General features: G+C 39.2%; 2 protein-coding genes across 2 annotated transcripts; one reads left to right on the top strand and one right to left on the bottom strand.

The window, feature by feature from the left end:
- The first annotated feature begins 34,702 nt into the window (after positions 1-34,702).
- On the top strand, positions 34,703-36,240 carry LOC132269554 (probable LRR receptor-like serine/threonine-protein kinase At3g47570). The gene is made up of 3 exons (XM_059770793.1): positions 34,703-34,996; positions 35,088-35,508; positions 35,909-36,240. The coding sequence occupies exons 1-3, from the start codon at positions 34,703-34,705 to the stop codon at positions 36,238-36,240; spliced, it is 1,047 nt and encodes a 348-aa protein (XP_059626776.1).
- A 3,071-nt stretch (positions 36,241-39,311) lies between these two features.
- On the bottom strand, positions 39,312-40,478 carry LOC132269546 (small ribosomal subunit protein bTHXc-like). The gene is made up of 4 exons (XM_059770780.1): positions 40,447-40,478; positions 39,789-39,997; positions 39,622-39,686; positions 39,312-39,539 (listed from the first exon to the last, which is right to left on the bottom strand). The coding sequence occupies exons 1-4, from the start codon at positions 40,476-40,478 to the stop codon at positions 39,414-39,416; spliced, it is 432 nt and encodes a 143-aa protein (XP_059626763.1). The 3' UTR covers positions 39,312-39,413.
- Between the last annotated feature and the right edge of the window lie 31,611 nt (positions 40,479-72,089).

Genomic DNA, 72,089 nt, shown 5'->3' with positions numbered 1-72,089 from the left:
GTCGTTGTATTGCATAGAGTTTCTCATTGGGAGATTATTGGGTAGGATGGGACGCGGTATCCAACGTTCAATGATGATTCCTAGTGTTAGTATGTTTAGGGCATTGGTGTTTTTATCTGATTGGTCTTAGTTAGCATAGTGTTGCGGAGAAGGGTGTGCGAGGTTTTTGTGTTGATAGAGTGTGACGGTTCGTTAGTGGCGAGGTCTCCTAGAATCGGGATCGTAATCCCGTATGTGTTTTTAGTTAGTTCTTTCCTTGTGTGTAAGAAGTTCACTTCATCTCAGGTGAGATTGGGTGTCCATGGCTGGGCGACTGGTGAGTAACGTGTGATAGGGCGTTGAGTGCATTCGAGTACGAGTTGTCAGTCTTTTGTGAGAGTGGGGTTCGTTACACTTTCCACTTGTTCTAGTCCTAGCAAGGACATCATTTGTCATAAGTCTTGTTCTCCCTTTGGGAGTGGTATGCGTCCGTGGGTGGACGGACCTGTGTATAGTTTGTTATATTGTTAGGGTTCAACAGTAAAAGCTCTAATTAAAAGTGGTCGACTCACTCCCTCAGAGGGAGGTGGAGTCTTGGGTTTCTGTATTGCCTGTTTTGAGTGTGGTTTTGACTGGTGGTATGTGAGGCACGAGTTGTCTAATAGGGATTGTATGTTTTCAGTGTCGGGTATTGGTGGTGGTGGCAAGGAATTTGTCATGAATGAAAGTTTGAGGATGATTATGTGATGTGATGTGACTCATGTATTCAGATGTTTTTAGAGGTGATTGATTATAGCAATGTCTTGGGGACAGGTGTTGGTATTGTTGAATGTCATGCAGTTAGAGAATGATTATGGGATTCCATTGATTATAATAGGAATGATTGATTCTGGTTTTGAGATCTCAGGTATGAGATAGTTGTATTGTGTGTTTTGACGAGGTCAGAACTGAATCGAATGATGTTTTGAAGTTGTTTACCAGGTATGGGTATTATAAGAAGTTTAGAGAGCTTTGATGTTGGTCGATGATCGAGATATTTGGTCCTATGTTGTTTTTGTTTATTATGATTATGTGATTAAGATATGATTGGGATTCTGAGGATAGGTATATGATTATATAGTTATTGAGGTTTTGTATAGCAATGGATGGATAGTGAGTGGATCTTATAGTTGTTTTATGGATTGTGTGAGACTGTGTTTGAGGTTTGGACCTGAGGACAAGAACTACATTTATGTTGAGATCGGATCGATGATGAGAGTGGCCTGGCCAACCATTTCTCCTGAATCAATCCCTCTTTAACACGATGTCGGGTCAAAGGTCAATGATTGTTTCAAGTTGTCATAAATAGTGAAAGTATGGTATTGGGTGTTGTGACAGTGTGAGGGTGTGGATTCAGGAAGTTGTCTCGGGTGACAAGGTGTGTTAGGTGGAACCAAATGTCCAATCCGGTTGATTATTAAAGATCTGGTTTTGAGGATTTGAGTCCTGGGCACAGGAGGGTACGCATTATCGGTTTGGTGGCTTATGATTGTATAATTGTTGGGAGATTCATCACTTAGTTATCTTAAGGTTGATCAGTATAATAACTGCCGGTTGGTGTGGATAGTGGTCGTTGTATGATTATGTAGTCGTATAGCTGTATGTTGGATGGCAAGTATTGGTCTGACTAAGAGGTGTAGGTCTGAGTTTGAGTCTGATTGTGTGGTGGATAGGGCTCTTTGTCTTAAACTTGTGTGTCCTTTAAAGGGATGGGTTGAGATAGGATGTTGTCATGTTCAAGGGTCTTGTGACCATTCTTCTTTCGAGCCTTGTGTAGCAGTGTAGCGGGGACTAGTGTTGGTTTTAAGTCGAGAGTAGAATTCAGCGGGTTGTGTAAATGATGTTGTGAGTGATGAGTACCCTCATAAGATGGTGATCAGTGGGTTTTCTGGCAGCAGAGTGTGATTGCCTATTGGCGTCGATGTCAAAGGCAATATAGTTGTTGAGTTCTTAGTCTCAAGGTTTTGTGAGGCGTTCTCAGAAAGTGTGTGGCTGTGAGCCTCCTTCTTTTAAGGAGGGTAGATTGTGATGTTTTAGATTTTCACCATTTTCTAGTTTTTTGAAATTTCGTTAATGCAGGGGCATTTTTGTCTTTTCACGTGTTGTACACCGGACACCGTGGGGTGTGCCGGGTGTGTTGGTGAGTTATTGGGAGCATTTCATTGAGTTCGGCCCTCTTTGAAATGCAAGGTTGGTCATTTCACATTTTTTATTTTATTTTATTTATTTTTTGGGCCTAACGGTTCCGTGTGAGACCTGCTACCGGTATTGTTGCATATGGGAATTTTGGTTAGGTTCACTTGCACTACATGCATTTTATTTTATATGATTTATGTGGTATTTGTATGGTATTGCATTTATATATATGTGTGGTGTGAAATGAAATTTAAAGCAAAAGAAAAAGAGAAAAGAAAAGAAAGTGGAGGGACCCACCACTATTATTTAAGTGGTCTAGAGACCACATTTGGTCTCTCAAATCTCTCACTCCCGTAGCTTTCTCTTCCTCCCCCTTCTTCTTGATTTTTCTTTTTCTTTTGTGTACCAAACTTCAAATCAAGATTTCTCCTTCAATATTTAGAATTTTTGGAAGCCGTTTGCAGCAAATCGAAACCCACGATGAGGCCTTCAAATCCATATCAGCAATTTCAGCATTTGGCCACTTTAGAGAGTCCGGAAATTTGGACCTATTTTGAAGGTTTTGTACAATTTTGAGGTAGGGGTTCTTAATCCATGCAATCTTGTGCTTTTGTGAGTTAACCCTTCATGAATTATTGTTTAGCATGATTAATTTGTATAGAATCTAGCAAGTTATTTGGTTGTTGTGTATGTAAGTTAATGTGTAACTATGTGTATTATTTGACCTATGTGAAGAGCATGCCTAAGTGTTAATTTTCATATGCCTATCATGCTAGATTTTGATTATATGAAAGCATGTTGTAATTTCCTTGAAAATTCTTGCGAATCATATTATGTTAATTAAATTTGACCTAGTTGTGGGATGATGAACATGGACATGGCATGATGCATACATGCACTAGCATTGGGCATGTGATGGGATTAATGTGATTTGAAATGAGAAAAAGGGAATTTGGGAAGAAGTTTTGATCAAGATGGTTTTGAGAAAACCCGGTCGCCGCGAGGGTACCAAAGGGCCGGTGTGTTAATATAGCCTAGAGGGAACTGGGGAGATTGCCCTAGCGTGGTTGAGCTAGCTGGGCCCCAAATGACACCGCGGGGGTACTAAGGGTCAGGGATACTAGCCAATCCTTCTCTCGTGTCGCTATAGGGTCACCAAAGGGCAGGTTCTATTAAAGTTTGAAAGTGAAGGTTTTTGAATGTTGAAAATGGGGAGCGACATTGGCATACATTGCACTCCATAGTATCATATTGTTTATATGAGATTGGATATTATGTTATACTTTACTAATACAGGATGACCCCGTTTCCTATTTTCCTATTCCTTGTTTGGATTCACGGAGCCGCAAGAGGTGTGTCTTAGGCACCACCTACTGAGCATTTTGCTCACCCCATTTTATTTAACATTTTTCAGGGCCGAAAAAAGAATTAGTGGATGCCAATCCCTCTCAAGCATGAAGAGGACTAGAGATCTATTTTTGCACCTTTTGCATATTAGTTAATCTTTTGTAAAGTCACAAATTGTGAGAAAAAAAAATAGTAATATTCATTTTTGCAAATCATGGCCATATAACTTAACTAAGATACTTGATTACTTTTGATGTAAATTGGGACTATGTAAGTGCTTATGTTGAAAGGGAGGATGATGTTATATCTTTGAGAAATTAGTAATGGTTATATCTGTGTAATATGGTACATTTTACCGTGAATTCGGAAAGGGTAGATAAATTTTGAAGGTCCAAGAGAGGCCATTGCATTTTTTTTTTTATGCATTTAAATAGGTTGGCGTAGGTCCCTTTTTAGCAGAGGTCATACCGAATTTTTTTTAGTATTTGGTATCATTTTCGGGTCGTGACAAAATGGTATCAGAGCATTTTATTAGAAAATTCGAGGATGTGACAACATCTTTGTTGGAGGCAAAAAAGTCCGGCCGTATGACCCATAACCACAAGAATCACTGCCCACTATTCACCAAACCATAACAGAACTCCATATGTTGCTCTCTTGTCATGACAGTGATACTTCCAAAGCTCACGTAGATGATAGACTTGGACGGTTGTGAATCAAGCCAAGTCAAGCATTTCCTATCTTCTTCCCAGAAACTGACAAAAAAGGTTAAGGAGGAGGATGACATCATCTCGGCGGCAGCGAGTCTGGTTCTCAGGTGAATGTGTAGTGGTTCGATGGTGTATATATTGGGGAAGTGAGTGTGCATCTGAGAGAGGATGGATTCTTCTAAGTTGTCAAAGGTGTTCATTATGAGCGCATGCGCTACAAGATTTTTTCTGCACTCGGTCTATATGAATTGGAGCTTTGGATCATTCATATCATCAGCACGGAAAATACTCGGGAGGTCACGCTACTGGAGAATACCTTCCATGCCCGATACACTTTTAACAAGCAAGTCCATTCCATTTCCTGAACGCATAATGAGAGCAGCATATGATCATGTGGTTAGTCAATGAAAAGAGTGTTTTTTCTTTTGAGGTTATTAATTTTCTCATATTAAAGAAAGAGGTTTGCTATCTACCATTACACTCCCTCGTATGATTGGTCGGAGAGCTATCATGTGTTGAGTTTACAACCTTTGTCTTTCTTTTAGACAAAGGGATGGCTCTCCTTTCACACAAGAGAGTTCTTATCTAAATGTGCTTAAGCGACTGTGGATAGCAAACCTCATAAAGAAAACAAGAGTGGCAAAACATGCCTTTCAAGGGAATGTCATCTTGTCATCTGCTTCAATGATATGGGGAATACAGAAAGAAGTCCAGTAAGAGCAAGCACTGATGGAATGGAAATAAATGAGTGGTATTCCCTTTTCTATAGTGAAATCACCTACAAAACTTAAGATCCCGTCCGCTATGATACAAGTCAGGGGCCTTCGGTTTTCAGAGCCCAGGTAATTGGTGGATGTCATCAACTCCCTGAAAAATGGTCCTACTATGTTAGGAGGCATAACTTCCATAACTTGTATACCAACACGCGGATGGTCTTCAGGAAGGCCATCCGATATGGTCTTGAAGCAAAATGCAGGATGGAGAAAGGCGCCAGATTGGACATTGCCAAGGCGTAGGAGGCGGGTAAGGCAGTAGTCAGAGATGAGCATGGTGACATGGAGGCCATGAAGACAGAGAAGCTCGGCTAAGTTGAGCGTGGGTTTCATATGGCCCTAAATTAGCAAAGGAAATAAGAGTATGTGAGGTAGGAGTGTTGCTGGTTGGTGGTTCATCTGAAGATTTTTTATTCTCTAAGCAGAAACACAGTGAATGACTAAGATTTTTATTTATGGTGTGAAAGGTGGAGCTTGAAATGTAAGAATGAACAAGAGAAAACCATATCACATGCACAAGGATAGGCTGGGATTAATTAACCTTCCAGTAGGTTGGGCCTAAGTTAATTGGTGCATCGGTTAAAGAATGGTCCTTTTCAATTGTAAAAAGGTACGAAGCACCGATGCCATTGTACCTGCAACAACAATTCTTAAATTTGTGGTTCTCACTGTAAAACTCGGAAGATAAGTCCAACTCCTCTTAGCATTACTCTTTATATAGAACTTTGGAAATTTTGGTACCACGTGTATTTCTCACTAATCCACATAAATTGTGTTTAATTTTTGAACTAGGAAAGTTCAGGAGGTATATAGAAAATCATAATTTGTGAGAAAGAAGGCTAATGTAAATTGAGAATATTATAAAGGTGTGATGGTGCTGTCTGAATAATAAATAATCAAATTTTAAAGTGCCTCTACCATATCTCCCTAGGTTCGAATCTACTTCCTAACTCCCACCAACTAACTCTCTTACCATTGATAGGTTAAAAGAATATATTTGAGATGGCAAGCCTCTGGTGTCTTTATGAGCTCGTACTTAACCCATTTTGTCTTTTCAACATCCTCATCCTTCCGCCCACACTACCAACTACTACCACATTAATTCTTAACAATAGTAATTAAGTTGGGTGTTTCAAGGCCACTCACATTCAGTTACACATTTATTTCTCCCACCTCCAGCATTAAGCTTACCCACAAGGATTCTTTCCAATGCTGGACTAGGGTGAGATTAAATTGATAAATGGGACCCACTAGTGATGAAGCAATCTCACCTACTGAATTCTATGCAGGAGAGGTCCGGCACTAAAAAGGATCCTTGTTTTAAGCTTGCACGGCAGCGATAGACTATGAATAAGAGAAGAGGTGCGTAAAGAGAGAAAAAGATCGAGAGTTTACAGCAATGGCTCTAATCTAGATGGTATAAGCTCTCTTTCCTTTGAAGAGGTTAAGTGTCTGAACTCTAATGGTGCAAAAAAAAATATTAGTTGATATGACTCTACTATCTTTATGGCTTGTATTCATCACTCTATATATATACATACACATTCCAGCGCTGAGAAAAGACTTCATAAATGCATGATGCTTGGCATACATGAAGTAGATTAATGCTACGTATTCTATGAATTTTGGAATTTCTTTGGCCATGGCAAGCAAGCAAGGGAAGTAAAAACAATGTCATAGTTAATTTTGTTCATACATATATAGTGATATTGTTCTTTTAAACAATTTTCAAAGTTAGTAACAACTGCAAAAGACCAAGAAAATTAATAATATATATATAAAGCACAAAACTCAAGTGTATGGTTCGCATTGATCCCACCATGGAATATATGTTATGATTGTTGTTAAATTGTGTCTATTGTCACATGCATTTCATGGTAGACAAAGTTCTCCTTAATTGTTGTTGGGGCACTTTAGATTCATGTCATGTTATGTCTTGTTCAATCAGCAATATTTAAATGCCCAATAGTAATAGTGACGTGACTATTGCATTCTTGCACCATATTGGGACGCCATTGTTGGCTCTCCATGCCTTCCCTCTTTCAATTGCTAATTCATCTATTCTCAATCATGTTTTCTCCTAAATCCATTTGTTTTTATACTTATATACGTGCGCGCGCACAAAGTAATGAAAGTATCATTGGCACTTATAGAAAGACATGCAATTTTTATGGTAATTAAACAAACCCTTGTGATCGACGTATAATTTAAATACCCCGTGGATAGGGGAAGGTTGTTAAATTAAAGCGCTATCTCATAAGATTGAGATAAGCCTACAGATTACGATAAGGATTAAGCCTACAGATTACGATAAGGATTAAGCTACAAATTACGATAAAGATTAAGACGATGGTAACTCCACGTTACATCATGACCTAAGCCCTATAAAAAAGGGGGGCTAATCAACGTTTGAGGGTATGCAATAGAGCTCAACTCAATTTCTTTATTTCTCCAGAGAGATTACTTCACACACTGACTTATTCGTCGGAGCCTACTCCACCGGTAACACACCGGTGCCTATAGGATCACCTTTATTTCTCTTTGTTCAAGAAGTCAGATTAGATACGAGTTGTGTAAAATTCATCATCAATAGTTGGCACTATCTGTGGGAAAATATTTTAGTTCTCTAAGCAAAAGCAAAGCATGGTTCGATTGCGATCTGGTATGGCTGCTGGTGAGGACGAAGCATTGCAGGTTTTTAATCAAGGGGACTCGACGGGGCAACCCCTCGTCGTCCCCAATGATCAGGAACGTGTCACAACATTGGAACAACAGGTTCAAACCTTACATGAGGGAATGAACCAGTTAGTTCAACAAAATACGATGATTCTGCAATGCTTAGCCACCCCCAACGAGGTGGGGAACAATAAATTACCCAACAGTGACTCCCGTAGGGTTGACAACGATGCTAAGCTTAATCAAATAGGGGGTCAACAAAGGAGCCATCACCATCGGTCTCCTGAACGGAATACCACCAGACTCCTTGGAGATACCTCTGGTTGTGTTGGCAATAAGACTAAGGATGTCACTCATTTCGATGTACAGATGCAAGATTTGAGAGCTAAGGTTGATGACGTCATGCAAGTGATGAAAGGGAAAGGCCAAGCCGTAGTGAACGATATGGTACAGAAGACCAACCTAGCTTTTAGCCCAGCTGTTATGAGTTGTCCTCTACCTAAAAAATTCAAGATGCCAACTCTTGAGAGCTTCGATGGGACGCAGGACCCTCTTGACCATTTGGAAACCTATAAAGCTCTTATGTATTTACAAGCCATACCAGACGAGATTATGTATAAGGCTTTCCCTACCACACTAAAGGGTTGGGCTCATCTCTAGTTCAATAAATTAAAGCCAGGCTCCATTAAAAACTTTGAAGAGTTGAGCAAACAATTCATAGGACACTTCATCACTGGGCAGAGGCATTGTAATGACCCGGATTTTCGGATAAATTTTTTTTCCGTTGCCTTTTCCCTTCTGAGTTTGGTTTCTTGTCAATTAGTGTCGTCTCGAGTGCTCTGGAATGACTTCCGAGACTCTTTTCTTTGGATTGACAACTTCCTTTGAGGACCGAGTCATTTCCACATTTTTCGTTTTTCGACACTATTCACTTTTCGTCCTTTTCCCCTATTTTGTTTTTTTCCCTATTTTGTCTTTTCCCCGTTTGTCACTTTATTTGCGTAACCACACTTCTTGTGTTTGGAGATGGTTTCTGACTTCACGTATCTTCATTCTCAGTGGTTTCCATGAGATACGTATCTTTACTTTTGTGAGAAAGTATTTTGGTTGCTCCCGGTGTCCATAGGGGCATGAATGCATAGTTCTTTGGAAGCATTCCTTTTCTTGGGGTGTTTTTCATAAATATCTTTTGAAGATATTTATTTCAGGGGTTTCTAAGAAAATATCTTTTTGGAATATATTTTCATTCTGGAGCAGTTTCGCAGTTTTCACTTTTTGGAAGGGCCATTGTGCAATTAATGAAAGTTATTGCTCAATGTCTTGTTTTGAGCCTGAATCCTTGTACGGGATTCATTTCCACTTTTCGTCGAGTCGTGTACCCTTGGAATTTCCTCCTGGTCGATATTTTCCAGTTGCAGGGTTTTTGGCCCCGATTTGCGCCAAACTTGTTTGGGGCATAACTTTCTGCTCGGGACTCGGTTTTTAACGTCGTTTCTTCCGTTATTTTTATTTTCTGATTTTAAATCTTTTTTGTTAACAAAGTTTTGCCGTTTAAGCATGTCTACGTGAATTTCACTTTTTCGGACCCGGCGAGGCCCCGTTCGAGGCACTTTTTGAGATATTTCTATAAATAGGGTGCCTTTAGTTGAAAAATCAGATTTTTCTCTCTCTCTCTCCTCTCTCTTGGCCGAATCTCATGGCAGCCATAGCTGACATGCTTCTCTCTTCTTTTCCGGTCACTTCCCTTGGTTGAAAAGGTGTAGTGCCTTAGTGTTTATTGTTCTCCTCGACGTGCTCTTCCTTTCCCCCTTATTAGATTTCAGTTTTGGCCGTTTATTGAGTTTGGGTTTGAGGTCAAGATGTGTTTTTGATGGAGCTTTCTTCGGATTCTTGTTCGTGGTGTTGTCCCCGACAAAACCTAGAAGTTTTGTCAGATTCGGAGCACTTCCATTTTGGTGGGGATTTGAGATTTCATCTCAAATGGAGGTAGGGAATGTTTTAGGATTATTTATGTATTGTATTGTGTGTTTGCCATGATTATATAACATATATGTATGCCTTTTATCAAATCTAGAATGTTAGTAATTTTTATTTCTTTGTATAAGATTTAAAATTCATGATGATGTATAATTTGGATTTGAATTGTGGCATGCTAGAAAATCTTGGTTTAATGTTTTAGTTAACATATATTAAATTTGGATTAATTAAATAAGAATTGTAGTTTTTAATTAATATTTATCTTTTGTGAAAGATTAAAATTCATGGCCGTACCTTGCATGAAATTGAGTTGTATTATGCTTCTAAATTAAGTTTTGGCATGTTTGTTAACATACTTTAATTTGAGAGTATTTGGTTGAGTTTGAAAATCTAGAGACTTTAATTAAGAGAATTAATTAAAATATATTTTGTGGTTTCTTGGGCCTAATTAAGTTTTTGTGTAAATATATGTAATGATCATGATATGTCTTTTAACATATATTAAATTGAGGCCATTTGGGGATGATTTGAAATCTAGAGATCGAGTTTGATTATTTTGATGTAATTAAATTCTATCTTGTTTATCCATGGATTTAATCATGTTTTAGTAGTTGCTTCTATTTTAAGATCATGGATTTAGACTTGTGGTGTATTCACTTGATTATATTTTAAGCATTGGAAAGCGTTATTGTTAAATTTATATTCATGAGAATATGTTTCTAATATGAATATATTGTTGACTTGTGATTTCATAGCATTATAAATATGAAATGCTTATTATACATAATTGAGAGTTATATTGCTAACTTGTTACTATGTAGTAGTAATATGTATAAGTTATGAACTTATTTAGTATATTTTGAATTCTCTTGGGACACTATTGTTACATGTGACAAAGCTAGAGTTTAGCTCTAGTGCGGAAGGTATGAGTTCTCCTTAATTGAGATAGTGTGCACTTAGGGTGGTTTTCTCTCTGGGTTAGTGCCCGGAACAACCATTTTGTTCTCGGCAGAAATCCGAGACGTGATGTCCAAGTCTTCCACTATTTGTTTTCGCATTCAATTTCAAGTTTGCGTGACTTGTGGTTTTGGCTATTGGCGAATTGATGTTATTAAGCGCATCTATACTAAATTGTTATATATAGTTGATTTCACACTTTTAGATTTCTAGTTGATAGTTTAGAGAATTTATGTCTTGATGTGTGGTATTAGATATTCTAATTATACTAAATTGCTATATTTAGTTGATTTCATAATTTAGATTTTAAGTCGATTACTTTGAAAATCTATATCTTGTTGCTTTGTGTAAGCATATTCCTATCTTGTTGCTTGGTGTAAGCATGTTCCTATATTGATGCTTGGTGTAAGCATGTTCTTATATTGTTGCTTTGTGTAAGCATGCTCCTATGTTGTTGAAATTGTATGAATGAGGTGATTGATGCTAGAACTAATCTAGGGTAGCTTAGGATGCTCCCTGAGTCTCACCTTAACATAGATGTTAGGTGGAATGAACCACAATGATTAAATCATGTTAACTTGTAAAACTTTAGGTCGATGCATGCTCATTTCCTACGAGTAGCTTTATATTACTCACCCACGTAGTGGGGACATTTTTCAGGTGCAGGGATTAAAGTTGAGACTCTCATTATACTTGGATGACTTGTGGAGTTGAAGGTTTCCATTTTTGTGAAGTTTGGCTTGAAAAGCACTTGTAGCTTTATATGTCAAAAACATGTATATTCGATTCTAATCATGTAAAGTGTACATAAGTACACTCCTTGCAATGTATTTGATGTGTATGACATGAGGCCAAGGGCCACAAACTTAAAGATTCAAGTGTGTGTGTTTAAATTGCAAGTTTTGTTCTTGAAATGTAAATTTTTCCAACTTTGAGGTTTGGCATGGAAAATTTGTAAATGATTTATAATAAGGCCATAGGCCGTTGTAACATGTTTAAATGTTGTTTTTACACTTGCGTGTATGTTCACATCATCAATTACTTGCATACAATGAATTTTGATCATACTATGGGGAATCCACTTGAGACTTAGGAAATTTTCTCCATTTTTGTGTATAGCAGGTTCATGTGCACATTTTCGAGTCATTTCGGTCGACTGAAGCCTTTTGATTTTGTTTGAACATCAAAAACCTCATTTCCAGTAGCAAATTGCACTGTTCAGGGCCATTTCGGTCGACCGATGGTTCATTTCGGTCTACCGAAGTAACCATACCTCATGATCATGTTTGCAGCACAATTTTTGTTCATTTCGGTCATCCGATGGGCCATTTCAGTTGACCGAAATAGCTAGATCCCAAGAGTAGTTTCAGTTCAGTTTCAGCACTGTTCTTCCGACTTCAAATGATCATAACTCCTTCATTTTAAATCCAAATGGGGTGATTCTTGAGCCTAAATTCATGGATTTTGAGTCATATTTCCAATGGTACTAATCCCATTCTCAGATTCCAATCACAGTGGGAGTTATTCATGTTTTAGTGAAGTAGTGTCAGTTTTTACTTCGACCGGGATAGGGCATTTTGTGGGATTTTTGTCCAATGTTCTTAGAACCTCTTAGAATGTTGTGAAATGAATAAATTAAGTTTTTTTCACCTTGTTTGACTTGTTTAGAGTCAAATTTGTCCTTTTAATTGTGAGTTGACCATTTTGCCCCTTGGTTCACGGTTTTTGGCTGTTTTGACCTTTGTTTCCGCTTTCGTCCTCTTTAAGCTTCGTGGCTTCATGGAAGGTCACATTGGTGTCTTAAAGATGGTTTATATCTCTAAAGACTTTGGTTTCATTTTTGCCTCCACATTTCGGATCCGTTATCGGATCAACTTTCAGTTCATCACTGACGCACCGGGTTGAAAAACTTAGGCCGTCACAGGCATAGGAGACCAGCAACGCATTTATTGAATGTGAAGCAGCAGAAGGGAGAGCCTCTTCATGATTATATAAGTCATTTTAACACTGAAATGCTGCAAGTAGAAGAAGTGGATGACAAAGTTGCCCTCACAGCCTTTATGGGAGGACTACAGACCTCTAAGTTCCTATTCTCCTTGTCAAAGGAAGCCCTTACGAGTATGACAGAGTTGATGGTTAGAGTGCGGAAGCACATGAACGCTGAGGATGCTATGAATGCACGGAAAAACAAAGATGGTGAAGATAAGAGGTCGAATAAAAGAGGCCAGCACCTAACATTAGGGAGGAAAAGGAATCAAAGTACAAGAAATTCCCAAGCAGTTAGGCTGACAGATCGTCTCGCCGTCCAGTGATCCCAGGCAGGTATAATAATTACACCCCCCTAAACACATCTGTAGAGCAGGTCTTTTTGCAGATTCAAGATGACGCATCACTGAAATGGCCGCCAAAGTTAAAAGCTGATCCAACAAAGAGGTCTCGAGATAAATACTGTAAGTTCCACCGGGACCATGGACATAACACAGAAGATTGTTTCAACCTCAAAAACTAGATCGAGAACCTTATTCATAAGAGTCATTTACGTAGATTCACAACTAGGAATGGAAGAGGAGGCTCCAACCCAACCCGAGACGGCCGAGATGATCGCCCTCCTCAACACTAACCAATAGGCGAGATCAGAGTTATATCGGGTGGCTTCACTGGTGGTGGCGAGACAAGTTTGGTTCGGAGGGCTCATGCCAGGAGAATTCGGAGTTTTCCAGAGGTGAATGAAGTTAGAGTGACAATTCCTCCAACGAAATTACCGCGAGTTGAGGAGCCGGTTATAACCTTTTCTAAAGAAGATGACAAGGGGATTCACCAGCCCCATAATGACCCTCTGGTAGTTTCCATGGTCATCGCTAACTTCACTATTCGACAAATACTAATTGACAATGGCAACTCGGCTGACATACTATTTATTGGGCTGTTCGACAAATTGAATATCAGCCGAGAGAAGCTCCGACCCTTGAAGTCACCATTGGTGGGATTTTCAGGCGATAAATTATATCCACTGGGGGCAGTTACCCTTCTAGTCACTGCAAGAGCCAATCCAAAGCAGGTCACTGTGATGGTAGACTTTCTTGTGGTGGACTACCCATCATCATACAACATTATCCTAGGGAGGACAACCCTGAATGCCATTAAAGCAATCACTTCCACTTACCATCTCCTGTTGCATTTCCCAACTGAATATGGTGTGGGAAAGCTAAGAGGGGACCAAACAATGGCTTGAGAATGTTACGTTACCTCTCTCAGAAAAATAAAATCGCAAGAGGCACTTATGATTGAAGGGCTAGAAGGGAGAGATAGGCAAGACTATCATAGAGTGGAACCTACAGAAGATCTAGAAGAGGTCAGCCTTAGTGATGGTGAGCCTGAGAAAAAAGTGAGCATAGGGTCTTTACTCCCACCAATTATCAAAGATGAACTTACTCAATTCTCGGGAAGAATCGAGACGTATTTGCATGGGTGCATGAAGACATGCCGAGTATAGACCCAACTATCATAGAGCACCGCCTAAATGTAAATCCTAACTTCAAACCTGTCAGAGAAAAAAGGAGGACTTTTGCTCCAGAGAGGAATCGGGCTAAGTGATGATAGCCGTTTTTTCTCTATCTGAGGTGTTCATAGATATCTGGTTGTATCTAGAATATGCATCCATAAAACTTAGTAGTTCGTGTCCAGCCGTTCCCTCAACGAGCATGTCGATTCTTGGGAGAGAAAAGCTGTCCTTTGAGCAAGCTTTGTTAAGGTCGGTGAAATACACACATAGCCTCCACTTTCCATTTGCCTTCTTCACTAGGACCACATTTGCCAGCCAGTCGGGGTAGTACACTTCTTGAATAAAATTGGCTTTTATGAGCTTTTATGATAAAATAATACTTATGAGATGGCCCGTTCAAATGCTGCATTTGGTAGGAAGGAAGGAAAGAAAAGGGGGTGAAGAGAAGATAGTATAAATGGATGAGTCATCCTTCTTTCTTTACAAATTTTTATCCCTCTAAATATAAAAAACAAAGCTATTATAAAAATTTTAAAATTACAAAACTCTCTTTATAATTAACATTCTTTCTTCCCTTCTCTTCTAATAAACAAAATAAGGTATTATCACATTCTCTTCTCTTCTATTCAACCAAACAAAAAGTGAAAAGGAAAAAACCTCTTCCTTAAGGATGTCTAATTCATCTATGTTTTTTCTTCTTTCTATCCAAATTTTTTTCTTTTTACCAAACGGAGCATAAGAGAAATGCTAGAAATAGTAGTTAGCGCAACTGCTCTTCCAGTAGTTTATTTTCCTGTTGTGTTACTGTTCGCGCGGTTTTTGTTCCCTACGCCAGTCGATGGACTCTTCGCGGGCGTGCCAGAGTATTTGTACAAAATACCCAAAATATGTAATTGAACACCAGCCTATCCCTTTTTCCGATGGCTGACTCTCAGGCGATTGTGTGGGAGAGAGACTAGTAAGAACTCCCAGCAAGGTTCTTTTATGCCTTGTTTGTAGCAAGGACTTTTTAGAGTGTCTAAAGAAATGCAACGGCTGATGAATGTTTGAATGGATGGAATGGCCGAGTGAAGACAGGCGGCAAGAACTTAATCGATCGCCGGCCGAACGTGATGGCGAGAACTTAATCAATCGCCATCAGCCAACCACAATGGCAAGAATTTAATCGATCGCCACTGAAACGTGATAGCAAGAATTTAATCAATTGCCATCAGCCAAGTAATGACAAGAATTTAATCAACTGTCACTACGATTCAATGGCAAGAATTTAATCAATTGCCATTGAATTGAAAGCCTAACTAAAATTGCGTAATTAAAATTGGCATAATTGAAATTGAAAGAAAGTAAATGGCTGAATTGAAATAGTTGACAATGATCTAATCAATTGCTATCAAATTGAAATAAAGAAATTGATAGGAAAAAAAAATGACGTAGAGTCAATTGAAAACATTTTTAGTTGAAATGCATGTTTTGTGGTGGTGCTGGACGAATTGGAATAGGATTGCAACTTTCCTATTTATAAAATTCTTTCTCAACTTATTTTCCTAACTTTTTGCTAGAAAATCTCTCATTCCTTTATTTTCTTCTCTTCGTGAATCAAACTAAGTCAAAACTCAATATATTTCTCCTTATCTTCATGGCTTGCCTTAGTAGGAAATCCTTACTGAAACCAACTTCCTTGATTTAGTCACATATAAGTTGCCGAGATATTGCTAAAATGTTGCTAGAAAGTTGCTGAAAAGTTGCTGAGTTCTAGCAACTTCCTTTTATAAACTTGGCAGCCGTGTTCTATCCCAAGTGGCCCATCTTTTAGCGCCATGTCAAGGCCACTTGTCACAATTAGATTTGTTCACTTCATGCTGCCAACCTTCTATACATGTCTTCAAAGCTTTCCTTCTTTCATCAAACTAAACTTCCTATTTTATAGGAATTTAGTTATTGAGTTTCATCCAAACTCTAACCTTTTCCTTTTCTGTTAACATCCCATTTTAAAAAAAGTCAAATGTGAGTTGCTATATTTCAGCAACTGCTATATCATTAGGTGGCTGAAATATATCTTTCTATATTTGCTCCTAATATCTTCAAAACTGGCCGATCCATTCTTGGACATGCTCAACCCTTATCGGCTTCCCATTGGTCCACGTCGCTGCTGAGGTGGCTGCCAAGTTTTGGTGCCAACAAATGCCCCCTGAATTTCAAGGGCTTTTATCACTTATGATACGAAGCGTTTGGAATTTGAATCGGCCTAAAATTGTAATTCAAATTTAGTAATAAATCCTTTTCCCAACCACCTGCTTTAATGGTTATCTTTCCCAATTAAAGCGGCGACTACACTAATCCGCTATTACATCCAACAAGTATTTAGCTTGATGTCCTCTAATCCCTAAAATCATTCTTCTTCCCTTAAACTTTCTATCTCTGAAACTTCTTTCTCGGCAAAATTATTCCTGACGTCTTCTATGGCTCCTAAGAAAACTAAATCAACTGATTCCACCTCTATCCCTCAACCTTCCGATCCTTCAACCCATGGCAACATCATAGAAAAATCCCTAAAAACTCTATCTCCTTACAAATACTGTCTCAATACCCTTATCGATCTTCGTACTGACTTCAAGGGCTTAGGTCCTGCTTTCCTTGACGAAGCTCCTTCATCAATCTCAACTTTCTATCCTTCGGCCGACGTTCTTCCATTCCTTCAAACCTTCCCTCCTAATGAAAATGGCAGTTTGCCACACTTTCATTTTAGAACATGGCATATTCCAAATGATGCTTGGATCAATTGGGTCGACCGGGTTGGAACTGTAAAGGGAGAAGTATGGAAGGATTGTGGCATATATGATGCCATTCAGCTAAGTAAAACTAACATCGCCCAAGACAGGGCCTTGATGATAGCAGCCATGTTTAATTGGTCGACCACCACCAACTCCTTACACTTAAAGTGTGGCATGATGGCTCCAACCATTCAAGACGTGTGCTATCTAACCGGCCTCAAACCCTTTGGGATTGATGTAAGTACCTTATTGGTAGAAGAGGATTCTCCTTTCATCTTCCCTTCAAAGCAAACTGGAACCAAGTCATCTGAATCCTCTTATGGCAAATACTTAACTTCCACCATGGATCCTCGCGTCCCTGTGAATGATGCTGAGCATATTGCCTTCTTGTTGGCGTGGCTGAACAAGTTTCTTCTATGCGTACCGGCCTTTCAAGTCACAAAGGATTTCATTCATGTGGCCGTTGCTCTTTCAAGAGGTAAACACCTTGCTCTTGCCCCCTTGGTGCTTTCTCATTTATATAGAGGGATTTATGACTTGCTTACCTCCAACTTCGGATGCTATGGTGGTCCCCTCTGGTTATTTCAAATTTGGCTTCAAGTGTACTTTCCTGAACTCGGACCTATGGTAAGGCCTTCGGCCAATGACCCATTACTTTCTGTAAGTTACGCATCAGCCGTACCTAAATCCCATTCGTTTGGAGATTGCTTCAATTTCTTTTACTCCGGTTGTGAACAGAGGACTATCAGCCAATTTCTTCCATTTTCTCATTGCTCACAAGCTCCTCGATGGCTGACTCCTCCTCAAGGAGTGTCCACCAAAAAATTAGCTGATAAGCATTCGGCCATGTGGGCTAGTTTCTTACTTCCAAGAGACCTTCACTTCAACACTGGCCCTCTAGGCACAGTAAACTCAAAAGTTGGAGTTGAGTTCTACAATCCAAACCAACTTGCTAGACAATTTGGTCTGACTCAAATGATCCCCATGCCCCCTTATTTCTCTTTCAACAAAAACTTCCATAGGCGTGTGGTATTTCCAGATGACTCCTATGTAAAGAACGTGTCCTCCCGGTTCTCAAATCTGCAAGCCGGGTTCCAATTCCAACCCTTCATCAAAAACCCAGCCTCAGATTCTAGTTTTGATCAATGGTGGTCTTCTTACATTACTTCTACAAGGACGGCTGACAGCCAGTCCCTTGTTGTTAAAATATTGGAGTCTTTCAAGTTCATACCTGTGGCCTTTGAGGGGGCATTCGTAATTTCCCGGGCCGTTACCCCAAAGAAGATGCCTCAAAAAGATCCTCCCAAAGATAAAAAACAAACAGCCAAGAAACTCCCTTTCTCTCAGCCAACAGATGCTCCAACAAGGACCAATAAAGAGAGAAAAGCCAAGGCCAAAGCCACTGTCAGCCTCCTCAAGGGTACAATCTTCCTTTACTTGCATATATATATATATATAAACTTTTAATTGAATTTCTCTTACCCCCTTTTTTTTTCTTGCAGATTCAGACAGTGGAACTTTATCAGCCTCGCCTAATCTAGAAAACGTTGAGCCCCAAGATGATGAAATTTCCTCAAGCCAACCTCCTCAGCCTACAACAACTGAATCAATCATCATCCCTAATGTTCCTCCAGTTCCTCCAAAGGTAAAAGTTTTTATCTATTAACATACGAAAACAATCATATCGGCCCAATTATTAAAATCCTTGGCCGATATTGACTTCTAATTCTCGGCCACAACTATTATTGGCCGAAACAAACTTTAATAAAGCTTCCATCTCCAGGGGAAAAGAAAGAAATCAACTGCTCATGGCACTTTAAAAAGAACAAGATTGAGCAAACGTAAGAAACAGGAAGTGGAAGAAAATCTAGAAAGCCTTCATCCTACAGAAGACGTGGCCGATGACCCCGTAATTAATGTGACTGACACTCCTTCTGATCATTCCTCAGATGAAAAAGAGGTAAAGATAACTGTACTTGAAATTTCCAAACTTTTCAATTAATATGGTCCTTAATTTCTTTTCTTTTGCAGCAATCTCCTCTTCTTGACTTGGTTTATAGCCCAGTTAGAAATTTCAGCCCTCTGAAGGATTTTCATGATCCCATTGAGGTGCCCTTCAATGTTCAAGTCACTCCTGCTAAAACTTCATCCCAGGGAGATAGCACAGTGGTTCAGCCAGAATTTCCTCCTCCAGAAACCAGTCATCAGCCACTCTTAGTGACAGACATAGCCGAATCATCTAAGGTATTGACTATCTCATGTCCCCAAAAAAAAAAACTTAAGATCTAATCTTTCCTCATTTTGTCAGGTTGTGTATGAGAAAACTCAAATTATTCCTTTATTTCCTCCACAAAAAGTTCCTGCTTCATCCCTATTGGCTTTGAGCAATTTTTTTAAGGATGTGGTGGCTTCAGTGACCGAAGAGAAAGAAAGTGAATCTTCTGGAGCCACCCCAGTCACTTCAACCAATATCCCTATACAATCCTTAGAAGAGACCAAAAAATCTTTACTTGAGATCTTGAAAAGGGATGCTGCTGATCTTCTTAATTTTGAAAGTGAACTCACAGCAGTGCTTTCTACACTCAGCCAGTACCCAGACTTTCCGGTTGATCTTCAAGCCACTATTGCTACCTTTAAAGGCCAGCTACCAACTCTGACCGATGATATTTTCCAAGCCAATGAAGCAATCAACCAATTCAACAAGAGTAAAAACAGGAAGGATACCCTTGCTAACCAATTGTTAATTCAAGCTTCCTCCTTTGAAAGAGTGAATACAGAGTTCATCGGCCTTGAGGAAAGAGAACATGTCCTTCAGAAAGAGATCGACCAGATCCATGCTCGTAAGGCCATCTTGTCTGCTGAAGCTGCCACATTGCAGTTTGAAGCTCAAGACCTTGCTCACGAGCATGCGAATCTTCGTGGAGAATTACCCCAATTGGAAGAGTCAAAGAGGCAGGCCATGGTGGCCTTCAATCGGTCTTTAGTTATTTGGGCCGATTTCAAGGAAAAATTTGCAAACATATGAATTTTTTAATATTAGCTTCCTTTTGTGGCCATCTTAGTGTATGATTTTTAAATGATGTAATCTTTTACACTTCAATGAATAAATGGCCTCTTTTGTTTCTCCAAACAAGCATCAACATTTTAGCGAGAAAAAATTTATTAAAATAGCCAAATCAGCCTAGAAAAATAGGCCGATTTTTATTACATAAAGGTACACATGGTCAGCCATAAGTACTGGCTAACACTAATTTTCCCTTTCAAAGATTGTCGGTACGTACCTTTTAAGGTACTTGCCATTAATGGGATAGTCATGTAATCGACCACTGAAATACTTCAGCCTATATGCTCCTCCACTTAAGACTTGATGGACCAAGTATGGCCCTTCCCATTTTTGGGACCACTTCCCATATTTCCTATCGACTTTACCCACTGGCAAAACAACTTTCCAAACCAAATCTTCTTCAGCAAAAGACTTAGGTTTTACCCTCTTGTTGTAGATCCTCATTACTTTCTTCTTGTGAGCTATGATATGATCCAAGGCATCCCTTTTAAATTCATCCAAATCTTCCAATTCTACCAACATTGCTTGAGTATAATCAGCTGGAGTTAGATTATTTAGAAAAGCAACTCTGGCTGATTTAACCTTCATCTCCATAGGCAGAACAGCATCATGACCATAAGTTAACATGTATGGTGTAACTCCTGTGCCTGTTCTTTTTGAGTTCCTATAGGCCCATAAAGCTTCAGACAAAGTCTCATGCCACCTTCTTGGCTTATCTTTGATCATTTTTTCAATGATCTCAATTAGAATTTTGTTTGAAGATTCGGCCTGGCCATTTGCCTGAGCATAGTATGGCGTAGAGGCTGACATATGAATATTCATGTTGTGGCCGAATTGTAGTACCTCAGTTGCTCTAAATACTGTTGCATTGTCTGAAACAAGTGTTTCTGGAATCCCAAATCTGTGGATGATGTTTTGCTCCATGAAATTAATCACTGTTTGCTGATCAACCGTTTTGCAAGCCTTGGCCTCAACCCATTTAGTAAAATAATCTGTGGCAACAATCACCCAGTGATGGCCTTCGCTTGATGGTGGATTAATTTTACCAATAAGGTCAAGGCCCCAACCTCTGAATGGCCAAAGTTTGATTATTGGCTGTAATTCTTTTGCTGGTACATTTTGAATCGGCCCGTGTCTTTGACAAGCTTGACAACCTTTTGAGTAATCTATGCAATCTTTCCTCATTCTTGGCCAATAATATCCATACCTGCGAATCAGCCATCTCATTTTAATCCCAGCTTGGTGAGCCCCACAGCTGCCCTCATGTACCTCGGCCATAACCTGAAGTGATTCCTCCTTGCTTATGCATTGTAGTAAGAGCCCATCTTCTAACCCTTTTCTGTATAGATCCCCATCTAGAAGCACAAAGTTGATCGCTTTTCTTTTAATACTTCTATCAGCCTTGATGTTTGGATTTCGAAGGAACATTATAAATGGTATCCTCCAGTCATCGTCGGCCAAATCTTCTACATCAATTGTCCAAGTATCAAACATAGTATTTCTCAATTCGGCCGATGGCAAAGATCTTCGTGTTATCTTTATCAACTGATCTTCTATTCCGGCTGGTACTCTTATTCCAGAGGCTGCTTGAGCCATGCTGTTGGCCTCCTTATTCTGCCCTCTCGGCCAGAACTTAAGTTGAACATTATCAAATTGATTAATTAATGAAGTGGCCAGAGAATGAAACGGCCTTAATTGCCAACTTAGGCACTTAAAATCTTCAGAAATTTGGCTAAGGACTAAGTTTGAATCTCCCAAAATCTTTACATCTCTAACAGCCATTTCAATTAAAATTTCCAGGCCGATTATAAGTGCTTCATATTCGGCCTGGTTATTTGAACATTTAAAATCTAAAAAGAAAGAGAATGAAGTCTTTCTGCCAGCTGGCGAAATAATAACAATACCTGCTCCTGCTCCATCAGCCGTGCTTGATCCATCAAACATCAAGATCCAAGGAGTCAAGAATATAGCTGATGACTCCAATTCATCATAAACCCATGGATCAATATCAGTTGAAGGATGATCGGCCAAAAAATCAGCCAGAACCCTTCATTTTACTGATTTTTGTGAGACGTAGATAAAATTGAATTCCATCAAAGCCAAAGCCCACTTACCTATTTGGCCAGTAATCAATGGCCTTGATAGCATATACTTGATCACGTTAGTCTGACAAAGAATGTAAACATCAACAGGCCGCATGTATACTCTCAACTTCATGGCCGAATAGTACAAAGATAAACAAAGCTTCTCAATTAAGGAATATCTGCATTCTACATCAGTCAGTACTCTACTCAGGTAGTAGACAGCCTGCTCCTTTCCATGTTCATTGTCTTGTGCGAGCATACTACCAATTGATTCTTCTGCGGCCGATAAATAAAGCTTTAACGGCCACTTCTTTCTTGGAGGCATTACAACCGGGGGGTTTGCCAAATACTCTTTTATTTTGTCAAAGGCCTTCTGATGGGATTTGTCCCAATGAAATTTCTCATGTGACTTTAATTTTACTAAAGTCGAAAAGACATGCACTCGGCCAGCATGGTTAGAAATAAATCTTCTAAGAAAACCTACCTGGCCGAGGAACCTTTGCACTTGTTTTTTGTTGGCTGGGGCCCTAGCATTTATAATAGCTTTGACCTTGTTCTGATCAACTTCAATACCTCGTTTATGTACCAAGAACCCCAAGAAATTCCCGGCTGAAACTCCAAATGCGCACTTCAATGGGTTCATTTTCAATTTGTGAATCCTCATCCTTTCAAAGGCCCTTTTCAAGTGTTCCAAATGCTGTCTCTTGGCCGATGATTTCACAACTACATCATCTATATAAATTTCCATGAATCGGCCAATCATATCATGAAAGATAGAATTCATTGCCCTTTGATAAGTAGCCCCGGCATTTTTTAGGCCAAATGGCATCACAATCCACTCAAAAGTACCAATTGACCCAGGACATCTAAAAGCCATTTTATGAACATCTTCCTCGGCTAAATAGATTTGATTATAACCTGAATGGCCGTCCATAAAAGACAATATTTCATGCTTAGCGGCCGAATCAATAAGTTGATCGGCCACAGGCATTGGATATTCATCTTTTGGAGTGGCATTATTTAAATTGCGAAAATCCACACAAACTCTAAGTTTGCCATTCTTCTTCATTACAGGAACAACATTAGACAACCATTCAACATACCTAACTGTTCGAATAAATCCTGCCTTAAGAAGTCTTTCAATTTCTTCTTTAATTTTGAGCATTACTTCCGAAGACATCCTTCTTGGTGGTTGTTTATATGGCTGAAAATCTTTCTTGATCGGTAATCTATGTTCTACCAATTTTCTAGACAGGCCAGGCATCTCTTCATAACTCCAAGCAAAGCAATCCTTATATTCATTTAATAATTTAATCAAATCGGCCTGGAATTTAGGCTCAAGCAAAGCACTAACAAATAATGGCCGATTATCTTTTTTAGTACCAACATTTATTTCCAATAAAGGATCTTGCACCTCTGCTTTATTATCTTCCATCCTGGAAGGGGCTGACTCCAAATCTTCAAGTTGGATTGCATCCAACTTTTCGAAACCTTCTTCAATTATATCGGCCATGCTGGCCGATACCTCTTCATATAGTTGTTCTTCTCTGGCCAGTCTCTTCTCAGCCAGATATGCTTTCAGTCTGATGCAAGCGGCCCTGAAAGCTTGCCGCTTCTTTTCTTCATTGGTTTTGTGATCCATTAGTAACATCTTCAATGTCCTTGATGGTCGACCTGAAAATATCAACTTTCGGCCGAGCTGCTTCTGACAATAATTCTTTAATATCAGCATTAATTAAATTCTTCTTCATTGTTGCCGCTGCTGGTCGTCCCATCCTGTTAATGCCAACAAATTTGATAGGTACAACAGTTTCATCATAAAGTGCAGCCTCAGCCGAATACACCCTAGCTATAAAGGGTTTGTTATCGGCCTCAACAATTTTTACCTCATTTCCGTCCCAAAAAATCAACATTTGATGGAAGGTTGATGGGATGCACATGTTAGGATGAATCCAATCTCGGCCTAAAAGGAGATTATAGGCCGCGGTTGAATCAATGATAAAGAAAGCCGTAAAGGATGTCTTACCGCCAATAGTAATTTCCAAAGGTAGAATACCTTTGGTGTTACTAGATCCTCCATTAAAACCACTGATGGCCACGTCGGTTGGAACTACATCATCCATGGTTTTACCCAATTTCTTCAAAGTAGTTGATGGAATGACATTCACCACCGAACCATTGTCAACCAAAACCCTATTGATTGGCTGACCCTCAACTCATACTTTAACATACAACAGCCTCAACTGCTGTGTCATGGACAAAGGTGGTTTTTCAAAAATAATTTTATTGGCCTCAGATGGCTGATCCTGAGAGATCAATCCTATCCCGGCCGATGAACTTGTCGAATCGTTCTTAATTTCTGAAGATTCAGCCTTTTCTTCCTGCTTGGCTGACTCAACATCCCTGTTCATCATTGGTTCTATCCTTGCTTCAAACACAGAAGGCAAAACAAATACCATGTTACAATTTACCTTATCCGGGAGAGAACCAAAAAGAATTCTGTACTTGGCCGCATGCTTTGGATCCTGGTTGGGCTGATCATCTTTTTCTTCATAAAAGCATGCCTTATTCTCAAAGGATGTAACGACCTCCATATCTTCAGCCACCACTGGTTCAATTTTCCTTTCTAGTTGATCATGGTCGATCTTGTCTTCTTTCCTTTTGAGTTCTACATTTTTCCTTTGCATCCTCCTTTTTTGGGTACGTGTAGGAGGCTGCTTAGGAAACTTTGGGTGACTTACTCGAGTCCATCTGCCATGGTCAACCAAAGGAGGCCTAACCGTTCTTACACGGCTAGATTCTTCTCCTTTTTGAACCCATATTTCTGACTGAATTGTTGGTTTCCTTTTGAAACTAGGATAAAAATGTTGTTCTGGCAGGACTCTATCGGCCACCGATGACCGAATGATTCTCACTGCCTTCGGCCCATTTTCTCTAAATATTGATCGATTGATTTCTTCGTGATTCTGTCTAGGCTGATGGCCTAACCTTTCATGGACACTGCGTTTTCTGGTTGATTGGAAATAGCCCCTCTTGTCTGAGTCATTCCTTCGGCCTTTGCAATTTGGACAACAACCATGGTTAATAAGGGCAATTTGAGCTTCTCTTAACTGAATTTCCAAGTCCTTAACTTTCTGCTCATCATTACTGGCTGATGAACTACCAAGAACTTTTGGTAATCTTTCCTGTCTACAATTATCAGCGGCTTTTTTCAGTTGCCAGGCTGATTACATTGGTACTGACAATATTAGGAAATGGATCGCCATCGACCCCCATTACATCTGGCTTCTTTTCAGGGAATTTCAATACACCTTCATCGATAGATTTCTGCAATACATTTCTAAATACATAACAATTGTTAGTAGTATGATTCCATGAATTATGAAATTTACAGAACTCTCTTCCTTTTAAATCATTGGTCGATGGTATATTGTGTCCTTTTGGTAAAACGATTTGTTTGTCGGCCAACAAATGATCAAAAATTTGTTCTGTTTTGGCCAGATCAAACGTATAAACCTTACCAGTATCAGCCGTACCCTTCCTGGCCGATGAAGTCGATGGCTGAGTACCACTGGTGGATACATTTGGTTTTGTTAAAGCGTCACATACATAAGGTTTCTTTAGAATGACTTCGGCTAAATTAGCTTCAAAATCTTCCTCTTCAACCACATCAGTTGAATAAACTTCATAGTTGGGGTCCCTATAGTACGTACCTTTAGAGGAATTTTTTTGTTCTTTCTCCTCTTTGAGAACCAACTCATACCTGGTAGCTTTCTCGGCCAGGTCATACATGTCACGAAATGGAACTCCTTCAAACCTCTTCCGAAGTTCAAAATCAAGGCCGTTCAAAGCCAAACGAATGTACTCCTGTTCTGGAAGAGGTACACGACATCTTAATCTTGCTCTCCTCAATCTTGCAATGAATGTCTCGACCGATTCACTAGGCAATTGACTTAGCCTGGATAAATCGGCCAGAGTAGGTTCTGTCTCCGTACGGTAGAACTGATTGTGGAATAATTCCTCCATCTGTAGCCAATTAAAAACAGAGTTAGGAGGTAGACGAATATACCATGAAAAAGCTGCCCCTGTCAAAGAGTTAGGAAAAAGTCTCAATTTCAACCACGGGCTAACACTGGCCTCTCCACATTGAACCGTGAATCGGCCAATGTGTTCCACGGTCGATTGATTTCCCTCTCCACTAAAGGTTACAAAGTCAGGGACTTTATATCCTCTAGGGAACTCAACTTGGTCTACCACTTCTGGATAAGGAGTTCTACAAATTGGTCGGCCGGCACCTCTAAGTTCCAGGCCATATTCTTCTGTGAGTAAATCAACTAATTGTCTTCTATCTAACATGACTTGAGGTGGCTGATTTAATATTGGTGGTACCTGATTAAAAACTGGCGGCTGATTAGCCACTGGTTGATAGCAATTCGGCTAATCATGTGGCTGATTAGCCATATTCTGCCCCCCGAGCCCTACCTGTGGCGGCACATGAGTATACAGTGGGTTCGGTGGCCTCCACCTGATCTGATTGCCCCCCGAGTTCAAAGGCATCCGAGGAGGGTTTGGTAGAATTACCTGTGGCTGCGAACCTACTACTGGTGGCTGATTAGAACCTGCCAACGTAGGCTGAGGATAGCTTTCTGCCCAGGTGAGTAGCGTATGAACCGGCTGACTTGATGTTGTACCTGGTTGGAGTGTCACTACTGGCGGCCATGGCTGTGATGTTTCAATGGCCCTCTCTGGCCGAGCAGATAGATTCAGCTGAGAAGCCGATTCCTGATTGTTGGAGCTGCTAGCTTGAGTCGGCTTGTTCAAAATAAAGGCTGAGAGTTGGGACATATTTTCATGCAAGTCGTTGTAGCGTGCTCCCATCCTTCCCATTGCATCTACCAAGGAGCTAACCTGTGCTTGAAGAACGGCTAACTCATCAGTAGGACCTGCTGCAGAGTTCTCAGCCTGTACTGGCTGATCGCCTTCCTCCAAATCTTCATCAGTAGCCACGGCCTTAGAATTTTTTGTGAGCCGCGGCATATTTGCCTCTTTTATAACACTCCAGTAGCGGTCCCACCGGGCGTGCCAAAACATGTTCGCACGATTTTTGTTCCCTACGCCGGTCGATGGACTCTTCGCGGGCGTGCCAGAGTATTTGTACAAAATACCCAAAATATGTAATTGAACACCAGCCTATCCCTTTTTCCGATGGCTGACTCTCAGGCGATTGTGTGGGAGAGAGACTAGTAAGAACTCCCAGCAAGGTTCTTTTATGCCTTGTTTGTAGCAAGGACTTTTTAGAGTGTCTAAAGAAATGCAACGGCTGATGAATGTTTGAATGGATGGAATGGCCGAGTGAAGACAGGCGGCAAGAACTTAATCGATCGCCGGCCGAACGTGATGGCGAGAACTTAATCAATCGCCATCAGCCAACCACAATGGCAAGAATTTAATCGATCGCCACTGAAACGTGATAGCAAGAATTTAATTAATTGCCATCAGCCAAGTAATGACAAGAATTTAATCAATTGTCACTACGATTCAATGGCAAGAATTTAATCAATTGCCATTGAATTAAAAGCCTAACTAAAATTGCGTAATTAAAATTGGCATAATTGAAATTGAAAGAAAGTAAATGGCTGAATTGAAATAGTTGACAATGATCTAATCAATTGCTATCAAATTGAAATAAAGAAATTGATAGGAAAAAAAAATGACGTAGAGTCAATTGAAAACATTTTTAGTTGAAATGCATGTTTTGTGGTGGTGCTGACGAATTGGAATAGGATTACAACTTTCCTATTTATAAAATTCTTTCTCAACTTATTTTCCTAACTTTTTGCTAGAAAATCTCTCATTCCTTGATTTTCTTCTCTTCGTGAATCAAACTAAGTCAAAACTCAATATATTTCTCCTTATCTTCATGGCTTGCCTTAGTAGGAAATCCTTGCTGAAACCAACTTCCTTGATTTAGTCACATATAAGTTGCCGAGATATTGCTAAAACGTTGCTAGAAAGTTGCTGAAAAGTTGCTGAGTTCTAGCAACTTCCTTTTATAAACTTGGCAGCCGTGTTCTATCCCAAGTGGCCCATCTTTTAGCGCCATGTCAAGGCCACTTGTCACAATTAGATTTGTTCACTTCATGCTGCCAACCTTCTATACATGTCTTCAAAGCTTTCCTTCTTTCATCAAACTAAACTTCCTATTTTATAGGAATTTAGTTATTGAGTTTCATCCAAACTCTAACCTTTTCCTTTTCTGTTAACATCCCATTTTAAAAAAAGTCAAATGTGAGTTGCTATATTTCAGCAACTGCCATATCATTAGGTGGCTGAAATATATCTTTCTATATTTGCTCCTAATATCTTCAAAACTGGCCGATCCATTCTTGGACATGCTCAACCCTTATCGGCTTCCCATTGGTCCACGTCGCTGCTGAGGTGGCTGCCAACCTTCTATACATGTCTTCAAAGCTTTCCTTCTTTCATCAAACTAAACTTCCTATTTTATAGGAATTTAGTTATTGAGTTTCATCCAAACTCTAACCTTTTCCTTTTCTGTTAACATCCCATTTTAAAAAAAGTCAAATGTGAGTTGCTATATTTCAGCAACTGCCATATCATTAGGTGGCTGAAATATATCTTTCTATATTTGCTCCTAATATCTTCAAAACTGGCCGATCCATTCTTGGACATGCTCAACCCTTATCGGCTTCCCATTGGTCCACGTCGCTACTGAGGTGGCTGCCAAGTTTTGGTGCCAACAGTTACACCAGTCCACACACAATTTCTTTTCCTGTTGGGAAGGCTGGTGTACCTTTTACATATCTAAATGACATGATGGCCCCTATATAGCTACAAGACACACAAAAAATAAAAAAAATAAAAAAATAAAAAATTGTTACATGGGATGTAGACATTCATTTGATAAATGAACTATGTCCAGCCCAACTGCCCTACATGGCAATAACTAACAAGGCATTGTGGCCCATACAAGAGATGAAAAACGTACACAACAACAGGTGATCTTTTTAATTAAAAGGAATTATGATAATGAAGACATTCCAGATTTGTTGAAAATATATAAAAATATTTTTTCAAATTAATTATATAGTTGGTGTTTGGTGTGAAAAAAAACACAGGCAGCCATTCTGAAATATTGTTTTTATTAGGTCGTATTTTAAAAGGATGTTCCTCTATGAGATTTAAAAATTGGGTCTGCTTACTATAAGAACAGACAACTGTACAAAAAGTTTTACTTTGTTCAGTTTTTTGAAAACTCAATTATAAAATTGTTTATGTTTTTTTTCTTAATTGATACTTACACACACATACCTCCATTGAGATTTAAACCATTAACCTCCCTTTGAAAAGTAAGGACATGATATTACTAGGCCACTGACCCGTTGGTAAAAAAGTATCTATTTTCATATAATTATAAAAGATTGTTATCTGATAACAGTTTTCTACTTTCTAAATTCAAAGTTACAAACCAAACAAGCCCTAGTATCACACATTTTAAACTCCTTATATCCGGAGAGTTAAATTTTTTGACTTTTTAGCAAAGGGGGAATTACTTGCCCAAAGTAAGTTCAAAAATCATGGCCCTGTTTGAGAGAGCTTTCAGTTTCTAAAATTTCTTTCACTTAATCGGCTTTGAAGAATATATTTTGATAAAAGGAATTTAAAACAAAAAAATTGTTTGGTGGATAAATTTTTTGAAAGTCTTTTAAATATTAACATAATTTAACTTGACAAATATATCATTAATAAACCATGAATAATAGCAAAAAGTTGAATTGGGATGTACAAAGACATAAAAGAAAATAAAATAAAAACCATAATTGAAGTGATGGAGTAAAATTGCCGATGATGCAACAACTATTAATTGGCATAGTGAAAATCCATGTATACAAATTTAACCCAATCTATATGCTTAGAAGTTGTTTTTTTCCCTTGATTGCATGATAGAAGTTGAAAGAGATGGAAAAAGAAAAGGAAAGAAAAATAAAATAAAAGAGAGATGGCTATATATATATATAAATATATATATATATATATTGAGAAAATTATAATTGTGTGCATGTATATATATATATTGAGAAAATTTTATATATATATATATATATATATATATATATATTTGAGAAAAAAAAAAAAGTTATTTAGAATTTTGCGTAGGGTTGAATTTTGGATGGGAGTTAATAAATATTGGAACTCTTCAGACTTTGAAATCAAATTGGAGTCAATAATAACTTTTCTTGCAACTCCACAATCTCTTGTTCTTCCTTTGTTGAATCGCTTCTTAACAATATTTTTTTCAATTTGGATTTTGATCAACATTATTTATTTATTCATTTTAATTTTTTGGATAGAGAACAAACGAAGAAGATGATACAGAAAGGGAAAGATAAAAGTTTGCAGAAATAGAAATAGATTAAATAATGGACAATATGAAAATTTTATATGTATTACTTAAAAAAGCATGTAGATTGCGGAAAGTTGATTAGAAAGTATGTTTTATTAGCTTTGGTCAATTGGGTTTCTAAACCATTTAGATTTTTTAAAAGTTGGTTTTTATAAATTTTACCATACGCTTTTTATTATTGGCAAAAAACTTTCTGGGCTTAGAAGCCCGTTTCTAGGCTACAAGAAATAATTGTATAATTTCCAACAAAATTCATATATGTCCCAAAAATAATAATAATAAAATAAAATAAAATAAAGACAATACAGCATAATTAAGGTGGTTATAATTTGAAATCCATGCACCAGCGGGGAAGAAGGGAATGGGATTGGAAGTGTAAATCCAATCTTGCAAGGCCGTTGGCCTCAAACCAAGAAAAGTACTTATTCGGTCTCCGCAACACTCGTTGAAAGACAACCAATTCTTGCCGGCCTGTTTGGACTTGGGTCGTTTTCATACTTCAACCATTTGGACAAGCTTCGCGACATGGTATCTTTTAATTACTTAGTGAAAGAAAATGAAAAGAGACCGTTGTGATGTTTAGAAAATGAAAAGAGACCGTTGTGATGTTTGTAATCATTTGCTCTAATATGCTCAAATAGGTGACAAATTAATCCCAATTCAAAGTTTGTCATCAATTTTTTTTTTCATAGTTAATTTGAATAAAAGTAATCCTAAACTACCCCCGCACATAACTCCCCCGCTAAAAGTAGAGAGTGGGAAGTCTCAAGTCATCCATTAGGCGTAGTTCCCAATTCCTCGAGTTCCAAGAAATTTCACGGCAATCTCGGTTGCTCTCTTTTCCTTGCCTTCCTGCTCTTCCTTCCTCTCCTAGATGGTGTGTTCCAGATGAGGGATTTCTCAAATTGAACTTCGATACCGCCTTTGATTCATCTAGAAAATCTTGTGGTGGGGGGTTGATTTTGCGCAACCATTTTGGGCAGCCTATTAAAGTTTCCTCTCTCTTCTTTTCAAATGTTGGAGGCCCCTCCGGAAGGTTTAATTCTCCGAGAAAGCTTGTCTCTAATCCGTCTTTGGGGATATCATTATGTCATTGTGGAAGGGGATTGTCAACCTATTATGCGTCTCCAAGCTAACGTTGAGGTTTTGTGTGTTCTTTTTGATGATGTCCGTTCTCTTCTTCCTTTATGCTCTGGTTCTTCTTTGGCTTGGGTGCCTCGCCAAGGAAATGTTGTAGCTCACTTGTTGAGCAAATCGGCTCTTGTAGCTGAATGTTCTGATTTCGAGTGGAGCGTCTGACCCCAGCGGCTATTAGACGCTCTTTGCTCCGACTGTATCTTTCCTCCTGTTTGAATGATATAGTGTTTGTTTGGAAAAAAAAAATGGATCGATGACTTAAATAGAGATGACATATTCAACTCTCAGGCAATGCTAGCATTAAACGGTTGTTTAATTAATCAGACACCAAAGCTAAGCATAATCAAACACCATGACCAAGCTAATGCCTCTCGACTCCTTCAGATTACGAACACCATCATCTCTTGTGTTCATCACATTGCTGCATATGATCACTTACACGACATCATGCTCCATGATGGTTTGATATGTTAGTGGTTTGAGAAATAAAACAAAATAATAATGTAAAGCATTAGTAAGTGACCAGACCACCTTGTGATCAATCAAATTGTGTGTTGATATTGTAGTTTATAAATGTAATCTGATACTGAAAAGAACATGTGAAAAGGCATTGTAATCAAGTGTAGGAAGCCTACTGTTTTGCTTCTTATTTTTTCCGTATCATATTTCTGCAATTGCCGTTTCTCTTCACATAAGTCATACAAACAATATAGCGTATTGAGGCACAACAACTCTCCCTTATTATAATTTTTCAAAAAAAGAAAAACTTATCATTATTATATTTATTCTCTTTCTTTTCTCCTCTCCATCTTTTCATATCTCTGTCACTATATTTTCTCCACCCTTTACACCTACACCCTCTACACCCTCTAACCATGCCCATCTCCACCTCTTACACCTCCACCCTCTAACAATGGCCATCACATCTCCCCTCTCAACCTCCTACCACCACCTCCCTCTCCACCAACCACCATATTTATAAATGCAAATACCTTGGTAAAATCTAATTTGAATAAGAACCAATATATTCATACAAACACACTCAGTGAATCAAAACATATATATATATATATATATATATATATATATATATATGTTTTGATTCACTGAGTGTGTTTGTATGAATATATTGGTTCTTATTCAAATTATATATATGAAATCACACATTATTCTTCTCAGTTAAAAATCCTTAATTTTTTTTTCAATTAGTTTTTATCATGTTGATTTATTTTGATAGCTGATTAATAGTCCAAAAACAAAATAGCCTATTTAAAGGAATAGACAAATACTATTTTAATTAGTTTTAAGTGACTGTCAACTATGCCTTTAACGTCAACGTTTTAAGGTACATGATAGTAGGATAAGTCCTGTAATTTCCACCATAGGAGGGGATCCGATCCGGATCCGTAAGCAAGACTGGTGTGTAGACAGATAGATACAGACATTAAGATAAGGGGGGTTGCCTTCAATGCCAACTTCGAGAGTGATGCAGAAGTAAATTTCTTTCACTTTTAATTGCAAAACGCAAATTCGATATACCAAATTCACCGCTTAATAGCAATGGGGAATCACAAAATAGTTTAAGAATCTAAGAATATTTTCTACATATCATTTTGACTATTATAATAATCACGTATTGACTCATACTCACACTTCAAAAAATGGAGTATAATTTCGCCCTTTTTTTTTGTATTCACATTTAAATTATGAACCTCTATTTTAGAAAGATGATACTAGTACGCGTTTTATTTTTTGTGCTTTTATTTTTGTCAGGTACTGGAGTACTGTTCAATGGAAAAAAAACATATTTGATAAAATATGCTCTACAACAACACATTTCAAGGTGAAATCCCTCCTCAACTTGGTCAACTGTTCAGGTTGCAGAGATTATACCTCAACAACAACAGCTTCGAAGGAGAAATCCCAGGTAACCTGTCACAAGAAACTACCACAAGAACTTGGTTCACTGTCCAAGCTCAAACAACTTATCATTCATGTGAACACTAATTTAATGGGAGAGATCCCTTCTTCCATTGCCAATCTTACTTCTCTCATTCTCTGGAAACTCTCTCTGCCCTTCAAAATCACTTCACGAGAAGTTTTCGAGGTGCTTTGGGTCAATTGAAACAACTAAGATAAATTGGTTTATGTCGCAATAAATTCTCTGGTATGATACCTACTTTTATGTATAATCTATCCTTGTTTACTATTCTCTCTTTGTGTGATAATCAACTTCAAGGTAATCTTCCACCGAGCTTTGGTTTGATGCTACCTCATCTCCAACTCTTTCAATTGTGAGGTAACCAATTGTCCAACAGTCCACCTGTTCGAATCTAGATTGGCTTGAACTAGAGGGCAATAATTTCAACGGGAAAATAGCAGTTGATTTTGGAGGCCTCAAGAATCTCTGGCGATTCAATCTAGAAAATAAAAGTTTTGGAGGTGGAGAACCTGATGAACTAAACTTCATTGGTTCCATTACCAACTGTAGCAATTTGGAAGTATTAGGTATAGGATATATAACCAATTAAGAGGGATGTTACCAAATTCTGTGGGCAATCTAACTAGACAACTCCTTGAGCTATTGGTTGGTGGGAATTTTACACATGGAACCCTCCCTTCAGCTATATGTAACCTTGTCAACCTAAATTCCTTAAACCTAGACAATAGCTAATTCACAGGTACAATTCCAGCTAATATTGGTAATCTTCAAAAATTAAAACAATTCGATCTTAGAACAAACAAATTCTTTAGAGAAATTCCATATTCTATTGGAAACTTGTCATTGTTGATCAAGCTTTACATGGGAGATAACAGACTAGAGGGGAATATTCCCGAGTCTTGGAAACTGCAAAAATTTGTAACCTGGACCTTTCTCAAAACAAACCTTGGTGGAGCCATACCCAAACAACTTTTGAGAATTTCAGGTTTATCAATTTTGCTAAATCTAGCTCGGAACCATTTGTCTGGGCCCTACCATCAGATGTTTTTTTTTTTTGGATAAGTACCATCAGATGTTGGAAACCTAAAAAATTTAGTGGAATTGGACATATCTGATAACGAGTTTGTCTGGTGAAATACCAAACAGCCTTGATAGTTTTACCAGCCTCCAAAATCTATACATGATGGGGAACTTCTTTAATGGATCTATATCTTTGTCCTTGAGTTCCTTAAGAGGTCTCCTAGACCTTGATCTTTCCCGTAACAATTTGACCGGACAAATTCCTTCATTCTTTGATCAATTTTCCATGAAGAATCTTAATTTATCCTTCAATGATTTCGAGGGTGAGGTACCAATGGGAGGAGTTTTCGCAAACGCTAGCCTTATCTCAGTTGTTGGGAATTATAGGCTTTGTCGGGGTATACCTGCTCTTCAACTTACCCAAATGCAGTGTCAAAGAATCAAAGACATGGAAAAGGTCTCTTGCTTTCATATTAGTGGTCTCAATAGCAAGCACACTTTTGGCTGTCATCATGTTGTCTTCTTTCTTGTTTTGTTGGCTTAAAAAGACGAGAAATGCTCAACCTTCCAGATCACTGTTGAAAGAATCTTTAGTGCAAGTGTCTTATGATAGACTCCTCAAAGCAACCGATCGGTTTTCTTCAGAAAATTTGGTTGGTGTGGGAAGTTATGGATCTGTCTATAAAGGAATTCTTAACCAAGATGATGCAATTGTTGCAATCGAAGTATTAAACCTTCAACATCGAGGAGCTTCCAAGAGTTTCAGCGCCGAGTGTGAAGCAATGAGAAATATTCGACATCGAAATTTCATCACAAATTATGATCTAAAACCAAGCATCATCCTAATTGACGGTGACATGGTTGCTCATGTCGGAGATTTTGGGCTGGCAAGGTTTCTTCAAGAATCCGAAATTCAAAACCAAAGCAGTACAGTTGGAGTAAGGGGAACTGTTGGCTGTACTGCTGCAGGTAATCACTGTACATTACTATTGTTATTTTTTTTTATCTATATTTGTTTCCTCTAGGATAACAATAAATTTGCTTCAGTAAATACGCTACAAGTTCTCTATGAGTTGTGATGTAACATAGACCTGGAAAAGAAGATAATACAATATGGAATTGTTAATTGGTTCCTAGTTCATTAAGGCATAGAATTTCTGATCATTAGAATTTAGTCACTTTTCAGCCCATAATTTCAAATAAAAATGAGCATTCTCATTTTCTTATGTGCTTCCCACCTTTGTTAATTTTTCTGATCTTTATTTCTTATTTTTTTATGATCATCGATCATGCTTGATTCAATTGCCAAAATAAAAGAACCATGCTTGGTTTTGCTCTTTTGAGGAATTTTAACTTCTGTGGATGGCAGAGTATGGCTTGGGATGCGAGGTGTCAACAAAAGGGGATGTATATAGTTATGGAATCTTGGTGTTGGAGATGATGACTGGAAAGAAACCTGTTGACAGTGTGTTCAAGGAAGGCCTTGACCTTCATACCTTTGCTAGGATGGCTTTGCCAGACCATGTTATGGAGATAGTAGACCCAACGCTTTTAGAGGAGTGTTTGATTTCCATGATCAGAATTGGAGTTGCCTGCTCCATGGAATCACCACATAATCAAATGGACATAACTTATGTCATTCATGAGCTGAATTCAGTCAAGAACATTCTTCAAGGCATTCGAAGAGGTCCAAAGGCATAATAGTAAGAGTCAAAAAATCAAACTTACATGCCTGTTATTATTGGTTGAACTCCTCAGTATCCAGAAAATGACAACTCGTCCAGGGGCCCTTTTTTCTCCTAAGTACATCATGATTGTAGTAATGGGAAAACTTGGTCTCCATTTCTAAGGTGTGTTGAATTTTGAGCAAGCCTTGTCCATGACCAATCGTTATTCAATTAATATGACTTCTATAACTTGAAAACACAATTCCATGTTTTAAGTGCATATAGATATATTTATTAAGAATCACAGGTAATTAGTATTATAGTTTCCTTGATAATTCTCTCTTCTCTTTTGATTCTTCACACAGCTTACAGGGTCATGAAGTTTGAAAGCGGTGGTCTGAAGAAACAGCCATAACTCATGTTTGAGAAGCAAGGCAACAATGCCAGTTATTGCAGTACAAAGCAGTCATGGGTACTGGATTCATATGTATGTATATGATTACATATATCTTTTATACACATAAAATGTTAAATACCCATAACATATAGACGTCGTTTCTTGTATTGTGTATCTTTTATACGAGTACATGGTATTACAAACATATAGACATAGTGTGGGTATCTAAATAAAAGAGGTTGGATAAAGTTCACAAACAAATAAATCATATCACCAACGGGCCAGTGGCATAACAGTATCAGCCTCTTACTTTTCAAAGGGGGGTCAGGGGTTCAAGTCTCAGAAAAGACAAGTTTGTGTGAGCACCAACTAAGAATAAATAAATAATAAAATATCATATCTAAGAATAGCAAGCAATTGGGCAGTATTGGGACAGGACTCTTTCCCATCTCCGTCACCGTTTAGTATAGCATCCTTCATTCCTGTCCAAAACTGTTTAGCAAATCCTAATATATACATGCACAATATCTAATGTGATCACAAGCCTTGTGAGCAAGGAGAAGCCTTTTTATATTACCCACCTCGACACCACATTACCACTACATAGCCACCCCTATAGATGCAATGCAGTCCCTGTTGAAGATACAACAGTGCTGCCTCCTCTCTTTCCTCCTCTGCTCACATGTCCACAAATGACTTCTATGTCAACCCAATAGCCTCAAAGGAAAAAGTCCTGTATATGTTCGACAACTTCTCCAAAAATTTTAAATGTGGAACATATATATATGCGTATATTAAGTCGAGAAATAGATAGTTGCTATTTAAATACTCTGACTAATGTCTTTTAACACCTCCATCGATCTCACCTCTTAATCATAATTACAAAACAGCTTTTACCATGACCCAGAGACCGAATTTACACCAAATTGAGAAGAGCTCTGGCAAATTAAGAATTATAGAAAGACCAATTTTCACATAGACCAATACCTAATGTTTAGACCTCAAGAAGTCTTTCATAACCTTTCACTGTCCTTTCTACAATTTGGAGTTCTTTGGGTTTGCGCCTTGCAGTCAAGTCATTGACCCGAAAATGGAGCATAATAACCCTAATAACTTTTTCCTGATTTGAAATTCTTTCTACCTTGTTTCAAAGTACAAAAAGCCGACTTTTTTTGGCATGCAAATTGCTACTCCGCTAGGTACAATACATCAAATTAGATGACTGTTCGAGTGAAGGGATTTTTAATTTAAAATAACTCTTAGGTGTTAGACTGGAACTTTCCTCCACAGATCGTGATCCATTTAACTGCTTAGATCTCTTAATTTTGCAATATTTTTAGGGTTTTAGTTCAATTCATTATGGTCACTTTTCGCGTCTTCAAACACAACTCTGTTTTGGAAACCACAGCCTAACTGCATCAAGCTTCTCACAACTGAGATCATTGCCCGCCAGAAATGGTTTTATCAGCCTTAAACCAGAACACCCAATAATTTAATCATCAGCACAATCTTTGTGGACAAGCCTCGGCCTCAATAGTCAACATAGGGCATCACCGTCATCATCCTTGCCTTAATCCCATAAACATAGGTGAAATGCTATAACCAATAATGTACGTAACCAGTAACCTAACTGTTATGTTCAACAATTTACTTAAAGAAGTGTTCCACCTTTCATCAGTGCTAGCAAACTGCTATTTTCTAAATGAAAAGAAGCACCAGAAGAGAATCGAGAAGAAGAGGAAGAAAGATGAGTATGTTTATCGTACGATAATCTTCCTAATCAAATCCTTTTCTTTGAGCCTTTGACAATATGCTGCTAGGGGTCTCTACATCAAATTCCTAAGTTATCTCCAACTTTCTGATGATAACTTGAGTTTAAAGGAGAGTGGAAAGTTAGCATTGGATTGTCAGCTCTTACTGTAATATGGAACTAAAATACATCTAGAATGATCTGGGCTGCCTATCAAGGCTCTCCTGGCTAAAATAAAGCCAACACTGGCCATCCTGTCCTGCACAACTTCGAAGATGAGAGACACTAGAGTATCTCTATCAACTAGTTTCCTGATATTGAACAATCAAATATCGCATTTCTCCAGATTGAGCCATTTTTATGTCCACTACAGGTCTCTACACCAGAAAAAATATATATATATATATACATATATATGTTTGAAACGGGGTATCAGCTACTCTAAAACTCAGCTAACATTCAGAAATGATATATTAGAGCTACCATTAACAGGCAGTAACTAAAGAATAGATTCATTTAGCCAACCCACGTAGTTGGAAATATGCACTTCCTATAATACAAACTCCATCGCAAATCACCCAACATCAAAATACTTTTTTACTACTCAAAATTAACTTTTTCATTTCTAAAAGACGTGCATATGATAACAGAGATAAACCCTTAACTCCCTAAAAACTTGTGAAAAAAGTTTCAAAGTGCTTTTGCCAACAAAAATGTCCCAGCTTTCTCTGTTTTCCAATGATTTTTAACACTAATTTTACCGTTTCTGTGGACCTTATCCATCCTTAACCATTTTCATCCTTTCACACCATTTCTAGTCATTTGGAAGTAGACCCCTAATAGTCCCAAGTTCGTAACCCCAAATTTTGTACGTTTTCCGAATAGAGTTGATTTTTACGACGAACTAATTCACTAATTAAGATGAAAAAACCCAATGCGCAGATTCACAGGGAAGACATCACGAACAAATTGCAGTAATGATTTGCAAATTGTAACAACAAAAGTAAAATAGAGATCAGAAATTACATTGCCAACCAAATTGAGCTCTCCATAGTTTAAACTAGAACAGAGACTCATCAATGTCGATCTTCACCTCGTCGTCATCAAAACTGTCTTTCTTTGGCGGCGCCGGAGGAACCGAAACCCTGGGAGGGCCTCTCCCCTTATTCTTGTTCCGGGACCTCGCCTATACACACATTTATCATAAAATTTAAAACCCTAATTTCATGTAACATACAAAACCCTAACTATTATCAAAGAAAACTCACATTTCCGAATGAGTGGTTGAAGCGCTTTCCTTTGGCGGCCTTCTTGTCACCTCTGCCACAGTAAACTAATAACCGAGAAATTAAAATTTGAAACAGGAACAAATGCATACATATATGTGTGTATATAGAGAAATACATATATATATATATATTGTGATTTTACATACTTTGTGGAAGCGATGCAGAAGTGGAGAATGAAATTGAAGAAGTTGGGAGAGAGATGCCAACAGAGGATTGAGAGTGAGAGAATGATGGTGAAGGAGAGAGCTTCGGGGTATGTTTGGATAGTAGTATAGACAGGAAAAGAAAAAAATGATAAGTTTGTTTGGAGAAAAGAAAAATATTTACCAAATTATTATCTACTTTTTCATAATCACTTCACACACATTTTCGTATGATGATTTGTGAGGGATATTTTTAGTATTACGAATTAATTACTTATTCCACTATCTTTTCTTTCCTTATCTTCTCAAATTTTCTCAAATTGGGAGAGAAAGTAAATGAAGAATAGGGACAGATCTTTTATTTTCTCTCTCTATCCCTCCAAATCAATCCTACCGAACACACCCTCAGGGAGGCCATTGGTAGTGTTCCGAGTACCAGTGAAGCCATGAGTAACTAATAAAGAGATAAGAAAGATGATTTCTTGACCATTTGCTACTAAATACATGTTCTCCATCGAAATGCAGCGTCTTAAATTAAAAATATCAACAAAATAGTACTACGTATATATCAATTTCATTGAGCAAAAGCAATTAAATGGGCTATAGAACTTGAGCCAGAGCCACAGCCAGAGCCCGATATATGGGCTTATAAATAGTGGACCTGGGCTTGAACTCATTCTTAAGAGTACCCATCATGATGAAGAGTTGGGATCCTCTGTGTTGTGTGTGAGCTGGGATCTGTCCGATGTTGTAATTCAAAGTTGGGATCCTCTATGTTGTGTGTGAGTTGGGATCCGTCCGACGTTATAATTCATAGTTGGAATTCTTTGTGTTGTGTGTGAGTTAGGATTTGTCCGATGTTGTGATGTAGTGTGGTTCAAGAACGGAACATTTTGAAGAATACCCCAATTTCAAAGATTACTAAATAAAAGACACAAGTTGGTTTCAGACACTTTATACGGTGATAAGGAGGGAGTTATTAAATAAACTTAAGAACTTCATAGCCACATCATTATTGCTTGAATGATGCATTTCTAGGCTATGAATTGTGGGATGCTTTCTAAATGGTATACATGCATAATAAATTATTATCCACAAAATTTAATTTTAGTCCACAATCTAATGGGTTCCAACATAAAATCCAACTCCACTTGAATTATATCTTGGCCCAGTTTTTTCGTCCTAATTATGATAATGACTGAGACATTTTTCTTTTTCCTTTTTCCTTTTTCTACTTTTTTCTTCTATTTTTTTCTTTTTTTTTTTTTTTTTTTTTTTTTTTGATAGGTTCTAGACTTCTAGTCAAGAAATAAAGTTCCTAGTTTCGGTAAACAATTTTATTAACACACGTGCTCCATTGTGACTTGAACTCTCTGTCTTCCATTGAAAATGCAGAGGACATTTACATACCACTCAGAGCAAGACTTCAGCAATCATCATGAAATAAAGTTAGAATATAATCACAACAAAAATCCATCCCACCCATAAATAGGCCAGCTTGAATTCGGCCCAGCCCTGGTCCGTGCAGTTTTGTCACAAGTGCACAAAATAAGGAAAGAGCGCTTTAAACAGCTACAGAGAGTAATCTTAATTCTCTAGTCATCCATCACCTTAATTAGCAGATAACATAGAAATGAGATATACCAACTCATTAAGACTATTTCTTTAAACAGCTTTCAACTTGTATAATCAAAAACATTCTAAACATCTAATTAATCACCCTTGTGTATATACTGCATACATAATCATAGCAGAACACAACATATGAATTCAAGAAAAATCATGAACCAGAAAGTTATTGGTGTCATTTATTGAGAGCTGACTTGGCGTGTTGACAAGTTAATACGATGCTAACTAAATCCCCCGTGGCGATTTGAAAGGTCAAAAGCCTCGAAGGGCCAACCTTCGAGTACCTTAAACCCTGGCATCGCTCCAGGCCCATTAAGTCTCAAAGGAACAAACTTCGAGCACCTTAAGCCCTGGCATCGCTCTAGGCCCATCAAGCCTCGAAGGACTAACCTTTGAGCACCTTAAGCCCTGGCACCGCTCTAGGCCCATCAAGCCTCGAAGGACCAAACTTCGAGCACCTTAAGCCCTGGCATCGCTCCAGGCCCATCAAGCCTCGAAGGACCAAACTTCGAGTGCCTTAAGCCCTGGCATTGCTCCAGGCCTATCAAGCCTCGAAGGACCAAACTTCGAGTGCCTTAAGCCCTTGCATCACTCTAGGCCCATCAAGCCTTGAAGGACTAACCTTCGAGCACCTTAAGCCCTGGCACCGCTTTAGGCCCATCAAGCCTCGAAGGACCAAACTTCGAGCACCCTAAGCCCTCGCACCACTCCAGGCCCATCAAGCCTCGAAGGAACAAACTTCGAGCACCTTAAGCCCTGGCGTCGCTCCAGGCCTATCAAGCCTCGAAAGAACAAACTTCGAGCGCCTTAAGCCTTGGCGTCGCTCCAGGACCATCAAGCCTCGAAGGAATAAACTTCGAGCGCCTTAAGCCCTGGCGTCGCTCCAGGCCCATCAAGCCTTGAAGGAACAAATTTTGAGCACCCTAAGCCTTGGCATCGCTCCAAGCCTATCAAGCCTCGAAGGACTAAACTTCGAGCACCCTAAGCCGTGGTATCACTCTAGGCCCATCTAGCCTCGAGGAGCCAACCCTCGAGCACCTCAAACATTAGTGATATGCCAGGCTATATCAATTTAAGGGATTGGAGTCCTAGAAGGCTCGCCATCAAAAATTTGCTTGTAACACAAAACGAAGGTAGGGTCTTCGCGGCTATAAGGGATTTATATTGGGAAACTTAGGAGGATCTTGGATTGGTGAATGAGAAGTCAAGAGGTGCCTTCGCCCTTGGCAAGGCCCCATTAACAAGATGATAGGATTATACATGTTATGATAGCAAACCTTAAAATCACATTTAATGCTACGCCAGGCTTGAATAACTGGCGGCCAAGCAACATTTAATGCCCTTGATTAAGGGAAAAATGACATGGCAAGATAGTGTAAGGCTCGATGAAAGGATTAGACTCTTCAGACTCCTAAACTTTCAGGATTACCCACGTAATCCTGACTAGGAGCAATGCATGCAAGAAACCATACATGGAAGGGACCAGTAGGTAACAACCAATGGAATTTGGGCCTATAAATAGCACTATCCCATGAGAAAATAAAAAACCGGAAAAGGGAAAGCTATCATAAGATACTGTATACTTGCCCTACCACCATCTTAATCTTAATAATTGGTCTTCTTCTCCTCCTCCTACACTGAGTATCTCCTATTTTTCCTTCACATTTGTATTTCTGATATCGCCATTATATACTTATTTATTATTTGATAAAAAAAGAATCCCTACATTTTGGCGACTCCGCTGGGGATATCAATACAAGCAGATAGAATCACAGGATATATTGACTCATCATTCAGAACCCTCTGTTTGGGGGGGGGGGGGGGGGGGGTGGTGACGTTCATATCTAGTCTCAGGCACCGTCGCACGCTTTCAACGCTCGTGCACCTCATATCATACTGCTGGAGAGTTCAGCAACCCTTTTCGTCCATGAAGAGTTGTTGTAGTCCAATCGTGACCTCAATGATCATCTTGACATATTAGAAGCTCTGATCATGGAGAGTGCACGGGCCAGAACTGCTTCTCCTGCCAGAATAACCCTACCCGAACACGACCAGCTAGGCAGTTCATCCACTCGTGTGCTACCACTATGGTATCTGCTGACGCAGGCTCAGGCAGCCCCAAAGCCTACCTAGTTCAAGTTGCTCCTCCAGCCAACCCTTCTCCAGAGTACGTCACTGAATCCATGTTGCGGGATTTCTTCATGAAGCATGCCCCATCTATTGCACGCGCATTGGTATTACGCACCGAGCCGCCGTACCCAAAAAGTCTCGCTCAGACTCTATACCCGCAAGGGTACATCATTCCAAAGTTCCCCAAGTATGATGGTGTGAAGGGAGATGCTGATGAACACTTGCAGAGATTCGTAGAGTCTCTAGGCTAGCATAGCCACAACGAGGTCCTGCGCCTTCAAGAATTCTCTAAGTCTCTTACAGGGCTCGCCTATAGATGGTTTAGGAGCCTTGAACCTAACTCGATCACCTACAGAACCCTAAGGCGAATCTTTCAGCAACGACTCGAGGGTGGTGATCTCGAGTTGACCGCGCCGAAGGATGTACGATGCAATCCCTATCCTCACCGTCACGATATGGCCATGGTCATATATTATGATGAGTTTAAAGAAACTAATCCCATGTAGTCAAAGACTCAGGCACAACACAGTGAAGAAGAATGCTGCGCAGCAGCTTCGTCGAGTCATCACACCTCCCAGCAAGCCCCTTTGACTATTTCCTTCTCCAAATCTAATAAGAGAGTGTTTACTCCTCAGAATCGTCCCCTCTATGTCACTGCGCAGGTCAATGGTAGGGAGTTCCGATGCGTTTTTCAAGATAATGGATCTTCCATTAACATTATGCCATAGGCAACTTTTCAGAAAGCCGGTTTGCCCCAGGATCGCCTTATCAAGGAGACCATTGAAGTATATGGTTTTGGCAATGAATCCCACCAGACCCTTGGCTATGTAAATGTCAATCTAGCAGTGGGCAGATTCCGCGCTCCCACCAAGTTCCATGTCATTAAGGCCGACACCTCCTACCATGTGCTCCTCGGGTGGGCAAGGATGCACCGTTTTAGCATAGTGGCTTCAACCTATCACTAATGTTTCAAAGGCATTTTGGGCAACAAAGTCATCACGATCCCATACTCAGATAAGCCTTTTGCCAAACACGAGGCCTATTTTACTAAAGCCCTCTTCTTTGATGATTTGGATGATGAGGATGAAGAAGGCAAGGCGCATATCATTCGTACTCCGCTGCCCAAGAGGTACAACAAGGCATTTTCTATGCCCCACAACCATATGTCCCCCGCCGCAGCATAGAGGGCACTACCCCTCAGGAATGCAAGCGGATCCGACTACCGGATGGGCAATATATCTACCGTTTATGACGGTGTGTGGGCTCAGCTTCGGCTAGCCCAGTTGTCGAATCCGCATCTGTAGAAGAGGAGTCACTGCAACTTCCAGAGCTTGAAGAAATCAATCTCGCCTCCACTGGGCAAGAGCCGCAGACCACTTTCATCTCCTCGCAACTAGCCCATCGTTCCGAGACGATCTCATTTGTCTTTTAAAAGAATTTTCAGACATCTTCGCTTGGACTTATAATGAGATACCAGGGTTAGACCCCCAGCTTGTGACAGATCATCTCAGCACCGTGTCGGGCTTGCACCTTGTCAAGCAAGCACCTCGAGTTTATCGTCCGGAGCTCGAGCTTCAGATCAAGGCCGAAATTAAAAACATGTTTCTCGCAGGTTTCATTAGACCAATTCTGCACCCCACTTGGCTGGCAAATATTATTCCTGTGAAGAAGAAAAATGGGCAAATCAGCATCTGTGTTGATTTTCGTGATCTCAACAGGGCATACCCAAAAGCTGATTTCCTTCTCCTTATCATTGACACGCTGGTTGATGCAACGGCCGGGCATTCACTTTTTTCCTTCATGGATGGTTACAGTGGCTATAATCAGAAACGGATGGCCGAAGAGGATGCTCACAAAACTGCATTTCGAACACCACTTGGTAATTTTCATTACACTGTCATGCCCTTCAGGTTGAAAAATGCCGGTACCATATATTAGAGAGCTATGACTGCCATTTTCTATGATATGTTGCATCGCACAGTGGAAGACTGTGTCGATGACTTAGTGGTAAAGTCCAAACAGCGGGAGGACCATCTTCAAGATCTATGCCAAGTATTCGAAAGATGCCACATGTACAGCCTACGCATGAATCCCTTCAAGTGTGCATTTAGGGTAAGTAGGGGCAACTTTTTGGGTTTTTCGGTGTATCGCCAGGGGATCGACCTTGACCTCACCAAGGCTCGCGCAATTGCAGACATGCCCCGCCCTTGCTCTTTTAAGCAGCTTAAGAGTTTTATGGGCAAAGTTTCATATTTACACCGGCTCATACCGGCACTTACAGAGGTTTCTCACCCTTTCAGCTCACTAATTAAAGGCAATGCCAAATTTGAGTGGACAGTAACCCATCAAGCAGCCTTCGAGAAGCTCAAGTCCATTCTTAGCTCCTCGACCACAATGCACCCACCTATCAGGGAGCAGCCTTTGCTGCTTTACCTCACCTCGATTGATAAGTCCCTTGGCGCCCTTCTCACGCAAATAGTCGAGGGGCAAGAACGCCCAATCTATTATCTCAGTCGACTTGTACGAGAGACCGAAATTCACTATTCTGCCATCGAACGCCATTGCCTCGCACTCGTCTTTGCAACACATAAATTTAGACACTATTTCATGGCCCACTCTGTCCATTTGATCACATGGTTTGACCCCTACAGACAACTCCTCTTTAAGCCGATCGTCTTTGGAAAAGCGTCGCGATGGCTTTTAGCCATCTCAGAGTTTGACATTACGTGGTTTGCACTGCGAGGTATAGAGAGCCAAGCTTTAGTTGATTTGCTTGCACAATTCCCAAAGCAGAGGCACAAGTCCCTCGATGATGCATTACCCCTTGACGAGCTCTAGGTGGCGGCCGTACATGACAGTCATGGTGAATGGCAACTTGCCTTTGTTGGGTCCTCCACTAGTAAGGGGGGGCAGGGATCGTCCTCACGTTTCCAGCTCAACAAATCACAGCAGCCTTCAAACTCACTTTTCGCTGTTTTAACAACGAAGCTGAGTATGAAACACTCATTCTTGGCCTCCTCGCAGCCCTAGACAAGGGCATCTCAAGGTTATGCATATGTGGGGACTCCAAACTGGTTGTTAAGTAGGTGACCGGCGAGTACGCCATTCGTGAGCCCTCGCTCGTATCTTATTGTACCATCATTCAAAAGCTCCTCGCCAGATTCTCTTTCATCTGATTCACGCATGTGCCTCGCTCCAGTAATCGATATCCAGATGTATTCGCAACTTTAGCTTCTAAACTAACAATCGCAGATGACATGATGCAGGTCCACATCAGTAAACGCATCGGTCCAACTACCATTACCGAGCTTTTCCCAACCACGACTATCCCGGACAATGACTTGCGAGCCCCGATCATTAATCAACTCAAGCAAAAGGCAGGACTATTACTCCTCATATAATTGAAGTCATTCCAACTCTTGCAAGGGTTGCTAAATTTTTGCCTACCTTATGGCACATTGGCTAGATGTCTAGACCCAAAAAGCTGACATAGCCCTCACAACGACTCATGAGCAGCACTGTGCTACCCTCTTGCGCTATATCGACGTCTTCAGTGTCAAGTTTACTATTGGCCAGACATGGCAGTACAGGCCAATGCCCTTTAGCGCACCTACCCACAATGCCAAGCCATGATGGACGAGACAGAGTCTTGTGTTCTAGATGTCGCTGATTGGCGTCGCCCATTTATTGATTTCCTATCACATGGCACTCTCCCAGAAGATAAGCAAACTGCTGCGAGGATAAAAAGAAAGTCTGCACGGTTCGAGCTCAAAGGCAGCGAGTTTTTTTGCCGCGCCCTCAATGGTGCGTATTTGCAGTGCTTATCTCAAAGCGAGGCCATGTAAGTTCTCAAAAAGGCTTACCAATTGGAGCATTAGGGCTCACATGAGCTCTTTACTCATTTGTTGCATAGGGAGTATCAGGGCTCGCGTAAGCTCTTTACGCATTTGTTGCATAGGGGAGTTTATTGGCCTATCATGGAGCGCAATACTAAGTCTCATGTACAGAAGTGAAAGCCTTGCTAGCACCATCATCATCAGATTCATACTCCAGCTACGCCCTTCCATCCCATTGAAGCCCCTTTGCCATTCTATATATGGGGACTTGATCTCATTGGACCAATCTATCCACCAGTGCTAGGTCACATATGGATCCTTGTTGCAACTGAGTTCTTCACTAAGTGGATTGAAGCCATCCCTCTCAAGCATGCAACTGGCGGGGCCATCAGTGCCTTCATATAAGAAAATATCATTTATTGTTTTGGGATTCCTTAGTGCCTCATTACCGATAACGGTACTCCTTTCATTAATCGTAAGGTCAGAAGGCTGCTCACGCAATACAATGTCCAACATAAACGTTCATCGCCATACTACCCACAAGGAAATGGCTAGGCTAAAGCCTCAAACAAAAACATCCTCCGAATCCTAAGTCGAACCGTTTAAGAAAGCCCTACCACATAGGTTGAACAATTACCCCTGGCGCTCTGGGCTATCACACCTCCAACAAGCGTTCTATCGGTCAGACTCCATTCTCTCTTATCTATAGCCTCGAGGCCGTCTTGCCAGTGGATATTACCATCCCCGCAGCACAGCTCGCTTCGCGAAGTGGGGTTCACATGTCTCGAGATAACGAATTGGAAGCCTTTGATGAAAGACGCGAGGCAGCCCTACAGCATCTCCAACAGTATCAACATAACATAGCGTGAGCGTATAACAAGCATGTCCAACCTCTACAGTTCAGACCAGGCAAGCTCGTTCTTAAAACTGCCTCACACATCATGTGAGGTCTCTTAGCTCCCAAGTTCTCACCTAGTTGGGAGGGCCCCTACATTGTAAGAACATCTAGTAATATAGGTTATTGCACACTCGAGGGCTCTGATCATAGCCCCATTAACAATGTCTGGCTGAAGCCCTACTTTTGTTAAACTTAGTTATCTCGAAGGAAAATAATTTTTGGTACAGGCCTCATGTTTTTTTTTTTTTACAAAATCAAAACATAGCAAGGGGGGAAAGAGCAAAAAAAATCACAACTTTTCTCATTTAATGTTTTGAAATACAATTGTTGAGTCCTCGACTCTTACATGCATCAACAACAAAAGAACGAGTTACAAGTCTAGTCCACATACGAGGACAGCAGTGAATAATCATCGTCGAGCTCTTGTGAGTAGGCCACCATCACTGCCAAACTTTCTCGCTCCTGTGTGAGCTCCCCCTCCAACTTTTCAATGCGAGCTCGTGTTTCTTGAAGGCACAATGAGAGCAGTCGCTGCTATAGATATTTCTCAGCCATGAATAATCTCCTTCGTAGCCATAAAACAGGGACCTCGAGCCTCTGAACATCATCCAATAGGAGTGTGGCCTCCCTCATGAGGTCTTCATTGGTCGAGCCCTGTTTAATTTCCACAAAAATTTCCAAAATCTTGCCAAGGCATAAGTACATGGATTATCATACAAATGCATGGCGTGAGGTCAAAATTTGTGACACCTTAGGGTGGTGTGCAAGAGCTGTCTCGAGAAGATTTACGTTGGCACGAGGGAGCGGTATACCCATCCATTCTACCTCTGCACTAGTAGCATACGATTCCGCGCCAGCATCAATAACTTGCTCACTCACAAAAGTTGGCTCACCAACTGGGCGCGAAACCTGCTTTGTTTGATCAGTAACTTGCTCACCCCTTAAGCCTGTTGCAGTTTGCTCAATATTAGGAGGCGTGATCTGTCTTGTTTGGGTACCCATGGCATCCATCATATTGGTCTCAGTCTGTGGCTCGGGAAGGTCTCGTAAGGTGTCTAGCCTCGTCAAAGGCGAAGATTGTGTGGTCTCCTCTAACAATGTCTTATCATGTGTGGAGGAGTTTTGCTCCACCCCTTGTGTTTCTGAAGGCAAGGGTTGACCCTCCCTATCTAGGACATCATCCCTCTCGAAGGAGGTTTGCTCAGCTATGTTGTCCTCTCCAGGTTGTGAAGGCTCTTGCACTCCTATAGGAGAGCTTGGGGCTATATCTGTGTTTTCTTGAGAGGGCACTTCTACGGTCTCACCCCTAGGTGACTCAGTTGCACGCTCGCTTGAATAAATGGTTACCTCAGGAGTTTGGGGCTTAGACTGATTCTCGCTCCTCGTTTGAGCCTCATCGCGAACAGCATCTTCCCCCTCTGTTATACTGCGATACCCTCGCATCATTTCTGCCACCGCAACCGCGTGAGTACGAATGGGTATGTCATGCAGAGTGGCAAAGGGCGAGACGTCTAACGCTAGAGCCTCCATCTCATCCTCCTCCTCCCTTGCCTGCACTATTGTATCCTCCTGAGTACGACAATTCAGAGTAGTTTCGCCTAAGGCTTGTATAAAGTTAAAAAGGGGTAAATTAGGAAATTCACTGTCAGAGGCCAGTACCTCGCTAGAGCTTATATCATGAATGGTGGTGTCAATTCTACCATCTCGTACGTGTTGAAGCCTCCGCACCCCACCTCGACTTGGCCCAAAAGCAGCCGCTATCAACCCATGCTCTCCAGTAAGTGTTTGTTCCGCGCAATCCTCAGAAGAGGTATGAGTATCCACATCCAGATTGTCTGAAGGTTCGTCCACAAGTGGAATCCTACTTGTCGAGGGTATTGAGTGAGCTGCATTGGGTGGAGGAGGCCTTGCACTTTCTTTCCTCGTGGTAGCAACTGCTGGCTCAGCAACGCTCACCGCGGCTCGCTTTCGGGGGGGCCCAGCATTTACATGAGAAGTGGCTCTCATCTTACGCCTACGAGCAGATGCTGGGGCCACATCGACCTAAGGAGTAGGGCCTACTGCAGCAGACTGCGAGGACTCCCCTTGCTACATTACGGCCGGTGTTAGTTCAGGCGCAAAACTGCAACACGCACCCCTATCAAACTCTACGGGGGGCCTCAATGAGTAATCCCCTGCATGAACCATTAGTGCCTTTGCTCGTTGGGCAAGGCTAGAACAAAAATCTTTCCAGCTCGCCAACTCTATGGCCCAGAGCGAGCGAGTTATCTCTGTGCACCTAGGCACTCTATCCTTTCTTGGCAAGAATGGAGCGCCAACTTCTTCTCACAGCGGTCTTATGTGATCTACTACGAATCTTGCGAAACTCCCGTCATACGAGTCCTCGCCCCCAGCAAAGATGTACTACGAGGGCATGCCTCTATCATAGCCAAATTGTAGAGGCACTCTGCGAGGGTTATAGGTTTTCAATATTTGGCCACCTTCCCATATAGCGAGCAAATAGCCTGGGGTGGTGACAAGCAAAAACACCAGCACCTTGCTCACTTTGAGGTGATGAGCCCCTACTGGAATATGTTTATCGTTGTCAAAGTACATGGACATTGTCAGTGCCCCCGACAGGCTAGCAGCATAGGGACGAGCAAAAAATTGGAAGCTTTGATCTAAAGCATAGCCCAGCCGTCTGTGTGGAGAACACCTATGCCACTTCATACCTCGCATCACCTCTTCATCCAAAGCCAAGTCTGCAGGGGCAGGGGCATAAGACTGGAATCTCTCGTACAGAAACATCTGTAAGAAGAGGGTGGAAGCATAAGACCCATGGACATAACGTCCAACAGAGCGCACTATGTCCTCCCTCAGTATATCTAGGTGATGGTACAATGTCCCTAAAAACAAGGGCACGAGTGCCACCTTCACCTAGCTCACCAACTTCACCGCAAGGTCCAGAAGGCAAGGTAATGGAGCATCTCTAGGGGTACCCTCCAGTATATACCTTGAGAGCCATAACAATAAGTAGGCTGTGAGACCGGAGGGATGATCAATCCAAGGCCAGGGATCACTTCTCTTCCCTCATTCAAGAGATCCTTCCTCGACATGGGAAAATCCCTAAAGTAATAGCGCACTAAAGCGCCAAGAGTGGCCTCGCACGAGCCCTTGCCTCTCACAATGAGGCGAATTCCCTATTTGCCCCACAAAGTCCTAGAGTCTTTAGTCTTATCCAGAGCTGTCTCGAGATCCAGGGCTAAAGTCTCCTCATCTTCCCAGAAGGCCCAAGAGCCAGGATTCGCCACGCCCTGAAAAGGTAAACCGAATAGTTGGCAAACATCTTCAATGGTAAGTGTAAACTTTCCCCACGCTGTGACAAAGGTATGCGAGCTTGAGCTCCACCGCGAGGTTAGTTCCCATAAACCTGCAACATCGCGAGGAATCTGAAGTCGACGAAACAGTTTTATACAAGGTAAGATGCTCATCTCCTTCAAAATTGCCTCATATACAAGATTAACAAGGATCGCGCCAGTCCATGCCTTCCAACCATGCCCAGGATTAATATGGTTGGTGAAGTGTACAAAAGACCATGGGTATCGCCCTTGCTCGACACCAAATCTCAAAATGGTGTCTGCAGGGATACGCAAAGCCAAACTAATATCAATCTCCTCCTCCATCAATTCCACCACCTTTAGTGGCTCGCCAGCAACCACAGCCTTGTTTGCTCGGAGCCAAAACATGTTATTCTTCCTAAAAAATGGGGCTCGCCTCCACTCTGAGTCTAGTGTCACCTTCGGAGGAGGGCAATCCTTCTTACTCAATTCTTGCTTCTTAACCACCATGGTCATGATCCCAAAGCTTGAGTTAGCACAAGCAAAAAATATCAAGTTTTGCAAACTCTCTCTTCGCCAGCGACAATGGAGGCAAAGAAGAACACAGTAGGGGTAAATCTTGCTTCAGGTAAATTTTTTCACAGGTAAACCCTTACACTATCATTTGCCCCACTTTTAAACCATTCTCTTGCCTCAGGAACCCCTAAAATCGAAGCGACAACAGACGGCGCATCAATGACTGGAGGCAACCTCTTAAGCTTACATCCTTTTAATCTCCTCGAAACAATAAATAACCTAGCCGTCTAGACTTGCACGTACAGCAATACATTACGAATCGCTACACGTGCAGGGGAACAAAATGTGGGTGTCATTTATTGAGAGCTGACTTGGCATGTTGACAAGTCAATACGATGCTAACTAAATGCCCAGTGGCTATTTGAAAAGTCAAAAGCCTCGAAGGACCAACCTTCGAGCACCTTAAACCCTGGCATCGCTCTAGGCCCATCAAGCCTCAAATGAACAAACTTCGAGCACCTTAAGCCCTAGCATTGCTCCAGGCCCATCAAGCCTCAAAGGACTAACCTTCGAGCACCTCAAACCCTAGCACCGCTCCAGACCCATTAAGCCTTGAAGACCAAACTTTGAGCACCTTAAGCCCTGGCATCACTCCAGGCCTATCAAGCCTTGAAGGACCAAACTTTGAGTGCCTTAAGCCCTAGCATCGCTCTAGGCCCATCAAGTCTCAAAGGAACAAACTTCGAGCGCCTTAAGCCCTGGCATCACTTTAGGCTCATTAAGCCTCGAAGAAACAAACTTCGAGCACCCTAAGCCCTGGCATCGCTCCAGGCCCATCAAGCCTCAAATGAACAAACTTCGAGTACCCTAAGCCCTGGCATCGCTCCAGGCCCATCAAGCCTCGAAGGACTAAACTTCGAGCACCCTAAGCCCTGGCATCGCTCTAAGCCTGTCAAGCCTCGAGGAGCCAACCCTCGAGCACCTCAAACATTGGTAATACGCCAGGCAATATCACTTTGAGGGATTGGAGCCCTAGAAGGCTCGCCATCAGAAATTCGCGTGTAACACAAAAAGAAGGGAGGGTCTTCACAGCTATAAGGGATTTATATTGGGAAACTTAGGAGGATCTTGGATTGGTGAATGAGAAGTCAAGAGGTGCCTTCGCCCTCGGCAAGGCCCGATTAACAAGATGATGGGACTACACATGTTATGACAGCAAATCTTAAAATCACATTTAATGCTACGCTAGGCTTGAACAACCGGTGACAAAGCAACATTTAATGCCCTTGATTAAGGGAAAAGTGACATGGCAAGATAGTGCAAGGCTCGATGAAAGGATTAGACTCTTCAGACTCCTAAACCTCAAGGATTACTCACATAATCCTAACTAGGAGTAATGCATGCAATGAACCATGCATAGAAGGGACCAGTGGGTAACAACCAATGGAATTCGGGCTTATAAATAGCACTATCCCATGAGGGAATAAACAACCGAAAAAGGGAAAGCTGTCATAAGATACTGTATACTTGCCCTACCACCATCTTAATCTTGATAATTGGCCTTTTTCTCCTCCTCTTACACTGAGCATCTCCTCTGTTTCCTTTACATTTGTATTTCTGATATCGCTATTATATACTTATTTATTGTTTGATAAAAAAAGAACCCCTACAGAAGTCTAAAAACATCCGATGGGATGTAGTTTGGAACCGAGTGCACAGTACAACTTGGAATTTTCTATTCCATGGAGGGATGGTACCTGTTTGCACAAAAGAAGAAACAAAAGTTTTATGTCTGCCTAATCTTTTCTGTACAACTACAACGTACTGTACAGACTACATGCTGCTCATGAGAAAGAAGTTTATATATCCCAAGGATTCACATCCCACCTGGTCTTGCGCTTGACCCGCGCCTCTGTCCTACGAATCACATTTTCTGATTGCCTTTGCGTTGTAGCTGATGTAAATGAAATAGCCAGCCATGGGGTTAGTTCTATAAAATTGCCAGGCTCATCATTTTCATCACTACTAATCCAACTATGGCAAGGTTTTTGCCTTCGGGTTGGAAAACTACTGGCTGGTGGTGGGGAAGGGAGCAGAGGTGGTGATGAATGAATTTGAGTGTTGTCACGAGGCATTCCACTTTTTCCACTTGTAGAATAGCTCCCAAACCTGCAATTCCTTAGCCAGCCTAACTTGGGACTTTATTCAATCACCTAGAGTTCATCCTCGAATGGAAAACTTTCAATGAGACATACCATTGAATCAATTAACCCACCTGCCTCTGCTGCTCTATGATATCAGTTAGTTTGGAACTCAATGTCCATGCCAAGGCACAAAGTTATCCTTCCAAATCTCTGAACCATCTCTTCTTCTCATGTTCTTTTATCTCTCCGATATGGTCACATATACAAAACACATGTGAATTTTACACTCGATTATCATTGAACGATGTCATCTTCTTGACTTCTCATCACTGGTCTTCGAATAAAATAGCAAATGGCGGCAACAAGCTAGCACTCTCAGCATCCATCTATCAAATTTGGGCAGAAAAGAACTCGATCAAGACTTAAGAGTCATCAAAACATATGTGGATTTTATACTCGATTATCATGGAACGATGTCATCTTCTGGGCTTCTCAATTTCTCATCACTGGTCTTCGAATAAAATAGCAAATGGCATCAACAAGCTGGCACTCTCAGCATCCATCTATCAAATTTGGGTAGAAAGGAACTCAAGAGTCATTAAATATATTTCTAACTCACCAAATTTTATTCTACTGAAAATCACATCTTCAATGAGAGAAAGACCTATTCCCCTTTCTACCAAAGCCGGTAAGGATGCACAGCGTGCCCGTTCTGTTTGGGACCTTCCATCCTCCTTCATAAGACCGCCTCCTCAACTTCTAGACTCGACGAACAAAGCTTGCTTAACAATTGCTTAGCGGTTTGCCACTTGCCAGAAGTGACTGATCGTCGAAAATGGTACCCCTGTTTGTAAACGGATTGCGCTTCAATTGCAATTCAAATGCTGGGTTGGGCCTGTTCAGCTCCTCCCTTGTTTTGGGCTAAATCAATCCTGGATCGGGTTTTTTTGGGCCTTCTTTAGTTTTTGCTTTTCGGCCTTGTTCTTTACTTATTCTCGGCCTCGGCTTTTTCTACATTCTATATACTTCAATCAATAAAATTAATAAATTGCTCGACTTTCTGAAAAGAAAAAAAAAATTCTTAATATGAATCCATAGCATATCTTGTGTATGTTATAGAATATATAACATATCAAATAAGCAATGAAGAATATGTTACAATTTCTTGTGTAACATGTGATAGCTTCTTTATTGTCTAACATTTTGAAGAATTCGCCCATATATCTGATCCATGATATATATCATGAAAAATGAATATAAATTCTTGATTGCTACCCAGTAGGCAATAAGTCTTGAAAAGTATCTAAAAATTATCAAATTTAGATATTTATGCATCTATAAATTCTCTTTAGCCATAAAAATATGACCGTTACCAGCCATCTTCTGAAACACTAACACAAATTTTGGGTCCATTGTATATCAGAAAGTACATGTGTTTATTTAACGTCCCAAAATTCGCAAATTATAGAAATAAAAAGTGTGCCCATCTAGGTAGTCAAGATTGTATGGAGTGTCTACCATTATTAATTAGGTTAGTATACTTATTTGTTCAACCATCATATATAGCATCGAGCATAACATTCACATATAAAAATTATAATAATAAGAAAAATAGAGTTAAAAAAAAAGAGAGAGCTTGATAGAGGGACAAACATCCTCTCCTTTTCACCTCTCATTAGAAATTGTCGAGTGAAAGGTAAATTGTTGAGTTGGTAAATGGGTTAAAGGACTATTACTATATTGTGTCTTATACATGTAATTTATACATCTTCTTTATGTTGAGATTTATATGCCCTGGTATAGCGAATTTCTATTTGAATTAAAGTGACATATGTTCTTGACGTATCTAAAATATTTATGCTTTATACAATTGGTGAATTCAATGTATTATATTTCGATTCATTATGGAATTAATAGTGTTCACTTGATTACAATAGATATTTATATATGTATGTGAAAGCGACCAATACATGAATATAAATAGTAATCATAAATTGTTCATAGTCGGTAATTATGGATCAACTCATAATTAATTAAGACTTGAACTGGATCCGCGTTAGGTTGAGATATATTGCGAGAGCCGTCGTATGCAATTGACCCTATCACTATCATGACATTTGATTCTTAAGCATGAGAAAAGTATAGACTCTTTTATTAATTAATAATTACATTGATTTATTCGGCGGATACTTCGGGATCCTTAAACCGACACTTTGGGTAGTTATGTAATTAATAGTTAGAGGGTTATATTCTCAATATTTGCATCAATACTACTTCTATTTATTTTGTATTGATTATGGTTGATCACAGATTAAATTCGAAGGCCTTCGTATGTTTTTAGACAAAATGATTTATTATATATTTATTTATTTAAATCATTATCAAAGTCAAACAAATGTTTTATTGTTATCAAGTCGGAGATAATCAAATGTACCAAAATAAATATATTAATTAAGTAGTCGGATTGATGGCTTTATTTATTCGATAACTAATTATGAATAGAGGGGTCAAAGTGCAATATTGACTTAGAGATTATTTATTATTTAATTGGAGTTCAATTAATTTCTTTTAGTGGAGTAGAAATTAATTAATGAATTAATTTAATTGGGTCCATAGAGCGGGCCAATTATTAATTCATTAACCCAATAGGATTCTCACTCATAGCCCAACTTAATATTGGAATCCTATTAGATTCAAGAAATGTGAATTAGTGATTAAGAAGATTAATTGTTTCCTTTTCTTATTTTTATGTTGCCTATATATACATGGGTTCATGTATATTTTAGATGAGACTTTTGGAAGAAAGGAAAAAAGACTATATTTCTTCTCTCTTTAGATTTTAGGGTTTGTTTTCTCATCTAATGGAGGTTCCCACAAGCCTAGTTTTTCCAATGTCATTCATGGAGGATTATAAGTGATTCCTAATGGCAAGACCATTACCAAGAAGATGGAGATTCAAGGAGAAGACATCTAGCAAAGGGATCTACAATAAGTGAGAATATTCACTTTAGAGGATAGATCTAAGGTTTACTCAAACCTTAATGTAAGTATCCAATCTATTAATTGAATGATACATCATATTTTATTTTTGCATAAAACTTGTCTCTATATAATGAATCAAGATCTATGTATGAAAATCATTCAGAAAGTTTTTAAAACTTACACGTTTCCTAACAGTGGTATCAGAGTATGGTTTGATTCATTACTAGAGATCATGTTTTTATCAAAATCAAAATTCATGGATCCAAATTATATATGCATATATATATATATATATATATATATTGATGTATGATGATGTATGTAAAATTATGAATGGATGTTGATGTATGTCTGGGCCATGGATGAAGTATATAGGTTAAATAAATATAATTTTATCTTTGGATGAATATAATTAAGGTTTTGATTTATCCATTTGAAAGTTCAATGATGTAATTTAATTTTTTCTATTGTATTTCAAGTATAAATATTTTTTAAAGTCATATAATATTCATCAAAGGATGCTATAAAGCTTCAAGAAGGTCCAAGAGGGTTAAATTAGGCTTCAAGAATTTTCTGGGATTTTTTAGAAATTTTTCTGGAATTTTTTAGGGCCTAATTTAATTTATAGGAATTTTTAAATTATTTTTCTGGAATTATCTGTGATTTTTTGGCGACCAGAGCTTCGCCAGCGACGAGGGCGGCGCCGGAAGGGAGGTCAGACGATTTAGTGGTTCGCTATCCACCATAATTAGGTGCAACCGCATACAGTAGCCATTAGATTGCAATTAACAGGAGTGATTATCCTATGCAACACAATAACATTGCAACCGGATCTACAGCCGTTGGATTCGTGGATGACGGCACAAAACGATCCTGTGTAGCGCAGCCAAGGGTGCGCTCCATGCGCACCCAATCCAGGGGCACGTGTGGACTACGCGCCAAAGCAAGATGCACCAATTGGCGAGTGCCAACGCGTGGAACGCGCTGGCAACCTCCCACATGCGCATGCCGGTGCGTGGCAGCGCGTGGCATGCTCTACATCATCCCTCCAGCATGTGTAAGTGCGTGGGAGTGCGTGGCATGCACTGGGACAGTTCAGGGGCGCGTGCCAGCGTGTGCAGGACCTTCCAAGCGCGTTCCAAGCGCTGTTTTGCTTCTCTAGGCACGTACAAGCTCCCTACAGGTGTTAACAAGCCGTTGGTGGATGCCCGTACAGCAAGAATAGTATTTAAATGTTACAAGCTGATTCCATTGGCTATTTAATTTGCTTTATCTGTCATTTATTTATGTATGTGATGCATGGAATAATTAATTGCTAATTATTAATGTTCATGTATTGGATCCATGATTTTTATCTAAATGACTTGATTTATATTAATTGAATTATGAAAATTAATTGGATTTGATTACTAATTAATTAGAGAGCACTTATTGGGAAACGAAAAAAAAAAAAAATTTGAAAATTATTTTTAAAGTGTGCCTCAAATTAAATATTAGTGAATTATTTAAAAGTCCAGTTATTTTCTAAATTTAATTGGATTAAAATCAAGGTGTTTTGCATGCATTATATCATGGATATGAATAAATGAAAAACCCTAATTACAAATGATTAAAAATTGAGTGGGAGCGATAATTTTTATACATTACTCCATGGGCTTCATTATTATAACCATTGTAATTAGATCTTTAAAAATAAGGCCCCACGCATGATTTGAAGGGTCTTAATATTACAAGAATGGTTGTCTCATGGAAATAAAAAATATTAATTGTTCATTGTAATTAAATCTTTAAAAATAAGGCCCTATGCATGATTTAAAGAGTCTAGATTATAATGATAAGATATTTAATGTTTTTTTTTTCATTGGAGCATTAATAACGTTATACACTCAATCTAAAATCAATAGTGTCAGCTCCCTAACGGAGTGGTCTACATGAGGTGATTTTAGAAAGGCTAAACATAATCGAGAATTATTTCATATAGATAGACAAGGTATTGTCTTAAGAGATATGGAAATGATTGGATTTGTCCGCCAATAGCAATAATGAACTTTGCCAACCGAATAAGTTATTGACGTATTGGTTATCCGATTTTTCATGTAGCAATTAAGGAACCCACATACTATTTTAATGGAAGTGCTCGCCTAATAGCAAATGAATCTCAGCAATAGTAATAATAAACTCCTCCATCAGGATAAGTTATTAACATATTGATTGTGCGATTTATTATGTTACGAAGTTGAGGGACCCACATTAATTAAAAGGAATTGTTTACCAATAATGATAATGATCTCTTATTCTATTGAGATTTATTATATTATGTGGTTAATAAACTCATTTTAATTTTAAATATACACGATAGTATTAATAATTCACCTTGCATATTGTATGAATGTATTTTTATTCACAACGTAGTGGTACAAAATATATTTACCACTCTTAAACCTAATCCTTTTACTTTAAGATACCCAAGAGAACATTAATGCTTTTAATAAATGAAATAAGGCAAATGATATGACTTGGTGCAATATTCTAGAGTTTATCTCGAATACGCTCTAAAACTAACATTTACATTATTTTATTTTATTTTCTTCAAACATTATGTTAAATGTCATTGAGATATTTTGGTGAGATTAGATAGAGAATATGCCTAAGTACTATGTCAAATTTAAATACCATCAAGATAGCCTAATGATCTCCAGTAAAAGATCGAATTTTGGAAAATGATAGTTTATTATTTAAAATTTGAACTGGAGGTCAATAAGGCTAACTTGGGTGGTAAGTTTAAAGTTGACATAATTATTGTCTTGTTACCAAACTCGTTCGGCTCTTTTAGAGTGAACTAAATAAGGAACCAGTTTGAGTTCACACTCGCTAATATTCTTATAGAATTGGTAACAAATGAAGGGATAATCAAAAGTATGAACATTCCTATCAATCTAACCTAGTTTATACCATCTTCTTCTAGGCCCAAGTAGAAGGGTAAAAGAAAGAAGAAAGATGATAATAGGACTAGGTTAGCATAAAACATGGGTATCCAAAAGTTTAAAGGGAATAAGGCAGTGTATGTTGAGGGCAAAGGAAACTGTTTCTTTTGCTGCTAACTAAGACACTAAAGAATGAACTGTCTAAACAATGATGTGGCATAGAAAAATGTATATTTAATCATTGAGCCATGTTATGTGGTTGTATCCATTAATTCCTGATGGATAGATTCTGGAGCCACTAAACATGTTTGCAATTCGTTACAAGGATTTTAGAAATCTAGAAGTCTCAATGATATGTATATATATTTGTCTTTTGACCTGATGCCAAGGTTGTAGCAAAGTCAGTGGGAGTATTATATCTGAAATTAGAGAGTATGAGGATATTAGTATTAGAGAACTATCTTTATGCATAGATGTTAAACGCAATCTCATTCTTGTTTTACTTTTGGTTTATAAAAATTGTACAGTTACTTTTGGTAAAACTATTTTTATAAAGTGCATTGAAAGATGGTTAACATACTATAACCACAATCTCTTAATAGTTATAGGATGTAAAAACTAATATTGCATCTTCTAGATTGAATGTTAAGAGAATATTTGTTACTCCTGACTCATTGTATTTTTAGTGTCTATTATTAGGTTATAATCAGTCAAAATGAGATTCAAGGATTGGTCAAAGAAGGTTTATTACCTAGTGAGGCAGGGTAGCTTAAACCAACTTGTGAATCCTGTATTACATGATAGATAACCCTAAGGGCTTAATCAGTTAAATGAAATAGACATAAAGAACAATTGGAGTCGGTACACACAGACACGTGTGGTCTTATGAAAATCTAAGCAAGAGTACTCACGTTTTGGATAAATTTATCTGATGCGACACAAGTATTAAACTTTTAGTATATTCTGAAAGTGTCAAAACTGATGTGGAGAACAGATTAGGTAAACTTATCAAAAACACTTTGATCTGATCGTGGATATGATTATTTCTTGGGATAGTGCAAAGACTATATGGTCAATGAGGGTGTTGTGGACCAATTTTTTCGTAATTGATGCTCAATGAATTGAGGTGTCAAATAGGAATAATAGAATTCTGCTTAACATAGTTAGATCTATGATCAGTTATGCTTCATTATCACTTTCATTTTAGAGTTTAGTCTTAAGGATATCGATGCACATTATGAATTGCATTTCATCTTAGTCTGTCTCAAGGATATCTTTTGAGCTGTGTTTTTGACTAAATCTTAGTTTGAATCACATGCACATATGGGGTAGTCTTGCACATGTGTGCTTAATATGGACAAGTAAGTTGGAAGCAGATCATAGGCATGATTGATTTGATGGCTACTCTAAAAGCACTAGGATGGATTATTTTATGATTTCAATGATAAAAGTTGATTGTTTACACTCACTGTTTATCTATAGGACGATTATGTTATGAATCACATACCTAGAAGCATAATGTTAAAGAATATGGTATGAGTACTAGATGTACCACAAATAAACACACTTATTATAGAGATTAAGAATTATATATGAATTCCCTATTGATGCGTCAGCATCATCTAGTACACAGATTCCTACATCGGTACATTATTGTAGTGGGAGGATTATTATCCAATTTGGGAGAATCATGTGTTTTAGGTGAGACCTTTAAGGACATCCCTGTTAAACATGAGTTGGACCCAGTAAGCTGCACGGAAGCGTGAATTGATATGGATATAGATCGTTTTGGCAAGTTGCTATGAAATTAGAGTTGGAATTTATGTATTCTAATAAAATCTGGGATCTTGTAGAACTTTCTAGTAGGGTGATACCTATCGAAGGCAAGTTAATCTACAAAAGGATACCAGAAGATTTCTTAGTGAATGAACCATGGGTGTACAGGGTAATATCATTATTTTTCTAATTCTATATACTGATGACATCCTACTCATTTATAATGATGTGGAAGTTTCGTTATAATTAAAGAGGTAGTTGTTCAATTATTTTGAAATGAAGGATCTTTAAGATGAAAGCTATATTCCTATGATCAAACTTTTATAAGATCAGGTTAAAAGGAAAATAGGCTTATCTTAATAATCCTACATTGATAAAGTATTGACCAGGTTTGGTATGCAAAAACTCAAAGAATGAGTTTTTGCATTATTGACATGGATTGCTCTCTCTAGTAAGTAGTTTTCCTAGACTAGCAGAGGAGATTGAGCAAATGAGGCTAAAATAATATGCTTCGGCATATTGGAGTATATATGCCATGGTTTATATCAAACAGGACATCCGTTATATGGTAAGGATAGTCAGTAGATACCAGTCCATACTCGGACTTGATAATTGGTCTATTGTGAAAAATATCATTAAGTACCTTAGGAGAACCAATGATCTCATACTCATTTATGGATGTAATGATATGGTCCCAGTCAGGTTTGCCGATTCTGATTTTAAATCAGATGTAGATACTATGAGGTTCATGACTTAGTGTATGTTCACTCAATGGAAGGGAAATCAGTTGGTAAATTGTTAGGCAAATTTCAACTGTTGACTCAAACCTGAAGGTGGAGTACATTGAAACCTAAAAGGCAGCAAATGAAGCCTTTTTGGTTTGATCTCACTGATTTAGAGGTTGTAGAGCATACTAGCCTGCCTATCGAACTAAATTACGATAATAGTGCAAAAGTAGCCTAAACCAATGACCCAAGGCTCCATAGAGGAACAAGGTACATTGATAGGAAGTATCATGTCTTGCATGATATTGTCCGGCAAGAAAATGTACTCATGGTTAGAAAATTGCTTTAGAACATAACTTTGTTGATCCATTAACAAAGGTGTCATCGATCAATAGTTTTGATCGTCACCTGGATAACATTGAAGTTAGATGTAATTTGAATCGGCTATGAGGGCAAGTGGGAGCTGTTGGGATTTATATGCCCTGGCATAGCGAAGTCCTATTTGGATTAAAGTGACATATGTTCCTAACGTATCTGAAATATTTATGCTTTATACAATTGGTGAATTTAATGTATTATGTTTCGATTCATTATGGAATTGATAGTGTCTACTTGATTACAAGAGATATGTATATATGTATATGATAGCGATCAATACATGAATATAAATAATAATCATAAATTGTTCATAGTCGGTAATTATGGATGGACTCATAATTAATTAAGATTTAAACTAGATCTGTGTTAGGTTGAGATATATCGCGAGGGCCGTCATATGCAATAGCTCCCTATCACTGTCATAACATTTGACTTTTAAGCATGAGAGAAGTGTAGACTCTTTTATTAATTAATAATTACTTTGATTTGTTCGGCGGATACTTCGGGATCCTTAGACCGATACTTTGGGTAGTTATGTAATTAATAGTTAGAGAGTTATATTCTCAATATTTGCATCAATGCTACTTGTATTTATTTTGTATTGATTATGGTTGATCACAAATTAAATTCGAAGGCCTTCATGTGTTTTTAGACAAAATGATTTATTATATATTTATTTATTTAAATTATTATTTTTGTTAAATAGATATTTTATTTTAATCAAGCCGAAGATAATCAAAGCTACCAAAATAAATATATTAATTAAGTAGTCGGATTGATGACTTTATTTATCCAATAACTAATTATGCATAAAGGGGTCAAAGTGCAATATTGACTTAGATGTTATTTATTATTTAATTGGAGTTTAATTAATTTCTTTTAGTGGACTAGAAATAAATTAATGAATTAATTTAATTGGGTCCATAGACTGGGCCAATTATTAATTCATTATAGCCAAGAAAATAATAAGCCCAATAAGATTCTCACTCATAACCCAACTTGATATTGGAATCCTATTAGATTCGAGATATGTGAATTAGAGATTGAGAATGATTAATTGTTTCCTTTTCTTATTTTTATGTTGCCTATATATACATGGGTTTATGTATATTTTAGATGAGACTTTTGGAAGAAAGGAAAAAGAAATATATTTTTTCTCTCTCTAGATTTTAGGGTTTGTCTTCTCATCTAATAGAGGCTCACACTGTAACGACCTGGTCATTTGCCTTTCTTTCCTTTTTCCTGAAATTTTACGAATGAATTTTTTTCATTTAATTTTCTTTTCTGAGCTCTGTTTCATGTTGCTTAGTGTCATCTCGAGTGCTCGGAATGGTTTCTGAGACTCTTTTCCGTGGATTGACAACTTCCTTTAAGGACCGAGTCATTTTTGCATTTTTCGTTTTTCGACACTATGCGCCTTTCGTCTTTTTCCCTATTCTGTCTTTTCCCCATTTGTCACTTGTTTGGCAAAACCTCACTTTTCATGCTCGAAGTTGGTTTTTGACTTCACGTGTCTTCATCTTGAGTAGTTTTCTCGAAATACGTATCTTCACTTTTGTAAAAAAGTACTCTGGTTGCTCCCGGTGTCCATAGGGGCATGGATGCACAATTCTTCAGAATCTTTTTCATTTGTTAGGGTATTTTTCGTAAATATCTTTTAAAGATATTTTATTTCAGGGGTATCTAAGAAAGTATCTTTTGGAAGATATTTTCATTCTGGGGCAGTTTCGCAGTTAATCCTTTTTGTAGGGGCCATTGTGCAATTAACGAAAGTTATTGCAAAATGTCTCGTGTAGAGCCTGGATCCTCGTACAGGATTCATTCTCACATTTTGTCGAGTCATGGACCCGTAGAATTTCCTTCCCGTCATTTTTCTCCAGTTTCAGAGTTTCTGAACCCGGTTGCCGCCGAACTTGTTCGGGGCATATCTTTCTACTCGGGACTCGATTTTTGATGCCATATTTTTGTTGTTCATATTTTCTCATTTTGAATCTTTTTGTTCACGGAGTTTTGCCGTTTCAACGCATTTGCTCAAAATGCACTTTTCCGGACCCGACGGGACCCTTTCGGGGCACTTTTTGGATTTTTCTATAAAAGGGGGAGGAGATATTTCATTTTCATCTTCCCCACTCACCTTGCACGACCAGAGCTCCCATGGCAGCCCAAGGGAGGCTGACACCACCTCTCTTCTCTTTTGAATATCATTCCTTTGTTAAAAAGTTGAAGTGCCTTTACGTTTTGTGTTCGTGTTGACTACACACTTCTTTCACCCTTATTAGAATCCATTTTTGGCCAAATTTTGAGTTTGGGTTTGAGGTCAAGTTGTGATTTTCATGGGGCTTCCTTCGGATTCATGTAGATCGTGTTGTTCCCGACAAAACCCTTCGGTTTCGGCGGATTCGGAACACTTTTCTCTCGGTGGGGATTTGGGATTTTCATCTCAAATTGAGGTAGGGGGTGTTATAATTTAAATTCTTGCTATACTACATGCTTGTGATACTTATACAACTTGATTACATGCTTGGATTCAAAATCTAGAGATTTTATTATTTATTTTTCTTGTGAAGAATTTAATTTTTCCGGTTATTCATAGCTTTGTTTAATCATATGGCATGATAGAATATTACCCCTTGATATGTAGATTGATATATATTAAATCTAGATTATTTAGACAAGAAATGAAGATTTTATTTAATATTTATCTTGAATAAAATATTAAATCATGTGGCCTTATCTAACTTTAAATCAACATGTGATAGCATATTATATTAGGCCCTAGCATGCTCTTCAACATAGATTAAATTGAGAGTAATCAGAGAAGTTTTGAAATCTAGTAATTTAATTTAATTTATTAGATTAATTAATTTGCTCCAAGTTTGCTATTCATCCCGTTGGATTTCCGACTTGAAATTCTTGATGTGCATGCAATATAGTTTCACATATATTAAATTTAGAATATTTGATTTGGTTTTGAAACATTTCATTTATTATTTTTCTTGTATTAAAGTTTAATACACATGGCTGTAACTTGTATAGAATATACTTGTTGATAAGCGCCGAATATTGTATATTTAAGCGCCCTAAATTGCATTAGTTAAGTCCATCGTTTGATTATTTAAGTAGATTATCTTCATTTGTGTGTATGTATTTATTTTCAGGTCCATTTGCCAAAAAAGGAGCAAAATCAAGGCTTTGTGGAGTTTTGGCCATCAAAAGGCACAAGGCTGAATTTCTGGCAATAGTGGATCCTGAACTTTGCTCGCCATTTTGACCTTGAAAACTTGAGAACTGGACTTCCATCATAACATGACATATTTAGAGCTCTGAATCAGCTTTCCAAATCTTCAAGTGGTTTATCATTCGGAGTTTGGAGCAGAGAGTTATGATCTTCTTACCAGAGGTGCACAGAACTGCCTGGCAGCACTGAAGTGCTGCCTTTCTCCCCATTTTCGACCAACCAGACTTGAGAATTGGGTCTTCATCAAAACATGAAGTTTTTAAAGCTCTGAATCAACTCTCCAAATCTTCAAACATATCATCATTCGGAGTTCGTACTACAAAGTTATAGCCGTTTTACCAAAGTAGATTAGTGTGCTGAGCAAGAAGAGCATGTTGCACATTACACTAATTTCGAGTGCTCGAGGCCACCCTTCGAGTGCTCGAAAATTAACCAGAATGCAGCTCGGGACTCCTCATTTTCAGCCACTTGCTTCATTGGTTTCCTCAATTTGAATCTCCCTCTTTTATGAAGTGGTTGGGAATGTTTTTGGAGGAGAGAGAGAGCTTTGTTGGAGGAGATAAGGCGAGGGAGGCCACACATTTACATGATCCTTCATTCTACAAGATTAGAGGAGAGAGAAGAGAGCAAGAAAGGTGTGTTCTTGAAGCAAAGGAAGGAGCACGAAAATGGAGTCTTTCTTCAAGCTTCCTCCTTCCTCTAGTGCATCAATGGGTAACTAAACTCTATCTAGGGAGGTGATGAAGCCTCCCCTTTGTTGTTCATGTTCTAGATTAGGTTCTATTTTGGGGATTTTAATGTATAGATTTTGGTCTTTTCATAGTTTAGAGCATATTACTTCTTGTAATGAACTCTATTGTGTTTAAATGATTGATGTAAGTTATTTAGCTTGACTTGATGATTCTTACATTAATCTTATTGCTTGTATTCTCATGGTGACAATGGGGAGAAAACTATGAAATGTTTGCAAGGCATGTTGATAGAAAAATGGATAGTCCATTGCTTAGGAACTTCCTTTGATGGGTTATGCTAGTTTCCTACTTCATGTGCTTTGTCATTTGCTTGAATGCTTGATGGTCTTTAGCTTAAGATAATATATTTGACTCTACATCCTAGTTTAGGTAGTTCAATGTGTTAGCTTTTGAAGGATCATTCTTGTGCCAATTTAATGGATCTCTTAACAAATATATGGTAACTAAGTGTTGTCATGTATTTCTTGACCATTGCATATATTGTCCATCCCCAATTTAGACTTAATCTAGCATGTACTTAGGGTGTAGTGTGAATTCATCTCCTAAGTCTTCTCTACCTAGATCTCTCTTTCTAAATTTCTTACAATTTTATTGTTAATGTATCTTTGAATTCCTAGTTTAGTGACAAACAAACGAACCCTTATTACCCCTTATCATTCTCAAAGTATTCTAGACTCTTAGGTTGCCGTAGACTAGCGCAGTCCCAGTGGTTCGACTTACCCGACCAATAGCCCTATTTTACAATGATTCATGCTATTGCGAAGGTTGATGTATAGTTGATCAACCGATCAATTTTTGGCACCGTTGTCGGGGATTTGCAAACGGTTTAGCAACCAAAGTTTAGGGTTAAATTTAGTTTGATTGTGCATATTGTGTTTTATGCATATTTTTCGTGTGGTTTAACCATTTTCGTGTTGTAAGATTCTAGGGACTAGAATCTCGCTGTGGGAACGCTTGCAAAGCGTAAGTCTAGAGGACCCCAGGTAAGTTTTTTGACCTTTTAGTTTCACATTGTAAGATATCATGCATGTGTTAAGCTTAGAAGTAGTTAATTTATTTGCAAGCCCTTGTTGAGGCTATATTATTGTTTTAATTCTGTGTATAAGCATCGGTCCTTGTCGTGGCCATTTATTTTCTGTCTTGATAATTGAGGAGAAAGGGAACATCGTATGTGGAGTTGTGGATAATGAAATGCTTTGTTGATTATATGCTGTGCTGTTGATGTTCGGTCGTAGGTTACTCTCTCTACCCACAATCGATTCGCCCATTGATATCAATTCTCTTGAAAGAACTCTTAGAAGAAACCTTAGGGAATCTACTCTTACAAGGGATCTTGAAACTGAATTTAATACAATGGGAGATAATATAGGAAATCCGGGGAATGAAAGGGCTAAAATTCCTAATATCGAGCCAATGACTCTTAGAGATCATTTCATCCCTACCACCTATGCTTCTCATTCTTGTATAGTAATGCCAAACATCGATGCAGCTCAATATGAGATCAAATCAAGCACCATCCAAATGCTTCCATCATTTCATGGCTTTGATAATGAAGATCCATATAAGCATCTTGATGAGTTCCTTGAAATCTGTTCGACCATCCGGTTGAGAGGTTTTCTGGACAATGCACTCCATCTCCATCTTTTCCCATTCTCCCTAAAGGATAGGGCAAAATATTGGTTGAACTCCCTCGCTCCCAATTCCATTACTTATTGGGCTCAATTGTAACAAGAATTCCTTAAGAAGTATTACCCGTTGAGTAAAACCAACCAAATGAGGCGTTCCATTCTAAGCTTTTCTCAAATTGATGGAGAACAACTCCATGAGACTTGGGAAAGGCTACAAGATCTTCTTCGGAAATGTCCTCATTATTTGATCCCAAAATGGCAATTAGTGCAAGCTTTCTATGCCGGCTTGACCGAAACCCATAGATTCATGGTTGATTCTTCTTGTGGTGGGATGTTCATGTCCAAGAATGCGGATGAGGCTTGGACCCTACTTGAGAATTTAAGCGAAAATTCACTTCAACATAATTCTCGTAGGGCTCTGACCTCAACCATTGCAAAGAACACCAACCCTTGTCGACCAAAATCAATAAGGGAGGAATCATCTCAAGTGGATGCCATTGCTCATAAATTCTACCAATTGATGGCACCACATCTTCCTCCTTCATTATCTCAAAATTCGGCAAGTTCAGTTTGTGCTTCATGTACTAGTCCATTCCATCTCTCGGAAGATTGCCCCACACCGGAGCAATTTCCCAATCCTAACCAAGAGCAAGCTAATGCCATGTTCTCACGGCCCGGGAACAATCCATATTCCAACACCTACAATCCGGGTTGGCTAGATCATCTGAATTTCTCGTGGCGGCAACAAGCCCCACAAAATTCCCAATTCCAAAACCAAGGGCAGCAAAATCAGCCCTCTTCTCAATATCAAGGTAGACCATTTCAAGCCTCTTCAAGCTACCGTCCTCCTTACAATCCAAATGTTTCCAATCAACCTCCTGTGTGTCCAACTGACGAGATAGTAGCTGCAAACAAGCAAATGATGGAATCATTGAACAAGCAAATCATGGATTCTAATAAGCAACTCTTGACATCTTTGTAGCCTACTCTCCAAATGGTTCACTCTCATACTCAATCCATAGCTAATCTCGAAAATCAAGTGGGCCAAATAGCTAACTCGGTGAATCAATTGCTTCAAAAGGACAAGGGCAAGCTTCCCTCTCAACCTTTTGAAAATCCTAGAGGAATGCATATGATTGATGAAACCCCTCCTCCGAGTGGGCCGACTCATGAACAAGTTCAAGCTATCACCACCCTTCGGAGTGGTAGAGTGGTTGACAACAAGGTCGATGGAGACAAAAGTGAGGAAGTTTCTCCTTTGAAAAATCCAAATCTAAGCTCTTCTAATCCAAATCTAAGATCTTCCAATCCACATTCTTGTCCAAATACCATTCACGGAAATCCCACACATGTCACCCCAAATGTGGAAACTACTTATGAGCCAAAAGCTCCGTTTCCTCAACGTCTTCAAGAGTCGACACATTTTGGGAACAAGAATTGTAAAATTTAAGACATGTGGGAAGTTTTCAAGCAAGTGAAGATTAACTTGCCCCTCTTGGATGCTATCAAGCAAATCCCTCCCTATGCAAAATTTCTCAAAGATTTGTGCACTCAAAAGCGCACTTCTAAAAATCATTTGCCAAAAAAGGTAAGGTTGACTGAAAATGTTAGTGCTATCATTCAGCACAGCACTCCTCCGAAGTATAAAGATCCGGGTGCCCCCACAATCTCTTGCGTCATTGGTGACAGAAAAATCGAGAGGGCCCTCCTTGACTTAGGAGCTAGTGTGAATTTAATTCCATATTCAGTCTACCTACAACTTGGTTTGGGAGATCTTAAGCCGACTTTCGTAGTTTTGCAACTTGCCGATAGATCGGTCAAGCATCCACGAGGCATTCTTGAGGATGTTATCATCAAAGTGGACAAATTCTACTTCCCAGTAGACTTTGTGGTTCTTGATACTGAACCGGTCCATGACCCAAAAAAGCACATTCCCGTGATTCTTGGTAGGCCATTTTTAGCCACGGCTAATGCATCAATTAATTGCCGAACCGGGGTGATGGACATTGCTTTTGGAAACATGCAAGTCAAACTCCACATCTTTCATGCAACTCAACATCCCTCCAATGAGAATGATTGTTTTCTTGTGGATGTCATTGATGAAGTGGTCGAAGAATCTCTCCCCTTCATTCTAAGCAAAGATCCTCTTGAAACCTGCATGTCCCATTTTGACTTCTCAAACTTTGATGTTGATCAAGCCATTCAAGAAGTCAATTCCTTGCTTGATATTAATGCTATCATGGATGTACCTCCTTGGAAAATTCCAAAAGAACCACTTCCCCAACTTTCCACTACTCCTCCGGTCCCATCATTGCTATCTCCGCCACAACTTGAGCTTAAGCCGCTCCCGGCCCATCTCAAGTATGTGTTCCTTGGTCTAAAGCAAACCCTTCCAGTCATCATTGCCTCGGACCTTCAAAAAGACCAAGAGACCAACCTTTTAGCGGTGCTCTAAGAGCATAAAGAAGCTATTGGTTGGACAGTGGCAGATTTGAAAGGAATTGACCCCTCCATTTGTATGCACCGTATTCATATGAAGGATGACGCAAAGCCTACTAGAGAGGTCCAGCGCCGGTTAAATCCAAATATGAAGGAAGTGGTCCTGAAAGAGGTGATCAAATTGCTAGATGCGGGAATCATCTACCCTATCTCTGATAGCAAGTGGGTGAGCCCCACACAAGTTGTCCCCAAGAAATCCAGTCTCACCGTTGTTGAAAATTCAGCGGGTGAGCTCGTGCCACAACGAACTACCACCGGGTGGCGTGTGTGCATTGACTACCGGAAACTCAATTCATCAACTAAGAAGGATCATTTCCCACTCCCATTTATTGATCAAATCCTAGAAAGGTTAGCCGGCCAAAGCTTCTATTGTTTTCTTGATGGTTATTCCGGCTATAACCAAGTGGCAATCGCCCCACAAGATCAAGAGAAAACAACATTCACATGTCCCTTTGGTACTTTTGCCTATCGACGCATGCCTTTTGGTCTATGCAATACGCCGGCAACGTTCCAAAGGTGTATGATGTCTATATTCTCGGATATGGTTGAAAAGTTCTTGGAAGTTTTCATGGACGATTTTTCCGTATTTGGCTCCTCCTTTGACTCGTGTCTCAAAAATTTGTCTCTGGTGCTCCAAAGATGCAAAGAGACGAATCTCATTCTAAGTTGGGAGAAAAGCCACTTCATGGTCCAAGAAGGCATTGTTTTAGGACATGTCATTTCTAAGCGGGGGATCGAGGTAGACAAGGCAAAAGTTGAGTTAATCTCTAATCTTCCTCCTTCGAATTCCGTCCGTCAAATTCGTTCTTTTCTTGGCCATGCCGGATTCTATCGTCGCTTCATCAAAAATTTTAGCAAAATCTCACGGCCCTTGTGTAATCTCTTAGCCAAGGATGTTCCGTTCAATTTTGATGATGCTTGCATAGAAGCTT

The sequence above is a fragment of the Cornus florida genome, unplaced genomic scaffold (assembly GCF_030987335.1).
Source record: "Cornus florida cultivar Cherokee Brave unplaced genomic scaffold, ASM3098733v1 CherokeeBrave_3.0.0_Hap2_Chr01, whole genome shotgun sequence".
NCBI lineage: Eukaryota > Viridiplantae > Streptophyta > Magnoliopsida > Cornales > Cornaceae > Cornus > Cornus florida.
The sequence above is the reverse complement of the archived record's forward strand: the minus strand, read 5'-3'. Positions and strand labels throughout refer to the sequence as shown.

Coding starts and splice junctions, on each gene's coding strand:
- LOC132269554 (XM_059770793.1), top strand. CDS start 34,703: ATGGGGAACTTCTTTAATGGATCTATATCTTTGTCCTTGAGTTCCTTA. Junction 34,997..35,087: donor GAATCAAAGACATGGAAAAG/GTCTCTTGCTTT, acceptor TGGCTTAAAAAG/ACGAGAAATGCTCAACCTTC. Junction 35,509..35,908: donor TGTTGGCTGTACTGCTGCAG/GTAATCACTGTA, acceptor TGTGGATGGCAG/AGTATGGCTTGGGATGCGAG.
- LOC132269546 (XM_059770780.1), bottom strand. CDS start 40,478: ATGGGTACTCTTAAGAATGAGTTCAAGCCCAG. Junction 39,998..40,446: donor AAGAATGAGTTCAAGCCCAG/GTCCACTATTTA, acceptor ATGTGTGTGAAG/TGATTATGAAAAAGTAGATA. Junction 39,540..39,621: donor TCAACCACTCATTCGGAAAT/GTGAGTTTTCTT, acceptor ATGTGTGTATAG/GCGAGGTCCCGGAACAAGAA.